This window comes from Schistocerca nitens, chromosome 10 (assembly GCF_023898315.1).
Source record: "Schistocerca nitens isolate TAMUIC-IGC-003100 chromosome 10, iqSchNite1.1, whole genome shotgun sequence".
NCBI classification, from domain to species: Eukaryota; Metazoa; Arthropoda; class Insecta; order Orthoptera; family Acrididae; genus Schistocerca; species Schistocerca nitens.
Genome location: NC_064623.1, coordinates 207142840 through 207214928, shown reverse-complemented (window position 1 = coordinate 207214928; position 72089 = coordinate 207142840). Strand labels below are relative to the sequence as shown.

Here is a 72089-nt window from a genome sequence, read left to right as displayed (position 1 = left end):
GTGTGTATGAATGTGTTTGTTTGTGTTTCTATCGACCTGCCAGCGCTTTCGTATGGTAAGTCACATCATCTTTGTTTTTAACAGCTGCACTTGATGAGAGAGTGTTAGAATATGTTAGTGTCAAATCTGTACATCTTCAGTTCATTTTTGTAAAGCAGTTCAGTGTAATTTCACCTCAAGATGTTTTAAATGCACTTTTGTTGAAACTGAAAAATTCATATTTGTCATTTATTTAGAATGTCACCATCATTTTCTACAAATCAAAAACCAGATACATGCAGGCTGCTGCAAAGAGCAGCCGACTGACATGATAACAACATACAAGACAAGTATTAGTCTTTATTTTAGTTATGTGCAACTAATACTCTTATAAAATAAGTGATGTGCTTCATTCTCTTTGTTTTAAAGAAGTACCAAACAAAATAATTAACTATAATTTTAACTGTGATACCATTAGTTTGGTCAGGTTACAGTATCAATGAAGGTTTGGGCTTTTTTTAAATTTCTCTGATGGATATTTCTGTTTTGCATTTTATTCCTATCACCGCCATATTTCTGATTTCTTTGATAATGTTCATTACTCCCCCTGCCTCCTTCATTCCACTCACAACTGTTATATGTTCTATTATCACCGAAGGCAAGAGGTTTGCCATTACTAGTATTCTGAATAGGTTTGACAACCCCCTTGACAGTCTTTCCAGTACGAGAAATAGATAACTTTAATGAAGCGAAGCAGCTTAAATCACTTAATAAAGGCAAGGCCTCCAGTCCGGACTGTATACCAGTCAGGTTCCTTTCGGAGTATGCTGATACAATTACTCCATACTTAGCAATCATATACAACCGCTTGATCATCCAAAGATCTGTACCTAAAGACCAGATAGTTTCACAAGTCACACCAATAACCAAAAAAGAAAATAGGAGTAATCTGCTGAATTACAGACCAATATCAATAATTTTGATTTGTAGAAGGATTTTGGAACACACACTCTATTAAAAAATTATGAATTACCTCAAAGAAAATGATTTATGGACAAACTAACAACACAGATTCAGAAAATACTATTCTTATGAAACACATCTAGCTCTTTATTCTCGTGAAATAATGAGTGCTATTGACAGGGGCTGCCAAATTGATACCATATTTCCAGAAGGCTCTTGTCACTATTCATCACAAGTTACAACTACACAAATTGCATGCATGAGTATCGTCTCAGTTGTACAATTGGATTTGCAACTTCCTGTCAGACAGGTCATAGTAATGATAGAAAGTTATCAATTAAAACAGAAGTAATATCTGGTGCACCCCAAAGAAGTGCTGTAGGCCCTCTGCTGTTCCTGATCTACAAGAATGATTTAGGAGACAATCTGAGAGCTCTCTTAGAGTGCTTGTGGATGATGCCGTCATTTACCATCTTGTAAAGTCATCAGATGATCAAAACAATTGCAAAATGATTTACACAACATATCTCTATGGAGTGAAAATGGAAAGTGTGAAGTCATCCACATGTGTGCTAAAAGGAAGTCACTAAATTTCAGCTACACAATAAATCACACAAATGTAAAGGCTATAAATTCAACTAACTATTTAAGGATTACACTTACGAATAACTTTCTGCCTTTAGGGCTGTCTTCTTTCATTGTTCAGTCTCAGCATTCCTCATCTTTTTCCTTTCATATTTCCCTATTTTGAATACCGAAACTATCTTTCCGTCTGTCCACAGTCACACATTCTCAATGTGAGACCCTTCCCTTTTTCCTTTTACACTTTCAAACCCATTATTGGAATTAGTTACGATTATGCATTTACCATAAGACAAGCCCCATGCAAGTACAAAGTGTATCTCTTACAAATTCAATTGACAAAACAGTTGTGTAGCCCTAATTGAAATGGGGAAGTAACGGCCACATAACTGACTGCTAAAATAGTAGTAATGGTGTGCTAACATGACCATTAACATAACAATTATGATTGCTCACATGACTGCTAAGATAATATTTATGGCATGTTAACATATTTTAATTTATAACAAATCAATGGAACGATAGCACGGCATTGTTCCCTGGCTACAATGGTATGGTTGTGAACCTACAGGAGTAAAGGAAGATAAAAATAAGTGGTTAATTTTTCTGTTTGCAAGGTAGTAGTAACAGTATATTAAATAAAAAAAGTAATGATGGATAGGTTTTAAACAAATAATACATTCAATGGCAAAAACCTGAAGCACCAAGAAAGGGAGGAGGAAAGGAAATAAAACTTCATGGGTTGAGAGTGTATATGATGTCAGTTAAGTGACTACAAAATAAAGTCAAATTTACGAAGTGGACAGTATTTTTGTAATGCTAGACACAACCAGTAGTGTGAACACTACGAACAAAAGTTTATTTATCCACATTCAAGTAAACAACAAACATAGAAACTAGTACAATAAGCAGTAGAACACAATCTGAGAGCGAGCACCAGCTGCGCTATCTTTATATAGAGGAAGGCTCCAATAGGGAGCTGGAGGATGTGTTGCCGTGCACCCTAGTCTTGTGATCCACGGCAGGTGACCTGTGGTGGCCGGCTCGTGCATCTACCACTGGCATACTACTTCAAGTGTAGTATGCTGGTGGCCTGAGCTGTAGCATAAATCCAGTTGTTACGCACAGGATTATAGCACCCATCCCCTCTTTGGGAAAGGGCCCTACTCTGGTGCTGTGTTGGGGTGTCTGATGACACGTCTACGGCCTCTTCAATGGGCGCCACAGGTGACGATGGTGGCAGCCGAAAGAGACTCTGGGTCAGAACTGGTGAGTAAGAGTGGAGATACTGTGCGTTCAGACACGTGCAGCGGACTCAGCCCTCTCCACGAACTACCGTAAAGGAGGACCGGCGATAAGGGCACTGGCAGTATCTCGTCACGGCAGAACTGGTCTGACGGAGAATACGCCGGGCACTCGGGCAGGGATGCCAGTGACACCAGTGGTGAAGGACCCGATGGCACTGGCACACCTGGCAACGTAAGCGCAGGTGGCAGTGAAGCACTACGGGAAATGTCAGCGGCGTACTTTGGGGCGCCAGACCCCAGCAGAGAGGCGAGAGGCAGCGACATCCTCGAGGAGGGTGGGTCAGGCCCTGCAGTAAGAATGCCCCGTGAAACTGGGTCAGGTACTGAGGGAGTAGGTGAAGGTGGCAGTGGAAGTGGAAGTGGACCTGCAGCCCGTGGCGTGGCGTGGGGATGCAGCTGATTGTAGTGGCACACCACCAGCCCCTCACTGGTGCACACCATACAGAGGCACTGGCCACAGCAGCTGTTGCCCGTGGCCGGAATCCACATCAGTCAGCAGCCAAATCCCCAGCCCAGACCGTGGAGACAGGAGCAAACTGCAACGAGGGTCGCATCGTCGGATGACGGTGTGGTGGCACAACCAAACGCAGGAGGGTATGTGGCTGGTGACCGTGGAGCATATTGGACAGACCCCACTCCCCTGCTGGTGTAAAGGTCCCTTGCTTGCGTAAAGCTGCAGTAACTCGAGAAGCGTGACAATGCCTTGTCTGTGAAAGAGTCCACGATGTGCTACTTCATTTGAACTTTCAACATTCAGGCAAGCCATTATGCCTCACCATTAGATTGGGGTGGAATGCAGGAGCAGTCACATGGTAAATGCCTTGACATCAACAGAAATTGTGGAAGGTCTGAGAGACAGACTGTTGCCATTATCCATCACAAACATATAAGGCAATCCTTCAACAGAAGAAAAAAAAAAAAAAAAATTGCTGACATGGAAGGTCAGTGAATAACGTATGTAAATTTATAGAAAGCATCAACTCAACAACAAATAGGAATTTAGGAACTGTTCCATGAATTCAACTTGTACACATTCCCACAAATGCTGTAGTGCAGACCACGGAGAGTGCTTCACCCGTAGCACCACCTGCCGTTTAGCACACTGAAAGCTGGTCGCAACAAGATGCCGGGCCGTTGTCTTTGTACTGGAGACCTCCCAAATGTCCCAGATGTAGGAGCTGTAGAGTGGCCAGGGTCACAACCACGGGTGATGCCCCGTCCATAGCTAAGAGAACAACCCCATCAAACACCGAAAGATGGTGATGGAGGGCAAAATAGTTACGTAAAGGATTAGACGCCCAGCCCAGATGCCTGTCTGCGAACCGTACTGAATGAGGTAAACAACTCGGTGCAACACAAATTCGGCAGCAACAGCAGCTGCAACCTGGGAGCCTGTAATAGGAAACATTTCCTCTGTATGTTGCACCTCAACATCTATGTGAAAACAAAGGAGCTCATCCTGATCAAAAGTAGACTCCAGCCCCATCGGAAGTCAGGACAGCACTTCAGCATTGGCACACTGTGCAGTAGAATGAAAATGTATTTCATAATTACAGCAACAGAAACAGGGCTCAATGCTGGAGCTGATGGTGCTGCTTTGTCGGGGAACAAAAAAGAAGGGTTAAATAACGATACCAAAGGCTTGGCATCTGCGGTGTAATATAGACGTGATACTTATTGAGGGTGTAGGCATTAGGAAGAACTTCCTTTTCACCTTGGGAGTAGTGATGCTGAGCAATTTTGATGTGGAAGCTGTGGGACATTCGGAGCCATCCTCATAACGATATGCAAGAATGCCCTTGAGGCCATACTTAGAGATGTCTGTGGCCAACAACAGGTGGTAGGTAATCAAACACAGAACAGAATGTAATTTAGATTACAAAAGCAAGAACACACACTTGGAAGCTGGCATCCACTGAAAAGGAATGTCCTTGTTGAGCAATTCATGGAGAGGATGGACCAATGTGGCTGCATCCAGAATGAATTTGTGATAGTAGGCAATTTTGACCAAAAATGCCTGGAGTTCTTTGATATTGGAAGGGACAGGCAGAGCTATGACATTGGCACGTGATGACATAAAAGCTTTACACTGTCCTGAGAAACCTCAAACCCTGAATATACACTGGGTGGCTGAAAAGTGTGACCTGGCCAAGTTGCACTTCAACCCTGCAGTATGTAAAACTGTGAACAAGGAGCTTAGGATACGTAACTGCTCTTCCTCAGATGCACCCAACATTATGACGTCACTGAGATAGTCGATGCACCTCAGAATGGAAACTGTCAGTTGTTCCAAAAAGCACTGAAAAACTGCAGGGGTGCTAGCCAATCAGGTGGGGAGGCATTGTTATTGGTACAACCTGAAAGGTGTGTTAAACACAAAGAATCCGCATACACAGATAAATCAATTTCAGACAAAAACTGGCCCCTGGCGAGTTTGGCCAATAACTCGTCCTGACAGGGCAAAGGGTAGGTGTCAGTTACAGACTGAGTGTGTATGGAAACTTTAAAGTTGTCACAAAAGCAAAGATGACCAATTGCCTTTTTAACAACCACAAGGGGGACAGACTACTGACTTGATGTAATAGACTGCAGACACTTAATGACATCAGCCTGTCCAATCCCGATTTCACTTGATCACTCGAGGCCACTGGAACAGGATGTGCTCAGGAAAAACGTCACTGCACCATAGGTTTTACAGTCATGTGGGCCATAAAATTAGTGGCACAACCTAGACCATCCGAAAAAAAAGATGAGAACTCAGAACACAGAATTTAACTGCTGGTAAGGGACCTGGTTGGAAATGAGGTTCACTGCATTCGCATTGGAAATACTAAAAGCACTGAAAGCATCCGGACTGAACAAATTGTCAGTATCAGCTCATCCACTACCAGAAAAATCAAGGAAGGAAACATAGATTTATACCCAGTGGGAGCCATAAACTGCCCCAAATTGGAATACGGTGTTTGTTGTACCTCACCAAATGTCAAGAAATGGAGACATTGGAGAGACAAAGTTTGAGAGTCCAGCAACGTCACAGCTGCACCCGTGTCCACTTGTAGTTGGAGATATTTGTTAACTCGCACTTCAATAAACAGTTTATTATGATTTGTAAGCACTGGAGAGACACGATGTCCACATCCATATCTGCAAGAGAGATGTGAGAACTACACGCAGATGCTATACATCCTTTTTTTCCCTACAGTCATTGCAAGTCACTCGGTGTTTAGCCCTGCCGTGTCGCACGAAACAGTGCGGGTACGATGGGAGTGCTCTGCTGCTGTGGTCGTTGGCCACATCGCTGTCAAGTGCAGAGTGGAGGCCACGTCTGTAAGACTACCACATCGTGCTACAACTGAGAACTAACTGACACCCAACAACTAGAAACAGGGCCCCACTGCGGCGATGCCACACCAAACCTCAATCTGATCACCAGCAGCATGTCGTGTCCTGACACAGGATATAGGGAAGACAGGAGGCCGAGGTCAGCGAGGAGCAATTCTCAGTGAAGGCAGGTCGATGACCTATCAGCACCAAACACTGTCGCAGAGCACCTACGAGAGATGCAGATTCTGGGACTCGACAGGTTGCTTGCATTAGGAGACTTGTAGAATTCAGGGGTCTGATTAACAATATTTATTTGTGATCAGACTAATTAATAGACTGACGTGTAATGCCGAACATTAGAAAACGCAAATGAGGCAACTGGTTGCACAACTGAAGTCAGTGTCAAGTAGCGAACACTAGCAGCATGTTACATACAAACTTGAGAGCAGCACTCCAAGTGAGAAAAACAGACATGTCGGAGCTTATCGAGGCTAGCCACAAGCGACGCGGAGCAGGCGCCCCAGCGATCTGTCTGGGAACTCCATCTGGACACAAAAACGTGGGTTTTTAAAGAATCGTGGTGGCGCACCATTTCTCCCTTCCCATAGTCGACCCACCAATCCACTGGCACTTAATTAGCTTCGGCCAACACGGTGATTCGCTCTGCACCTCCAGGGTACCTGTGGCCAGCCACATTTAGATTCCTCCCCTGCTCATGCTTGGTGGATAGGGACGCTTCTGGATTTTACATAAACAAACTCCAAGTTTGGTATCAACAACATTCAGCTGAAAACTGAACATCACTGCCTGCTATTACGGTCAGCAACCACAGCGTCTCGTGTCACTTGGCCGCGCCCTCTGTCCTTCTGTGGGTGGGGGGCCACTGCAGTAGCACTCTAACCTGCATAAACCCACTGATGTTGCAGTTCTCGGGAGCAAGTATCGGGCTTGCTGCCTCTGCTAAGATGTGCTTTTTGTGGCCATCTTCTACAGTGATGCCTTAGAACAGCATCTAGGCAGTGGATGGAGTTATCAGTTAATTCTCCAAAGTGAAACTTCTCCCCTGAGGCAGCTGCCCAGAGCATCTGCAATTTTCAGGGCTCTAGTGTTATTATTTACCTCCAGTAAGCTAACCGCTACCAGTTTTGCCTGCTCTCTGTATTGTGTCTCTGATCACCTACTTTGGAGTGCCCTCGATGCCTCCCAACAGCCTTAAGCGTAACAACGTAAAAGTCATTATGTTGTCAATGTATGACAAGAATGGGAGACCTTGAAAGACTGAGCAATATTTAACGCTTCAGCCGGAGATGGATTCTCGCACTATAGAGCGCACTGACGCATCTCCTTGTCAGGAGCCAACTGAATAACGGTGTCACAGACCACAGAATGATGATGATGATGATGATGATGATGATGATGATGATGATCAGTTTGTGGGGCACTCAACTGCACAGTTATCAGCACCTGTACAAATTCCCAACCTTTGCTCAGTCCAATCTCGCCCTTTTATGAATGATGATGAAATGATGAGGACATCACAAACACCCAGTCATCTCGAGGCAGGTGAAAATCGCTGACCCTGCCGGGAATCGAACCCGGGATCCTGTGCTCGGGAAGCGAGAACACGACCGCGAGAGCACGAGCTGTGGACATCAGCATAGGAATCACAATGGAAACAAACTGACAATTGCGTCTGATACTGCGAAGTTTGTTCAACTGAGCTGCCGAGGCCACTTCTCGTAAGCTTCCCAGTCTCCAGCTGCGTCACAGTAATGTGGAAAAGGTGATGGACAAGCCAACAACATAGAAGCCTGTCATTATGGCCAACAAATTTGTGATAGCAGCTGTAAGAGCCTGCAGATGTTTGAGAAGAGATCTGAGCACTGCCTCCATGGATATGAGAACTAATGGAACAACCAAATAAGACTGAGCACATGGGAGAGAACACCGCACTTTTGCCAATTGTGTCATAATGCTAGACGCAACAAATAGTGGGGCCACTGAGAACAAAAGTTTATTTATACACACTCAAGTAAACGGCAAATGTAGAAATAGTACAATAAGCAGTAGAACACAATCTGGGAGGGAATGCCAGCTGTTTTGTCTTTATGTAGAGAAGTGCTCTGCATGTGCATAAGACCTGTGAGCCACCACAGGTGGTCTCTGGTGACCGGCTCGGCCAGCTGCTGTTGGTGAACTATTTGAAGTGTAGTGCACCAGCAGCTTGGCACTGTGGCACATGTCCAGGTGTTGCATTCAGGGTTACAGTGTGTATGAGCTCACTTATCAGTGTTAGTGTCTCAAATTGTGTAACAGAAGTGATCAAAATGACAAAGGAATTACGGAAGCTACAGGAAAATTTTAAGATTTCTGTCCTAAGAATGCAATTTCATCATGATTAAATTTAAGGCAAAAAGAAAAATCATAGTGAAATGAAAGGGTTGCTGGAGCTTGTTACTTTATTTATGAGAGATCAATGTTTTGTATGTTATTTATTATAACTATAGCATGGAAGCACTATCTGTTTTGTTTAACACTTTGTGACAATGTGGTTTCATTTGGAGCCACGCATGATATTTTGATTTTGTGGCAAGAGCACAGTGGCTACATTGGTAATCACACTTCCGGATGTAGACGGTGCTGCCATCTAGCGATGAAAATTTGAACTGTGTCAATATTTCTCACACGGTTGCAGTTAGCGATTCAAGTATAAGTGCCTCTATTGTTTATAGTGTGCTGGTTCTCTTTTTCTTGATTTGTGATTGAATTTGTCTTTGAAATACAAGTTTCATACATGCAACAAATTCATAATATTTTCTTATATAAGTACATGCTACATGTATTGCAACAATAATGAAAATCATGTAGTTCTTCCGTATTTACTCTGGTGATTTCATTTGAAACCACTGCGGCTGCAGGGGTAGTATTAGAAGCTTATCATTTTTTTAAAATTTCAGTTTCATGAAATGTTTTCTCGCAAATTAAAGGACGAGGAAGTTCTGGCGTGTCGTTTAGAAGAAATTCCTTCTGATGTGGACTCTGAGATTGACAGTACCAGTGATAATGAAAGTGATATTTTGGCTGAAGACAGTGATCTCGATTCACAAGTGACAAGACCAGTGAAATCTAATGCTGTTTCTGAAAGTGAAAGTGGTAATCGTTCAGAAAATGACAGTGATTACAGTTTCAGTTCTGAAGATAATGAGGTACTAATAAGGTCTGTGAATTTTACATGGGCAATGGATGACAGTACGATGCATTCTGTTGATTTTTTAGAGGAAGTTGATGTCAAAGGAAAACTGAACGTGAAGGTATGCTGCCAGTTGATTTCTTTTTATATCTATTTGGGGACAATATGCTGGAACACACAGTATTCCAGACTAATATTTATGCGACTCAGAAAGGTAAGAATTACAGACCTCTTGAAAAAGATGAGGGGGTACAAAATATGGGTCAGAGCTGACAAATGGGGTATATTTGCGATTTTGAGGTATATACTGGGAAATCAGATGGTGCAATGGAGAAATGTTTGGGAGAGAGGATTGTAAGAGATTTGTGTAAAGGCTTAGAAGGCAAAGGATATCACATATATTTTGACAATATTTTTACTAGTATTCCACTTTTGCAGACACTAAAACTTGATGGTATCCTAGCCTGTGGTACCATTAGAGCCCACAGAAAAGGACTTCCTCCTCTGAAACCGGACAAAGAGTTGCGAAGAGGAGACTGGTCAGTTTGTTCTGATGGGATTGCATGCACGAAATGGAAAGATAAACGTGTTGTCACGTTATCATCAACTAGAGCTCTGCATTTCGATGAAAACAGCCGCTCGAGCATTTACCATTTCGTGCCGCTGCTCCACGGCTGGGAAAGGCCCACGCTGTGATACGGCTGCGGCCATCTAATGCACCATGTGGCCAGTTGTCCTCCACCTCTCGGTTATCGGTTGGACTGTTGAGCACTGCCGGGCGCTCGAGCGTACTCACGACCTCGGCCGGTGACAGTACCACCGCCATGCACTCTACAGTGACGAATTGCATTAGAAACCGTGTGTAAACACAGCTGACGACCTGGCTTTGAGCAGCGCAGACAGCATTATGGACAAACCAAGTATAGGTCGCAAACGTTCCATTCACGAAACGAAGAGAAGTATTACAGAGAGAATTAGGAGCGGCTCATTAGTCCTGAAGAAGAAAGACATGTCGGAAGAAAAGGCGAAAAGTGAAGCTCGGAAATCGTTTGCACTCGTAGTGGATCCTGTCACGCAGGCTTCTGCTGGTTTCGTGCAATGTACCACATGTGATACCATACTTTCATTCCAGTCAAGCACAACAGGTATGCTTCGGCACTGCAAAAGTAAATGCGGAGCAGAAGTCCACCGGTCACTTGCAGTACCAAGTAGCATAAAGAAAGTTGTTGTTGATGGGCTGGTTGATATGAGTGGAATAGATTTGCTACCGTTAAATACCTGTAGTAAGATTGGCTTCAAGATTTATTCACAGGAGCTCATCAATGTTGGCGCCACTTATGGCAAAGTCAGTATAGAAGATGTTCTTCCGCACCCCACCACTGTACCGGGCATATCAAAGAAAAGGCAGACAAAATGCGGGTGAGAATGGTGCCCAAGCTAATATACGCCTTAAAGAACAAAATGTGCGCTTTAGACGCTGATATGTGATCTGATAACTACAAGAAGAGAAATTTTTTGACTGTGATGTCGCATTATGTGAATGATGAGTGGCAGCTAGAAATGCTTGTTTTGATGACAACCGAGTTTCCGGGCGTACCTAAGACAGGAGAGAACATATGGCACGAAATCGAAGAGCAGATGCTTGAGCTAGGAATTAACAAGAATGATCAAATGAAATGTTACTTTGTCACCGACCAAGGAGCTAATATGAAGAAGGCACTTGAATCTTACAACCATTTGCCTTGCTTTGATCACTGCCTGATGACTGCGCTTCGTCACACATTTCAAGAGACATTTTTGGAAGATGAAGCCCCTGAAATCCTGTCGTGTCTACTATCAGCAAGAGCTATAGTAGGCTATTTGAAGAGATCGGGTCACTTGGGGTGTCTGAGGCACTCTGTGAAGCAAGAAGCTGTAACTCGGTGGAACAGTATACTGTTAATGCTCAAATCCGTCATAAGTCAAATCGACGATATTCGAGATCTATTAGAATCCCAGGAGCAATCGACACTCTTAGAAACCTTCCAAGAAGGGGGCATACAAGACGACGTCGCTTTTCTAACCCCCTTTAAAGAAGCGAGTTTGGATTTGGAAACTGCAAAGATAACAACGCTGGTACGTTTTGCCGTGGTAGAAGAGTCTGTTCCATCATTGTGAACCAATTGGCAGTGACAACGAGGTAAGAACACTTTCTATAGGTTACTATCCTTTATACAACTGTTGAATTACCAGAGTGCAGTTATGTATATTGGGTTTCCTTTTCAGCTCATGGCGAAAATAAAAAGGAGAGCAGCACACTTCATCACAGAGAAGTGCAAAATTGAGGCTATCCATTACGTTGCCATGGTTCTATGGCCATCATGGCGTCATTTGAAGAAACTCACAGCAGACAAAAAGCAAGCCGTGTGTGCTGAAGTTCGACGATTGTACTCAGAACTGCCCATCAATGGTACGGTTCATTCACTGAAACCAATTAGTAAACGAATGCTTGCTTGTCTAATCTGCCATCTTTCGTTAGATCAACATTTATTACGCCTACAATGTGATATTTGGGAAAGGTTTCACAGCTTAAACATTCCACAACGCGTTTTGATGTAATTTGTGCGATGTATATAAAATGTCACCGTAAATATAGTCGTTTAGTAACCAGTAATTCTATGGTGTATACATATTTGAAGGTGACAGAAATATCTTACGGATGTTTTCATTCATGTTTAGAGTCCATTCAAGCAAACAGTGACCACGTTCTTCCCATGAAAAAGTCCAGGATGGACTGGAGTTCGGATGAGGACGACGAAGATGGACACACAGTTACTACCAATGAACTCGACAGGTACCTTTCGCTCTCCAAATCTGACTGTAGCTGTGCCGAAGGACAAATTTTGCAGTGGTGGAAAACGCACGCGGTGTTATTTCCAAGGCCGTCGGTAGCAGCCAGAAGAGTTGTCAGTATTCCTGCCACTAGTGCTACCAGAGAGAGAAATTTTAGCCAGGCCGGTCACCTGCTGTCCAGCAAAAGATCGTGCCTGGAATCAGACAAGGTCGATGATCTCTTATTGATCCATCACAATTACGTAAGTATTCACAACATACCACGTAATCACATGGAAGGAAACATTCCTCAAACTCTATAAATGTTTGATTCCACTTTCATTGACTTCACAGGAAGAAGTTCAAACTGCCAGCTGCAGTAATAGCTCCAGGAACACAAATGACGCCTGTGTATCAGGGAGCACCAATGACGAAAAACGAATTGTATAGTCATGATTCACTTGTAACGTTATTTACAGGTCATAATTTGTTCAGAAATTAACGTTTGTGCAACAAAATTTCGTGAGTATTACTTTTAACTCCGTCATTTCTTCCCGATCCTGCATTCAATATTAGTACAATGTATACGTTGCCGAGTTTGGAGATAGGCTACACATATTCCATGATTAGACTACTGTGTTCCCGTTTGTCTACTGAACAGAACAATTATTGGAATACATGATAATCTCAAAGGCGAAACTCCAGCAGTCTGCAACATATTAACAAACATCAAATGTAACATATACAAGTGAATTATTTAGGTCATAGAACTGGTAGTAAACAACGAAAGACATTTGTAAAAGAAATAAGTGAGTGGTTAATGTGAAGCGGTGGCCTCTGATCTCAAGGAGTGTGACGAAGCGCCACTCGCTGGCACTGAGTCCATCGGTCACTGGCGATCGGCTGCCCACAGCCGGCGGAAGAGGACGCTCGGCCGCATACTCCCGAGAGCCAGAGGGGCGAGCGGGACTTGCCGGTAAAAATCGGAGATAATGCAGACCTCTACTATCAACAACTGACTAACCTGTAACTTTGAAAGAAGTCGGGAGTAAAGAAAAGGATGCCACAATTACAAAAATACCTTGCCCACAGATAGTGACATCTTATAATTCGAACATGGGATGTGTACATAAAGCGGTCATGATGAATAGTTTCTATGCAATTGACAGAAAATCTAGACGCTGGTGGCTCAGACTGTTTTGGTATATGATTGATATTTCTATTGGAAATGCATTTATATTGTTTCGACTAACCAAGCCAAATGAAAAGGAAAAGCTAAAGGAATTTCAGCGGTGTGTTGTAGCTGGCATTGTAGGATCCAGTGTTTTCAAAGACAGTCCTGGTCGCCCAAGCACATCATCTGAACCACGCACCAAAAAGTGTAAAACTGTTGTTCCAGTGGAAAAATTCACAACAGGATCAAAACATCTGCCAGTACATGGCACATCGAGGCGATGTGTACACTGCAGCACAAAAAATAATCCACATAGAAGCAAATGGACATGTTCTTCCTGCTAAGTTGCTTTGTGTTTATCAGGGAAAGGAACTGTTTTGTTCCCCATCACAGAAAGTAATGAAGTTTATGGTGGTGGTCTCATTTGAAGCCACCACATTTAGTGTGCAGTGGTTTCATTTGAAACCACCCTGTAACTGCTGAAATATTACAGGAAAAAAATTTTTCACATTTTTCCATAATATTGTATGAGTTATATCCTAATAAAATGAAAAAAAGGTTAAAAAATGATTTTATTTATTTTGCATCTGAAAGGGTAAATGAAATTTGTATTAAAAATCAGATGTTTGTAATATTACTTAAATTTAGTATGGCATCCTCATTAACAAAACCAAAAGATTACCATAAATATTTGTCATGATAAGACAATACTACGTACAAATGTACAGCACATTATTCTTACTATTGTATAATAGTCATCAGTTTTCTAATGTATCATCACTTGCAGAAATGTAAGGTGATTATTACCAAAACATACATGTGCGTACCATATTGGTTATGTTATGTGCAAGTATAGATAGAGAGATGTATTAAAAGAAGCTTATTACCCACAGCTGAAGACTTCCAAACAATATAAACTTTAAACATCATGTAGAGCATGTAGATACATTTACAGTGAGATCATTCATGTAACTGGGGGAACATGTGGTGATACTTAATACTCCACACGAGTGATGTGTATATCTATGTCTTCTCATCAATTTTTTTAATTTAATCGTATTGCTAGGGCCCCCCCATCGGGCAGGCTGTTCGCCGGGTGCCAGTCTTTGAATTTGACGCCACTTCGGTGACCTGCAGTCGACGAGGATGATAGGATGATGATGAGGACAGCACAACAGCCAGTCCCTGGGCAGAGAAAAATTCCCTTACCCAGCCAGGAATCAAACCCAGGCCCGAGGATTGACAATCCATCACACTGACCATTCAGCTACCGGGGGCGGACTTCCCATCAATAAATGACAGTCACAACTAAAAGTTATAAAAGATGATGTTGCATGTAGAGGTATTTTTATTTTGTATATGGTTAGCTACATTGAGGGGTGAAACATTTTATATAGGCTGATGACTGCAGTGGAACCGCGAGATGAGATACCTGCTCGGACACATAAATGAATATTTTCTCAATCGTTGGCTTGCCTTGGAGATGCACTGACTTCTAAACTGTAGATATATGAACAATGGGTGCTCGTCACCAGGAATGTAAAAATGAACACTGGTTTCCATTGATATTTTGTATATTGAACCAAGAAATTGTTAACATATTCTGATTAAGGTCTGTATTGGTGAAGAGAACACACAAGCTGTTAATGGGGTTCTCAAGAAAGTCTAAATTCCAAAGCAATAGTAAGTGGGGAAGAAGTTTTAGAAGAAACCAGGGGTATAATGGTCATTTGTAAAGATACAGAAGATTATCACGTTGAATGTTAAACCTCAGTAGACCTCAAAAACTATTTCTGTGGCATTTTTTTATATTCTAATTTGTTTGCTGTGATTATCACCAACCACACTCTCTTCCCTCTCATATCTTTCTTTTTCACTGGGATTACATATCTCACATTTCTCACAGGGATTACTGTCAATGTACCCACTTACCATGCACATTCCATTCATCAAATGAATTTGCATAATATCAAGAAGACATATATATATATATATAAAAACCACTTTATGTGGATGATTTTGTCACAACAGATAAAAATGTACATAAACAAACAATTCAATTCACTACCATTCCTCATTCATACACCAAAAAACAATAAATATAGCCACCAAGTGGCGGCAGGAGAACACACACACACACAAGAAGTTTTAACTTTTACAAGCTTTTGGAGCCAGTGGCTCCTTCTTCTGGCAGATGAGTTGAAGGGGAAGGATGAGGGGTGAAGGAAAAGGGCACATTTCAGAAAAGCCACTCAGAACCTCAAGTCAGGGGAGACATACTGGACGGTATGAGATTTTTGCCTTCTCATCCCATCCAGTAAGTCTTCCCTGACCCGAGGTTCTGGGTGACTTTTCTGAACTCTACCCCTTTTCCTTCTCCCCTCATCCTTCCCCTTCAACTCTTCTGCCAGAAGAAGGAGCCACTGGCTCCGAAAGCTCGTAAAAGTTAAACCTTTTTGCGCATGTGTTCTCCTGCCCTCCCTTGGCGAGTGGATTTTTTTTCCCTATCCATTTACATTAAATTGTCAATAATTGATTATTTTCATTGTTAAATAAATAATATAGGTTTCTTCTACATTAATGAACATGAGCCACAAAAAAGGAACAGCTACTAAAATTTGCAAATGTTCTGACATGCATTTTGGTGCTAATGAAAGTATTACAATGTTTATTATTAGTTCATTTATTCAGTCTTATTATAATTAAAAGGCAGTTTAATTTCTCACCAGGGCAAAGGATTATGTTTCGCTACAATATATGTACTACATTATCCCACAACTGAAATGTGCCCTTATACATAACAGTATATCAACCTTGTCTCCTAATTATTAGTCAGGCAAATGTAAAGCTTCGTGCTTTTTTAAATTACATTGCTGAGAAAATGCTCTCCCACATACACTGCACGAAAAAGGTTTTTCTCCCGTATGGCTTCGCATGTGCACGATCAAGCGTTCCCTCCGAGCACAGTTCTTACCACAAATCTCACATGTGACCGTGGCCTTCAGATCTCCCATGTGCACTTTGATGTGGGATATTAAATTTCGTTTATTAGAAAAACACATGGAGCACACGTCACAAATGAATGGCGGCAAGTCCTGGCAGAACGGTTTCCTCCGCTTGTTGCAGCGGTACGGCACCTTGCCGTGATTTGCCTTGTGTTTCTGGAGAGCCCCCTGATCCTCAAACATCCTGTTGCACAGATCACAACCGTACCCTTTTATCTGGCACCGTTTTCTGAGATGTGACTGCATGTTGCACAACTGCGTGAAAGTCTTTGAACAGATGGGACAGGAGTAAGGTTTCTCTCCCGTATGGACTACTCCGTGCCTCTTAAGATCGCCGTTGGTAAAAAAACCTTTGCCACAAGTGTCACACAAAAACTGCCGTTCATCTGAATGGAACAATTCGTGGCAGCGTAAATGTTCGGGCTTTCGGAAACATTTCTGGCAAATTTTACACTGGAAAGGCCTGTCCGAAAGATGTCTGCTGTAATGCGATTTGTGCCTGCGTCGCTTTCTGACAGCTTCTGGAGTGGCTTCGACAGTTTTGTGCTCATTCTTTTTTTGAAGTATTCTGGAACAGAAATACAAACTAACTCACAAAAATATATTGTACCCTTTGCTAAAATGATGCAAAATACTCTCATATGACTTCTAAATGTGGATTTTGAAATGTTTGTAAGTCTATATATTCCTTCTAGATTTACTTAGTTTTCTGCTAATGAGAGATTCATTCTACAACTTTTGAGATGTGCTGAGTCCTGGTCCACTGTCACACTTATGAGATAGTCATAATGACAGCAAAAAATCTTAATTTATTCTAAATTTCAAGTATATGAAACTATCAAATGCTGTGTAAATGTCTCCTCTGTTGTACTCTGAACATTACAAATTCAGTACTATGCAGTGTTTGTTATAAAGCCGTATGATAAGTGGTATTATATAAGTAAATAGGACTCAGTGTTTATAATGAAATAATAAGCAATTAGTTCCATAAAAGAAATTTAATTTCTTTACCAGCTTTGGTCACTCACTGCTTTTCCTCAGAAGTTTATACCCATCGCATTATGTGCGAGTGTCAACAATAAGGTGCATGCAGCAAAGTGCCATGTTCCTAAAAAATATGCAGGAGAAAAAAGTAATACAATACTGAATACATTAATACAATATGAGGTCTTATTGTATAATGGATTCAGTATTGTATTACTTATTGTTGCTGTATATTTTTTAGGACCGTGGAAATTTGCTGTATGCATTTTATTATTGACACTCACAAGTAATGTGATAGATATAGCCATCTGCAGAAGGGCACTAAGTGCCCAAAACCTGTAAAGGAATAAAATTTCTATTATGCCAATGGTTGCTTACTATTTCATAATGTACGACTACAGTTGCTGAGGGTGGATAAACACTGGACTCAGCATTTACAGATGGAAAATTTTTTTTTCTCTGAGACATACCATTGTAATCCAGTAAATATTAATCAAATAAGGGCAGATAAACAATAGTTATCTATCCTGGAACTCAATACTAGATGCAGCTTGCCTTGCTATGGCTTCCAAGAGCAACAAAAGTTAGATTTTCAATCTTTTGCATAATTACTGATCAAGTTTAAAAGTTTAAAATGCTGTCATAATCTATTAATTAAGAGGTATAATGTTATGTAAAACTTTAACACCATATGACAAATATTAGAATTGGGAACAGTGAGTTTGTCTCGAGGCAGAGTAACTGACAACATGCAAACACCTGGACTTTATTTATCCAGCATTTGAGAACGAGACCACTTAGCAACTATCAGCAAACTAAACACATAATTTCAAACCCTTACGAAGCTTTTTCTTGCTGACACCTCCTACAAAATGATGAAAGGACAAAAATTTATTGCTGAATTTTTGCTGTTAATGCAGTAAAACTTCAGCATCAGACATAGAGTTTTAATTTGTTACTTCTTTTTGCTACTGACTCTATTCACAACACAGTTTGCAGGGAGTCATCCACTGTTTAACAAGGAGAGCAGTTAGTGACTTCCAACAAACTTTAAGCAACATTTCAAACCTTTTCTAACTTTTTCTTTATTACATTCTTAAAGTCAAATATTTAACATACACACATCAAAAGCAGTTTTGCATCAGCCCGGTTCCCAGAACTCCTGAAGATAGATGTTGACTGTGGATATTGTATCACAGACACAGTCCCTTTGACTGTTCAGAGATGTCACTAAACCCGCCCAATGGTGTAAACAACCATGCATGAGCAGCACCTATCAGACGGAGGGAATCCGACAGCTGATCAGTTTCGGTCATTCTACCAGGAAGGAGGTACATGGCTCGTGTTGTCTGCAGTTCAACCGTGCCTAGACTGTCATTACCGTGGTTGGATCACATCCGCATTGTTACTTTGTGCCAGGAAGGGCTCTCAACAAGGGAAGTGTCCAGGCGTCTCAGAGTGAACCAAAATGATGTTATTCGGACGTGGAGGAAATGCATAGAGACAGGAACTGTCGATGACATGCTACGCTCAGGCCTCCGAGGGGTACTACTGCAGTGGATGACCGCTACCGACGGATTATGGTTCGGAGGAACCCTGATAGCAATGCCACCATATTGAATAAAGCTTTTTGTGCAGCCACAGGATGTCGTGTTATGACTCAAACTGTGCGCAATAGGCTGCATGATGCACTACTTCACTCCTGATGTCCATGGCGAAATCCATCTTTGCAACCACGACACCATGCAGCACGGTACACATGGGCCCAACAACATGCCGAATGGACTGCTCAGGATTGGCATGACATTCTCTTCACCGATGAGATTTGCATATGCTTTCAACCAGACAATCGTCGGAGACGTGTTTGGAGGCAACCTGGTCAGGCTGAAAGCCTTAGACACACTGTCCAGTGAGTGCAGCACAGCAAGGTCTAGGTTCCCTGCTGTTTTTGGGGCGGCATTATGTGGGGGCCAACATACGCTGTAACGGCTGTACGATACGTGAAGCCGTCCTCCAACCGATAGTGCAACCATATTGGCAGCATATTGGCGACGCATTTGTCTGCATGGACAATTCAGGCCCCCATCATGCACGTCTTGTGAATGACTTCCTTCAGAATAACATCGCTCGAATAGAGAGGCCAGCATGTTCTCCAGAGATGAACCCTATCATGCCTGGGATGGATTTAAAAGGGCTGTTTATGGACGACATGGCTCATCAACCACTCTTGAGGGATCTACACCGAATCGCCGTTGAGGAGTGGGACAATCTGGATCAACAGTACCTTGATGAACTTGAGGATAGTATACCACGACGAATACAGGTGTGCATCAATGCAAGATGATGTGCCACTGCGAATTAGAGATACCGGTGTGTACAGCAGTCTGGACCACTATCTCTGAAGGTCTTGCTGTGTGGTGGTACAACATGCAATGTGTGGTTTTCATGAGCAATAAAAAGGGCGGAAATGATGTTTATGTTGATCTCTATTCCAATTTTCTGTACAATTTCCGGAACTCTCAGAACCGAGGTGATGCAAAACTTATTTTTATGTGTGTAATTAAGTGATTTGTGAAGTAATCAGACATCTGAAGCTATTTTATATAAGGGAGTTCAGTCCTTTAAACAACCAGGGGTGTTTTCTGGTAGCGCATAACTGACAAGACAGCAGCTCCTCCCACCCAAAACAGCAGCTTCCTTTCTAATTTATTCGATTAAATTTAGATGGCAAAGGAGTGAACAGCATTAAGTAATATTTTGGGTTATTAAATCTCAAACATAAAAAATGTTAAGATGAGCTTCTAATCTTAGCAAGATGATTAAGTAGTATAGTGATAGTGTATTGTTAATATAGTAGACAGTTTAAATCTCTACGATTTCCTTGACTTCTGTTAATGTATATCTTGACTTGTTCCATATCCCTGAAGATTCTCCATCTTGATGGAATTTACAGAACACAATGAACGGATAAGTGAAAGAATGAACAAACGAGATGGATATAATGGCAGCATGCAATCTAACTTATTCACACTTTGAAGTACATGCAACTACTAGATGAAGTGGAAGTTGTTTTAATGACAAAAAGCCACTCAATAATGAGAGATTAGTGACTGTGGAGTCGCACCTACAGATTTCTTAAGATGAAAACTGGAAAGATTGGGACAAAGAATGGCAGGAAAAGCTTACACACAAGTACAAACAAGTTACACTTGCCAGTGAGTGTACTAATGTCTGTTAACAAAAAAAGATATGAAAATTTAAGGAATACGGACTGTGTAAACACTCAATTTCAAAACATTGTTGACGATGACTCAAAAGCAAGGTTATTTGTAAGTACCTCCGGAGTTTCAGAAGATAGTTGTACAAAAACTACAGCATATACAGAAAAATGACGCACGTCAGTGGATCCACCATTCTCCAAGTTTTGGTACATAATACACCTCATGACATAGTTGCACTAGGGGGCAGGTGTGACTGAACATGTAAACATATTACCCACTGTGTAATGTTGAATCAAATCAATTCATGCCTGTGAATAGGCAATACAGTGAACAGATTTCCAAAGCAGGCTGCTGCCACTCCTTCACAGGCAATATATGATGATGACTTCAATGAATACACATAGTGATGTTTCCTGTTTCACAAACAATGTCCATACTAAGCAACTGGATTATAAGTTAAAAACTTGAAGAGGTGCTATATCTGACATGCATCTATTTCCTGACTTCTTATAGTTTTCACACAGTCATCTTTTGAAACCCCAGAGGTGCTCATGAATAACCATATATTGGCACTTGTATCACATGCTAGTAAACCAATATCACCAATGTATTATTTATCATTCTTCTAAGCAAACACAATGCACAGTCACAAATTCTTGGGCACTTAGTAATCCTCATGCATTAGAACCCATTCAGACTACATTACCACTGACAGCACACACCCTTTATACACCCGCCTCCTCCACCCCACCCACCCTTTGTAATATGCTCTAATAGTCCCTTCTGTTGCTACAGTTAATTATTTGGCAGACAAGTTACATTGTTTGCTTCCTTACAAACTTTCCGTTTTGAATAACAACCAGAACAACAAAATGAAGTAAATGCTAGAAAGTAATATATATGTGTGCTTTATTTGTACAGCTTTATTATGGTGCACAAATATAGACTGATATCCTAAATGGAAAGAATGACGCAAAAGTAATTCTGATTAAAATTTCTCTTGTTGCACATATGAGAGACCAGGCCCGTGAGCCAACAATATTGCTAAAGTCCAGCATATTAGTAGGGGGCAAACTCGCAAGGAACTACTGCGAAAAGGTTTAGGTAACAACTCTTCCATGTTTTTTTTTTTTTTTTTTGGGGGGGGGGGGGGAATAAAAAGAGGTTAAAAGTCATATAGGATCGAGTGGGTCATTTTAACACTTGAAAATAATGAAATTTTATTGATATGTATCAGACTTGTAACCCTATAGTTTCCCAGTAATCAAAGAATTAGTGATTTCAACCAGTTGTATGTAAACTTACAGCAGAAATCCATTGTTAACTGGATCGATGGTCATGTGGTGCAAGGCCTATGTTCGGCTTACACTGAGGTGACAAAAGTCATGGGATGCCTCCTTTTGCATGTAATAGTACAGCAACTCGACATGAAATGGACTCAACAAGTCACTGGAAGCCCTTGCAGAAATACTGAGCCATGCTGCCTCTATATTTTCCATAATTGTGAAAGTGTTGCTGTTGCAGGATTCTGTGCACGAACTGACGTCTTGGTAATGTCCCATAAATTCTCAATAGGATTTATGTCAGGTAATCTGGGTGGACAAATCATTTGTTCAAATTCTCCAGAATGTTCATCAAACCAATTGCAAACAACTGCGGTCTGGCGACATGGCAAATTGTCATCCATACAAACCAAAGTCTGTGAATGGTTCCAAATGGTCTCCATACAGCCGAACATAACCATTTCAGGTCAATGATTGGTTCAGTTGGACCAGAAAATCCAGTCCATCCCATGTAAACACAGCCCATGCCGTTATGAAGCAACCACTAGCTTGCACACTAAGGCAGTGTGCAAGCTAGTGGTGGCTCCATAATGGTGTCCATGGTTTCAGAGGGTCTGCATCACACTAAAACCGTACCATCAGCACTCACCATGTGAGAGACTGAACTGACCACGTCACGGATACACTCGTATTGATTGTCTGCTGAGACAGCCCATTAATGCCTTATTTTGCCACACTGTCTTAACGGATACATTTGTCAACTCTATGCAAATGCTGCTGCTCTCAGTCACTGAGTGAAGGCTGTCAGCCACTGCGTTGTCTGTGGTGATAGTTAGCCGTCAGCCACTGGTTGTCTGTGGTGACAGGTAATGCCTGAAATCTGGTCTTCCTGGCACACAATACTGAATTCCCTAATAATTTACGAAATGGAAGGGCCTATGCGTCTAGCTCCAACTACCATTCCGTGTTGGAAGTATGTTTATTTCCCTAGTGCGGAATTAATCACATTGGAAACCTTCTCATATGAATCACCCCAGTATAAATGACAGCTCTGCCAATGCACTTCCCTTTTATACCTTGTGTATGTGATGCTACCACCATTTGTATATTTGCACATTATTATCCCACGACTGTTGTCACCTCTTTGTACATTCTGTGTGTGTGTGTGTGTGTGTGAGTGAGAGAGAGAGAGAGAGAGAGAGAGAGAGAGAGAGAGAGAGAATCGCAATTCTTGCAACACTGTTCTACTCTTTGGCATGAAAATGAAAGATCTTTTACTGTACATTACCTGACAAATGAATTAAACGTAATGGATTCAGATGGTATGTGATGATATTTCAGTGATTGCAAAATCAAATCAAATTGACAAAGAGCTTGGCAGTATGAGGCTGCTCATCAGTATGACTTTCCACCGCACCTCGTCTGGACACGTGCCCTGATTCGGTTGGGAAAGATGGTATAAAGCCACTGCTTCCTCCTCTGAGGGAAGCTGGGCCCGCAACTTTTCTAACAAATTCTTGATATCACGGATACTGGCAATGGGATGGTCCCACACTTCCTATTGGGGACAAATGCGTGGAGCTTGCTGGCTATGCGAGTATCTCATCAAAAAGCAGACAGTTCATAGAGACGTGCTGTGGACAGGCGTCGTCCTGTTGAAAAATAGTACCGCAATACAACGGCATGAGAGGTAACAAATGAGGATGCAGTGTGTCCAGGATGTACTATTGTGCAGTCAGAGTTCCCTTAATAACTACCAGCCATGAACAGTTATGTCATACCTGATAGCTGGCCACGTCTAGCTGTCAGGAGAACACTGCTGTGCCTATTCGAAACACTGTAAGATTGAGACCTTTCCCGGATAGCCACCGTACTCGGCAACGAGGCAGTGTGAACCGTGGTTCACCGATTACCGGTAGGCTACATGTGGGCCAGTAATTCCCTAGTGTAGTTGCTGCTAGTTTTCAACAAATTCTATGGGATGACACAGAATGTTGTGGGGCTCCATTACTTGTTCTCTGATGACTGGGGCAGATGTGAAGAGGTTATAAAATGTGCTAGGTGCACAATGTGGTGAACTTCACTTATGGTGGACAGATGTGGTTGACTGGAACCTATACGAGGACTATGCCCCTCGCTTTTGTATATACAGTTCAACATCGGGGGACTGTCACATCTGAATGCCTCACAAATCTGCATATTGCACGATTCAATGAGTTGGCCAAATCAAGCCCGACTAAGAGGGCTCTATCAAACTCTGTTGGCTGCTGATGCCACCATCTTACACAATTATGCAGCATCTCTGTGTCCTTCACAGTGATCGTTTAACAACTAATACTGTTCACAACCCTTATACATCTCACCAGGGCTTGTCCGAATGTGGTTTGAAAAGGTCTCGGAAATGAATAGAAAAAAAGTACTTACATCACTGAAACTTTTTTAATTTTTCAATGTAGTCTCCTTGTACATTAATGAGCTTGGTCCAACGATGTTCCAGTGCTTTGATCCCATCTAAAAAAAAAATGAGTTTCCTCCAGGCCTGCAAAGTAGTTGTCAACTCCAGCTATCAATTCTTCGTTTGAAGTGAATCTTCATCCACCGAGAAAAATTTTCAGTTTTGGGAAGAGATGGAAGTCGATGGAGCCCTATCAGGTGAATAAGGTGGGTGTGGCAACAATTCATACCTTGGTTCGTGTAATTTTGCCACGGCGATGGCACATGTTTTTGATCCAGCATTGAGAGTCACGGCACCCATCTTGCAGATACTTTTTTTCATTTCTAATTCTTCAGTTAAAATGTGATATACCCTTTCACATGACACCTGGCAAGTGTGAACAATTTCACACAATTTCAATTGGAGATCCTCCATAACCATTTTCTGCACTTTTGCAATGATTTCTGGAGTAGTGACACGTCTTGGCCGACCATTGCGCTGACCGCACCTAAGCTCTCTTGACCAAATTTAAATTCATCTGTCCACTTGGCAACAGCTGAATGTGAAGGAGCTGAGTCCCCCAGTGTATTCTGGAAATTGGCATGACTGTCCTTCGTTTTCATACCTTTCTTTATGAAGTACTTAACTGCTCCAATCTCAGCTTTTGCCATTTTTGCAAATCACTACATGGAAACAACAACTGAGCCACACCACTGCCACAACTCTCTTCCAAGAGCACTGATGTGGCAGGTGTTTACAGGCAACAGTCCAATGAATATCACGTGAACAACACGTTGCCCTAGTACTGACCCCTCGTGGTGATTCCGAGAACTTTTCAAACCACCCTCGTAATAACAATAACGCACTCTGGTGGCAGTGGCCACTCCACCTCTCACAGATCACTGCAACTTTAACTGTTCCCATAGCCACTCATAGTGTGTACGTTTACGAAATTACATTGACATCTGATCATGTCTTCTGGCTGCTTAAATGTATTTCTCAGCTTTGGGTCAGACAAATAATATCATTTGATTAGGTTACACAATAACATGTCAACTGAAAAGTGCATAGGAATGGTCACAATGTGTGCAAATAGGAGTACTCTTCATAAATTACCCTCATGCAGACTATTAAAAACATACACACACTAGCAGCTTCATTGCACTTTCACAGTTGGAAGAGGGAGGCCTTGGTGGCCACGGTGTGTGTTTCAACTCTCTATTATGTCCATCAGCACATAAGCAACAAGTGGCAAAAGCGGCAGTGTCACTGTGTCTTCTGCAATTTGCAATGGTTGTCCGTCCTGAGATTCAGCATCGAGCATGTTGCGTGTTTGGCAACGGGGTTAAAAGCCATGGTGTTGTACGGGAGTGGTGCAGGAATTTCAAGATTGGTCACACAGATGTGCATGATGAAAGTGGTTCAGGAGCTAACTCAACGTGGCTGATGATCTTGCACAATATTTTAATAAAACTGTTCGTCTGAGATGTCGGTTCAGTATTTCTGAATATGTGCTTCAGATTTCAAGGACAACCCTCTCTAACACTATCACACAGAGGTTTGATTAACATAAATTTTGTGCACAGTGGGCATTAAAATGCCTAACCAATTTTCACAAAACTGAAAGAATGAGTTTGAACTTGACAGTCCTTCAACACTACCGTGCAGGTGGCAGCAATTTCTGGGCAGAACTGCAACGGGAGAGGAGACATGGTGCAGTGTATGAACTCTAAAATTGAGATAAAAAGATTCCAGTAGATAGTGTTGAAATGCATAATGACTGCTACATATTTTGGGATTGCAAAGCAATTTTGGATTTAATAAGAGTAATGTGTGGAAACATTGAGAGCTCATAGATTTATTGTGAGACTCTTAGAAAACTCTGAATGTCAGTCCAAAACAAGTGGCACTGGATGGTTACCGATGGAATCATTCAGGACTCATTCTTCTTTATGGTTACATGTGACACAATATTGCAAATTGACCAAAGCAAAAACGCAAACATTTCAGCACAAAGATTTAAAAAGACTTTTCAGCCTGGAGATTTTTCAACACCCGCCCTATAGTTCACACTTGGCAACAAGTAATTTTTCATCTCTTCCCCAAGATGAAGGTCTGGCTAGCTACTGAGCACTTTATGACTGATGATGAGCTCATGGATTCTGTCAACAACTGGCTCGAGCAACATGTGACACCACTCTTTGATGAAGGGCTAAAAAAGATAGTGTTGTGCTATGACACATGTTTGAGTTTGGGTGGCAACTATGTGGAGAAGTAATGTCAACACATTAGACAGATTTTATATAAAAATTTATCTATATTAAGTAGATAGTTGGTGGTTAATTTATGAGTGCTTCTTGTGCCTATTCATTTGGAGAGTTACAGTGTAATGTGTTCATATCATCTGTTGATGAATTGCTAAGGCCTCAAAACATGTCATGATGCTATCTGTCATCCAAAGCTAAGACATACATAAAAAGAATTTTGTTGCAAGGCCATTGCTGTGTTCCTCTGAAGTAACATGCCTAAGTCTGCATAAGAATGAAAGGTGTCATGAACATTACATACTGTTATTTTTAACAAAATAAATTTTATTGTGAACATGGAAAAATGGGGATCAGTGTACAAGCCTACCAACTTTAACAACACGTTTTTGATTCTCAGTGTAATGCAGTTATTGCTGGTATACTTGCTTCTTCTCCTTTCTCTTACTCACTTTTTATCTGTCACATTCGGTAAAAAATGTTCATGCATTCTGTGACAGAAAACACGAAATGCATATAGTCAAGATGAAACAAGTCATAAAAATTACTTGTTCACAATAAAAATATGTTATTTAAAGTAACACTACACAAATTTTGTGACACCTTTCATTCTCCTGCCAAAGAATGAAACATACGGCAAGAATTGCAATTCGAATTCACTGATTGTGATCTGAATGCAAATCCTTCACCACCACCCCACTCACGATGATTTTTCTCTGCAAGAATATCCATTACGGCTCTAAATCATTACCTATTTGATTTCTGATGAAATATTAGGTTGAAGGATTATTTTTGAGTGTTCTAATGATTTCGCCTTGTCTGAAATGAGTCCTGCATCATAATTTGTGATCTAAATTTGTTTGAAAACAGATGCATAGTGACGTAAACACTTCCACTGCAGTTACTTCAGAGTGTTCAAAGTTTACCAAAGCCACTGGGTAGCAGGGTCCAGAGTTTCCTGTTAATGTGGTTATAATCTTTGTTGTTTTTTTGTCACTAAGCAGACAGCTAGTCTGGCCCCAATTATTTGTTCCTTACTAGTTTTATCTAGTAAAATACGAATTAAGAGAATACCTGTTAGAATCACCATTTAAGACTCTGGCACCATTAACTGATGGGCACGTCTCGCCACCCTGCAACAATTAGAGAGATAAAAGTTAGCATGCATACCCCAGAGTCTTCAAGAAGCCATAAATCTTTGAAGCACAGCTACTTCAAAACTTTGCAGGTCTAAACACCAGCCATTTTTAACTATTGTAACAAATGTTAGTCACATGTTTTCATATGGTATACCTTAAAATGCCATCATCTTGTACAGTTTCCCACTGCTGTTAAGGTCTGTTTAGAACACGAGCCTCTCTGCCTTTTCCAGCCTACCCACTACCTCTCAGTCACTCTGGTCCTGTCTTCTCCTCTCTATCAGATGCTCTCTTCTCCTCATTTTGGCCACTTGCCCCTTTTCTTTTTCCTTGGTCTCCTGCTCTCTTGTGGATCTTCCATTCTCTTCCCATGCCCGTACCATTTTAATCTTATTTCCTCAATATTCTTTTGTCGAGAGTCCTTATGTGTTATCTCCTGAATCATCTCATCTATCATCTTTTCCATTTTTTTCCTAGAATGCTTCATAACACTTGACACAATACCTGTTGATTATCATCTTAGGACCATCAGCTGGCATTTGTTTACAGATTTTTCCAACATTTTGCCAGCACAAGCTGCTGGCATTGTCAGAGATTTGCTTTCCATTGCTGGTGGTGGACAGAAGGACTATGCCAGCCACTTGTGCTGGCAAAATGTTAGAAAAATTAAACAAATTTAAGCTGAAGGTCCCAAGATGAAGACCAGCAGGTTATGTATCAACAGACTGCACTAAAGTATCAACAATTTTGTGCTTCCTTGCACTTGCTTGTACAATACTTTACACCCTTCCTTTCATGATCCATATTTCTATCATGCACAACTCTTTTTGGCTTGTTTTTTTAGTATATAATACATGTGGTATTTCACCTCCTTACATACAATCCCTCTCACTCTTGTCATGAAGCTATCACCTTGCATCACTCATTCACTTATCTCTTGGCAAATTCTTTCATTTTCAAACATTATCCTCTCCAGGTACTTGAAACCTTCTGCCATTTTCAGCTGTTCCCCCACAGTGTCATGTTCACTAGAGGTTTACCCTCTTTCTTGTTGTGATCACAAGCTCACATTTCTTTCTATTAAATTTTAGGTAATATTATTGTATAACTCTTTCCCAAACATCTAGTTGCTTCTTTACTTCCTCCTCATTGTTCCATGTACTGTGAAGCCATGAGTAAATAACACTGCTGTCACCTAGTCTCCAATTTCTCCAACCACTTTTTTCCTCACCACCATGAAACGTGACAGAGATAGTGCACTTCCTTGTTTCAGACTGCTTCTCTATGCCAACTATCCTGTTCCATAGCTTCCCACACTCACAAAACTTATGATTCCCTGGTAAAATTCTTCTATCCTCAGCAGAATCTGCTTCTTTCCTTCTCAGTGCTTTGCAATCTTTGCTTTTGGGTACAATGTCATACACATTACCTAAATCCAGGAAGGCCCCAGAAGATCTCTCCCATACTCTTAGTGATGTTCCTGCAGCTACCTAACTGCAAATATGGAGCCTACTGTGTATCTTTCTACTGTCATTGTCTCAGCTGCTCTTCCACTGTTCTCTAGATTCATCTCTCTAGCATGTTCTCATGGGTTCTTGTACATTGGAACATAAGGGTAATGATCCTACAGCTCTCTACAATCTTTCAACTTCCCTTCTTGGAAATAACCACAGTTATTTCTTTCTTCCAGACTTCTGGAGTTCTCATTTGCTTCCACACAGCCATAGCATCCTCACATCTTCTGCTGTTCTGATTTATTCAAACTTAAAAAGTGATTAATGTTCACTCCTTATTCATTAAAAATCTATTTCTGTTCTTGTCCAAAACAATGAGTGATTGACCTAAGTGAGAAATTGTTTGAATCATTCTGACTGGCAGACAATTCTCCTACTATCAAGATACCACTGGCTTGTTTCCTTCCTACTTGTTGTGACAATGCGTTGTTTTGTCTTTCCCAAACAAATTTTACAACATTATAGCTGGATGCCCCTTCTTTTCAGATGATGAACTACTTTTTTTGAAGCTTACTAATGTTAGTTGCACTTGGAATATGCTCTTGAGCTTGTTTTTCGCTCTTATGAGTGAGTCACAGCAGTTTTGTGTAAAATACATTTCTCCTCATCTGTTTACTCATGAATAGATAAAAGAGATTATCTCAAGCTAAAACATATCAAGCATCCACACAAATCTCATGACGACACATGCATACAATGCCACTGTCATTCACAACAGCTGTCCTGGATTTGTTAATTTCCTTTGGAGGTAATTTTAGAATTCACACAGGCGGCAACACCAATCAAGACGAGGAGGGAGCCAGAAATTTATAAACTGCTGTCACATATAGGCTGTTCAATTTTTAAAATCAACATACACAGTGGTCCAAAAAGTGTATACACTGTTTAATTGCTCATAACTTATCCCTCTGGTGGGTGTGCTGGTGAATAAAGCAGGCCAAATGCAAATTAACTTTTAATTTTTGTGATTTTAGATTCTTTGTTGGATCTGGGCAAACAGATGTTCTTTCATTAATGCTTCAGCTACAGTGCTGACAGATTGTGTCCATTCTTGAATACTAACAGCACATCTATGAGAATTTTAAAAGTGAGTTGAGTGCATCACATTTGGTATACAAAATACACCACGCGCCTGATCATGCAAGTTAAATTTCTCCTATTTAGTTTTTCTACCTTCACTAATCTAGCTATTGTGTCGGGTCTGGTTCTGTAGGCAAGTAGTCTGTGAAGTACAAAAGATCTTTTCTTTGTTCAGGTTGGATAAAATGTCACAACTGACAAACTTTGTGAGTGATCCAATACGAACTCTGATTCTGAAATAGAGAATTCAGATGGGGATGATGACAGTTCTGACAAAGATGATGAAGCCACTGACTGTAGTGAGCATGATTCACAAAGGTAGCAGGAATATGATACTGAAGTTGATAGTAGCAGAGGTGACTGAGGGCTTGAAAATGTCTTTCATAGGAACAGACAAACTCAGTAAATTGAAGCAATGTCAATAAAACCAAAACAAAATGAAACAAAAATCATTATGAAACATTATTATTTATTAGAATACATTTCGAAACTGTGAATCTTAACAAAAGAAATCATTTATTTTAAATAATAAAACAAAAATAATTTAACTCATAAAGTCAGCAGACCCCTGTACATAATTCTAGGACAAGCATACCATCTTAGAAAGACCGTCAAATTACATAACTTGAAATAATAATAAAATACTAATAAATGAGGTATTCCTTACTTATGGCTCCACTGCATTGGTGTACATGTGATGGATTGCTACGGAGTACAAAATATGCCATGTGACTGATAGTTGTGGTCAGTAATTGTACAAATAGCTTCAATGTTCGGAGCTCAAAATGATCTGCTAAGAGTATCAAGGCATCTGAAGTGGTATTCGTGTGTCAAGAGATGTTACTTTGACATTCACAAGCCGGTTGCAGCTGCATCCCTTTCAGTATGGTCACTAATTCGGCCGAGTTCTTCACACCACTGAGGTGTATGTCTGGGTCGCCTGCATAATCGTGACACTTCACCGGAAGGTGATAAGAATGACACTCATTGAGATATCATGGAATTTCAATGTAGCTACCTGGATGGAAGCCTGAGAAGATTTCATCACCAATATAAGCAGTTTTAAGCAGCAATAAAAAGTAAATCTGGAAAAAATGTTTTTATTTTCTAAATTAGTACAATATACCATTTTACATTCATTTAGTTTCGAAAATAATGTCCTCAAGATGGCGGCCATTAGCATCAATACATTGTTGTAGACGGTCCCTGAAGTTTCGAGCAGCTCTTGGACACATATTGCAGGGTATGGCATTAACTTCGTCAATAATTCACTCTTTTAACTCTGGTAGGGTATGAGGGCAGCTTATGAAAACCTTTTCCTTCAGATTTCCCCAAAGAAAGTAGTCACAAATGCTCAAATCTGGTGACCACACAGGTCACCCGAAATCACCCCTCAAAAAGACGAGGTGTCTCGGAAACATTTCTCTCAAAACATCAAGCGAAATTTGAGCTGTGTGAGCAGTACGTAGCTCCAGCCTGTTGGAACTACAAGTCCCCCAGTCCATGTTCTTCAACAATCTCGTCCATTCTGGGTTGCAGAAAATTTTGCAACACTGAAACATAACATGTGGAATTCACTGTCAGGGTCACTCCTTCCTCCTCAATAAAGTAAGGACCTACCATACCAATTGTGATATGGCACACCACACTGTCACTTTAGGAGAATGTTGCGGTCTTTCATGAATAATTTGGGGATTATTTTCAGCCCAAAAGTGAAAGTTTTGCTTATTCACGCACCCACTAAGATGAAAATGTGGCTCGTTACTACTGAAGAAAGCTACATTCAGAGGGATCTGAGCAAGCATTTGCTCACACAGATTTTTATGGTTGGCGTAGTCTGCTGGGCGTAATTCTTGAGTAATCATTATTTTGAACAGATGGAACTTCAAATCACCTTGCCGAATCCTTCTCAAACTGCAGTCTGAAATCTCCAATGCAACAGCATGTCGTTGAGCAGAATGTTGTGGTGATTGTTGAACTGCTGTTCTCATCTGTCGCACATTTTATGTCTTTCTGGTGGAACTGCATCAATCATGTGCATCTATTCTTAGCGCGCTACTAGTTTCCAGCTACATATGAAGTTTTGAAAACTTGGCTAGGTACAAACTACAAAAGTAACACATTCAATCTATGCCATAACTACATCCATGTTCTACCAACAATCCTGCAATGTGTAGTAGAGTGTACACGGCACACAAGAACCAATATTTCTGTCTTCAGTGGCAAAACAATTTCTTACTGTTTCCAATTGAGATCATTACACTGTATCGAGATATGAGGGGTCAGAAATGTGTTCCTTCCTTAACACAAAACTGCATCTCTATTGAAAATTTAAGAGCAATCCTTTCAATGAGGCATAAAATCTCTGTTTTAGTGTCTTCTAATAAGAATAAGATAAATGTATAGACCTCCTCAACATAAAGCTGAAAATCACACACATCAACAAATAATTATCTGACTGACAACGTTCAGCTTGTTACAGAGTAACTACAGTTGAGTGTGGAATCCCAATGCCTGTGCAAGTTATTGTTTTTCACTGACCCACAGCACTGCCAGAAACAAGGGTTGGTGGTGGGAGTGGGGGGAGTGAGGTGGGGGAAGGTAAGTGATTTGAAAAACAGGTCCTTTGACTGACTGATGATAAAACTTTCAAATTTGTAGACTAATGCTTACCCACACAGCAGCCGTCAAGAGGCTATTCAGTTTTAATACGCTGTGGGTGGTAATGTCTACAGATATAAATGTAAGTGATTTTAATAATTTCATTATATGTGCCCAAACAACACAGTATATATCTAATTTTGTTAACACTGAGTGTCAGCTCGCAATCATTGCACAAAATGCTGCTCATCTTGGGGTCTTAATATACCTTGCAAAAAGTTTCTGCCAATGTCATCTGTCCATATACAAGTGTATCACAGAGCTAACATTACTTCTGAAAACCTCTTTGTGCTCTGAGTGATATATTGGAAGTGCTGACTAGGAAGTCCTGACGTCAGCCAGGATTTTGGACTGAAATTCTATATGCATATATTTTGTTTGAGTGATAAAGCGGAACTACGCCTGGTGTTTACAGGGACTAAGGAACTTGTAATTTTTGAGGTATCAACAAAAACTCTCTGGAAGTGCATCATACGACTAATATCACATACTAGCATTAATTCGACTCTTACCTCCTTTGCATTGACAACCAAATAGCCATCAACACTTTTCTTCAGCAGTGCTCCATCTTCAGATATATCAGACTCAATTTCTCTAAAAGGAATTGGTATTTCTGGATTTACTTCCTCTTTTACAGGAACAAGCTCCAGTTCCTAGAATTTGTAAATCGTACAATGTTTATTTCTGAATTATCTCTAAACAACACATTAAACATTTACAGTGATGGTGAGAGCAAAATCAAGACATAACCCTCAACTGTTTCTGTCTTACACTAGCTACACTAACTTTGTTCCATATGGAACAATTCCACTTGCTCTGATATCACTCCTCACAAAAATTCTATTTTTTTCCTCTTCTTCCAAAGTGCCAAATTTCTTTTACAAGATGTACATTTGAGATACTTATTTTTCAAAAGAGTTTTCAATCAACTGTGAACTATCTATCAAAATGCAAATATTCTTTAGAAAATATTTTATTTAAGGAAATATGCAAAATTTAAGATACAGTAAAACATGTTGACAAAATTTTGAGCCTACTAAGAAGTGCATATTTCAGGATTTACATACCTCATTCTGAATCCCTAATTTCCTTCACATTGTAAAGCAGACTCTCTCCTCCAGAATTTTGTAGTTTGCCAAATATTATTAGACCAAAAATAAAGAATTACTTTCTTAGAACCTTGATTTTTTTGTCTAATGAGAAAATATGTTAGTATGCGAAATATTTCAAATACAATTTTTTTTTTTCTGGAATAATCTTGATGAGCATTAGTAGAGAATATAGGAGAAATTTGAAGACCTAAGACCCCACCCACAAATGTAAAATAAAGTATCAAAGCCATTTAAAGAACACCTAGCCAATAATTACACAAAACTACTAAATTTTGTTACTGTATGTAGGTAGTGTTGATAATTTCTGTCTTCTACGTTATTACTGAAAATTTAATTGCTATATATGTAAACAATTTGTAGAAAATTTACACAAGTCTAAAAAGGAACACAGTGGACAAGGTGGTGAGCAGTGCCTACCAGTCAGTCACAGGTAATTAGCCCCTGGTAGTCAGTCAGTCAGTCACAGTCATGAGCAGATAGTCACAGTCTCGGTTAGTCAGTTGTGATTAAGTGAGTTGTTGTTACACATACAGTTACAAAAATTTACTGTGAGTTGCTGCTAGGCAGTAAGTTTCAGTTAGGTAATGTAAATATGAACACTCAGTGTTAACATTGCCACTCTTACATCTATGTTAGCCTCAGGGTGATTATTGGCTTATTTTTCTCTCTTTCTTTCTTTCTTTTTTAAGAATAATGAACAATAAAACTGCAAGATGGTTGTCATTTCATAGTGTTTGTTAAAATAAATGAACATTGATTGTAATTAAAATATCAGCTGTGTCAACTTTTTTATCGAAAATTCCTATCACTATTTTTTACCACACTAACTGGAACTGACAAAGAAAATCAAACGAGACATAGAGCTGAGTAACTTTACTACAGATCTATCATGGCAAAGTTTTAGGGAAACGTACTGTGTTTTAGCTCCTTTGTCGTTAGCCAGTGTCATGTGATTCGGTTAAAACAAGTAACAGCACCCCTGTTTCTGTAACCAGTATGCTCTGACTTTATTTATTTTGTGGTGCTCTGTGCAGTAGCCACCAGAAAGATCGCGGGAGGCGCACATCAGCACTGCGCATCACGGACGGTAGTTGCCGCAAGTAGAGTCCCGTCCACCAGAGGGCACGCGAGAATTCGGATGCGACCTCTGCCGGCGTAACAACAACAACAACAACAACAACAACAACAACAACAACTCAGGCAGCAAGGGCCGTGCCCAGTCAGTTAACATCGAGCATGCCTAGGGCACAGTCCCAGTCTACACCAAGTGAAGTGCGACGTAAACGTGAACAGTGTTACTACACAATTGGCGACGAGTAGGGTCGTTCTTTCGCGTGTTGCGTCGTCGTTCCGGTTCCGCAGCTTCTCCACGGCATGGAGGATTTAGTGCGGGTTTTGGTTGAGCAGCAGACAGAGCTCATGGCCACCATGAAACAAGTGCTTCCGGCATTGCTCTCCACGCAGTCTGCTCCAGCGCCGTTTCCTCCTCCCTTTCCCCCGTATGACAAGACGGCGGAGGATTGGGACGCATACGAACATCGCCTTCAGCAACATTTCCAGGCGTTTCATGTTGCCGATGCGGAGGTATGTCGTGCTCTCTTCTTGTCTGGGATATCTCCCTCGCTGTATCAAGTTTTGTGGCAGCTAGCGTCGTTGCAGGAACCCTCGTCCTTGTCTTTTGACGCATTGTGTTCATTGCTGTCTTCATATTATCGCTGCCGCACGCATGTTGTGGCGGCTAGGGTAGAGTTCTATCAATTCGAGAAACAGCCCCATTAGTCTTAGCGGGCGTGGGCCGCTACCCTGCACGGTCTTAGTCGCAAGTGTCATTTTGTCACGGAACAGTCGCGAGAGTCGTATGCCCACGTTATGGTACGCGACGTCATTGTTCGTTCGGCCCCTGATAGGGAGGTCCGGCAACGGGCCCTGCAGTTAGAAGACCCTTCCCTCGAGGAAGTCCTGTCCATTGCTCAATCGTAGGAAGTCTCTCACGCCGCAGGTCAACAGCTGGAAGCGTGGTGCGGCGCCGCGGCGGTTCAGGGCGGCGCGGCCGCGTCCGGGGTGGATGACGTGCGAGCGGTACAATCCGGCCATTACGGCCGCTCCTGCACGGCGCGTAAACAGAATTCTGGCTGCCGGCCCCTGTTGCCATCCTGTGCGTCGTGCTATATACATCACGATCGGTCAGAGTGCCCCCAGCGTTGGGCCGTTTGTCGCAAATGTAATAAAAAAGGTCACATCGCTAAAGTTTGCCACTCAGCCTCAAAAGAATCAAAGGAAGCAGGTACAGAGGACATGGACGTGGACATTCAGGAAGTTTCATCGGGCCAGGCTCCCGACACATCGGAACGCAAACTCTTTATCGAGGTGTCGGTTCTGTCGCGCCGGTTACAACTGCAAGTAGATACGGGCGCGGCAGTTTCGTTGTTGAATGCACAAACTTATTCCGACCTTGGATCGCCCCCGTTGGCGCCAGTTTACCAGCGTCTACGCAGTTATGGTAAACAGTTCATTCCCCTACTGGGTCAATTCACTGCTGGCGTGACTTACAAATCAGTCACTCGGCCTATTACTTTTATTGTTGTCAGTGACGCGAGCTCCGCTAACATTTTTGGCCTGGATGCCTTTCAAGCTTTCGGTTTTTCTATCGCTGACACCATACAGTTGGTCTCCGAAGACGTTCCCTATCAATCATAGGAATCTTTGATCTCAGACTTTCCAGATATCTTTGAGGAGGGCCTGGGGCGTGTTTCTTCAGATTTTGAAGCTCACTTAACGTTGAAGGTGTCGGCTCGCCCGCGTTTTCTACGCGCGAGGCAGATCCCCTTGGCTCTCCGCCCTCAGGTAAAGGAAGAGCTAGACCGGCTGACAGCCCTAGGGGTCGTTCTCCCCATTTCTTCCAGTGAGTGGGCTTCGCCCCTCGTTATTGTAAGGAAGCCCTCGGAAAAATTACGTCTTTGTGGCGATTTCAAGGCCACCATTAATTCCCAATTGGTGGTGGACACCTATCCTTTGCCTCGTGCTGATGAATTGTTCTCCGCCGTGGCGGGAGGCCAATATTTTTCGAAAATCAATCTTTCGGAGGCTTATCATCAGATACCACTTGATGAGGACTCCAAACGGCTGGCGGTCGTCAACACCCCGTTTGGCCTTTACCAATATCAGCGGTTGGCCTTCGAAATATTCAGTGCCCCGGCGATATTCCAGCGTTATCTTGAGCATGTCACGTCGACAATCCCTCATTGTATTAATTACCTGGATGACATAATTGTCACAGGCTGCAGCACGAAGGAACACTTGCACAACCTTCGCACCCTCTTTCTCAAATTCAGGTCTGTGGGCTTGCGTTGCAACCTGCATAAGTCAAACTTCTTCCAACCGTCCATCGAGTATGTGGGCTACACCATCTCTCAGCACGGCGTCCAGCCACTAGGAAGTTTGGTCCAAGGTATCGTCGACCTTCCTCGGCCCGCTTCGCTGAAAGAGTTACAAGCTTTTTTAGGCAAAATAGCCTATTACCACCGGTTCATTCCCAGGGCTTCCACCATAGCCCGCCCCCTGTACTGCCTTCTGCGCAAGGGTGTTCCTTTTGATTGGTCGCCTGCATGCGAGCGAGCGTTCAACTCGTTGAAGGGCCTCGTCACGTCAGCGCCTTGTTTGGCTACTTTTGACCCCCATAAGCCATTGGTCCTGGCTACAGATGCTTCGCAGTATGGGGTGGGGGCAGTCCTGGCACATCGCAACGCAGATGGTTCCGAGCAACCACTGGCGTTTGCGAACACTCTTAGTCCCACGCAGGCCCATTACTCCCAGGTGGAAAAAGAGGCTTTGGCCATTGTCTACACTGTTACCAAGTTTCACCCTTTCTTGTATGGCACGAAGTTTCAGTTAATCACTGACCATAAGCTGTTAACATCGTTATTTGGCCCCGCCTCTCAGATTCCGGATAGGGTGGCCCACAGATTACAGCGCTGGGCCTTGTTCCTCTCTAAGTACCATTATGACATTCATTTTCGCCCTACCGGACAGCATGCCAATGCCGACGCTCTTTCCCGTCTTCCTGTGGGCCCGGATCCTAAGTTCGATTGAGAAGAGATTATGTGTTTTCATTTGGATGTGGCGTCCCGCCAAGCGGTTGATGGCTTCCCGATCACCAGTTCTAGAGTCGCCAAGGAAACGGCAGCTGACCCGGTTCTCCAGCAAGTAGTTCACCTCATTCAGCAGGGGTGGTTATCCCGCCCTCCCGGCCGGGTCTCGGACCCTCTTCGTAATTATTTTATTCTACGAGACCGCCTCTCGGTCTTGGAGGGAGTTCTCCTTCTGGCTACCGATGATACAGCTCCTCGCGTGGTTGTTCCTGCAAGTTTACGAAGGGAGGTCCTCACGTTATTACATGCGGGGCACTGGGGTGTTTCCCGTACTAAAACCCTGGCTCGCAGACATGTGTACTGGCCCGGTATTGACAGAGAAATTGAGCACTTGGTGGCCGCCTGTTCCCAGTGTGCGAGCCAACAGGCATCTCCCAGGGCAGCGTTCTCTTCCTGGCCGCCGGCAACCCAAGCATGGGAACGTGTTCACATCGATTTTGCGGGCCCGTTTCTCAATGGCTTTTGGCTTTTGGCTCATTGTCATTGATGCTTATTCCCGATTCTCATATGCGGTTCGCTGCTCCTCAACCACTTCAGAAGTTGCAATCCAGGCACTAGCAAAAATCTTTTCTGTGGAAGGTCTGCCAATCACCCTGGTCTCGGACAATGGACCGCTATTTATTTCGCAGACCTTCCAGGATTTTTGTAGGCGCTTCGGTATTCGGCACGTTTGCTCTCCCCCCTTCCATCCACAATTGAATGGGGAAGCCGAGCGCATGGTGCGCACATTTAAGATGCAGATGAAAAAGTATGTGCACGAATTTCCTGCGGAAGAGGCATTGACGTTTTTCCTGATGGCATACCGGACCACACCAATGGGCGAACGCAGCCCCGCAGAGCTCCTCCGTGGGCGCCAAACTAGGACTCTGCTGCACCTCCTCCGGCCTGGTCCTCGCCAGTTCGCAAAACGGAGTACCTGGCTTTCCACTGGGTATGTCGGTCTGGGCACGTGGGTTTGGTCACAATCCATGTTGGATACCGGCGGTGATCCTGCGCCGAAATGGCCGCCGGCTCTATACCTTGCAGGCAGGGGACCGGGTGGTACGTCGTCACCAAAATCAGCTACATCCACGTTTGGGCACCCACCCTCCGACCTCTCGGACACCGGCTTCCCCATTGCCGGCACCCGTGTTGGTTTCTTAGGGGACGTTACCACCTCTCCCCGCTCTGACTCTGCCGCACTGCGATGGTTCTCAGCCTTGGCAGCCTCCAGTAGCTCCAGCACCGGCATCACCATCGTTCGAGATGCCCCAGCGAGAGCTGGCCCCCCTCGCAGGCCCGGTTTCTCAGGAGGCTGGTTCACCTGTGGTCATCCCTTCCCCATCGACCCCGCCACTGGGTCTTGCCCCTCCCGAGGTGGCACAGGATCCAGAGTTCGACAGCTTGTCGCCCGTTCTGTCCCGGGCTCCGGTGATGGGACGACGGGGGCCTCTTCGTGTGCGTCACTTCCAGCCGTATTCGAAGGTTCCGGCTCGAGGATTGGCAGATCCCCTCGACTCCGGCCTTCCAATGGATGTGGAGGTCATCGCTCCTGCCCGACGCTCCACCTTCCGACGCAGTGTATCACAGTGGCTTCACCCCCTGAAGGAGGAGGAGTGCAGTAGCCACCAGAAAGATTGCGGGAGGCGCACATCAGCACGGCGCGTCACGGACGGTAGTTGCCGCAAGTAGAGTCCCGTCCACCAGAGGGCACGCGACAATTCGGACGCGACCTCTGCCGGCGCAACAACAACAACAACAACAACCCAGGCAGCATGGGCCGTGCCCAGTCAGTTAACATCGAGCATGCCTAGGGCACAGTCCCGGTCTACGCCAAGTGAAGTGCAACGTAAACGTGGACAGTGTTATTACACTCTGATCCTCAATGAAGTGGCAAGCATGCACATATTGGGACTGATGCTGTTTCATGTTTGTCAACACTAAAAAAATGCTTCAGCATAATTGTGTTGCTGTCTGACATGTTTCTGTTCATGTTTATTATTTAAAGAGAATATTTTGAGGACTGTAGTGTGGAATGACTCCATAATAATCAAAGCATACAGAGAGTCCCCCCCCCCCTATGAACCATGGACCTTGCCGTTGGTGGGGAGGCTTGCGTGCCTCAGCAATACAGATGGCCGTACCGTAGGTGCAACCGCAACGGAGGGGTATCTGTTGAGAGGCCAGACAAACATGTGGTTCCTGAAGAGGGGCAGCAGCCTTTTCAGTAGTTGCAGGGGCAACAGTCTGGATGATTGACTGATCTGGCCTTGTAACATTAACCAAAACGGCCTTGCTGTGCTGGTACTGCGAACGGCTGAAAGCAAGGGGAAACTACAGCCGTAATTTTTCCCGAGGACATGCAGCTCTACTGTATGATTAAATGATGATGGTGTCCTCTTGGGTAAAATATTCTGGAGGTAAAATAGTCCCCCATTCGGATCTCCGGGCGGGGACTACTCAAGAGGACGTCGTTATCAGAAGAAAGAAAACTGGCGTTCTACGGATCGGAGTGTGGAATGTCAGTTCACTTAATCGGGCAGGTAGGTTAGAAAATTTGAAAAGGGAAATGGATAGGTTAAAGTTAGATATAGTGGGAATTAGTGAAGTTCGGTGGCAGGAGGAACAAGACTTTTGGTCAGGTGATTACAGGGTTATAAATACAAAATCAAATAGGGGTAATGCAGGAGTAGGTTTAATAATGAATAAAAATATAGGAGTGCAGGTTAGCTACTACAAACAGCATAGTGAACGCATTATTGTGGCCAAGATAGACACAAAGCCCATGCCTACTACAGTAGTACAAGTTTATATGCCAACTAGCTCTGCAGATGATGAAGAAATAGATGAAATGTATGACGAGATAAAAGAAATTATTCAGGTAGTGAAGGGAGATGAAAATTTAATAGTCATGGGTGACTGGAATTCGTCAGTAGGAAAAGGGAGAGAAGGAAACATAGTAGGTGAATATGGATTGGGGGGAAGGAATGAAAGAGGAAGCCGCCTTGTAGAATTTTGCACAGAGCATAACTTAATCATAGCTAACACTTGGTTCAAGAATCATGAAAGGAGGTTGTATACATGGAAGAACCCTGGAGATACTGACAGGTTTCAGATAGATTATATAATGGTAAGACAGAGATTTAGGAACCAGGTTTTAAATTGTAAGACATTTCCTGGGGCAGATGTGGATTCTGATCACAATCTATTGGTTATGAACTGCCGATTGAAACTGAAGAAACTGCAAAAAGGTGGGAATTTAAGGAGATGGGACCTGGATAAACTGAAAGAACCAGAGGTTGTAGAGAGTTTCAGGGAGAGCATAAGGGAACAATTAAGAGGAATGGGGGAAAGAAATACAGTAGAAGAAGAATGGGTAGCTCTGAGGGATGAAGTGGTGAAGGCAGCAGACGATCAAGTAGGTAAAAAGACGAGGGCTAATAGAAATCCTTGGGTAACAGAAGAAATATTGAATTTAATTGATGAAAGGAGAAAATATAAAAATGCAGTAAATGAAGCAGTCAAAAAGGAATACAAACGTCTCAAAAATGAGATTGACAGGAAGTGCAAAATGGCTAAGCAGGGATGGCTAGAGGACAAATGTAAGGATGTAGAGGCTTGTCTCACTAGGGGTAAGATAGATACTGCCTACAGGAAAATTAAAGAGACCTTTGGAGAGAAGAGAACCACTTGTATGAATATCAAGAGCTCAGATGGCAACCCAGTTCTAAGCAAAGAAGGGAAGGCAGAAAGGTGGAAGGAGTATATAGAGGGTTTATACAAGGGAGATGTACTTGAGGACAATATTATGGAAATGGAAGAGGATGTAGATGAAGACGAAATGGGAGATAAGATACTGCGTGAAGAGTTTGACAGAGCACTGAAAGACCTGAGTCGAAACAAGGCCCCGGGAGTAGACAACATTCCATTAGAACTACTGATGGCCTCGGGAGAGCCAGTCATGACAAAACTCTACCATCTGGTGAGCACGATGTATGAGACAGGCGAAATACCCTCAGACTTCAAGAAGAATATAATAATTCCAATCCCAAAGAAAGCAGGTGTTGACAGATGTGAAAATTACCGAACTATCAGTTGAATAAGTCACAGCTGCAAAATACTAACGCGAATTCTTTACAGACGAATGGAAAAACTGGTAGAAGCCGACCTCGGGGAAGATCAGTTTGGATTCCGTAGAAATGTTGGAACACGTGAGGCAATACTGACCTTACGACTTATCTTGGAAGAAAGATTAAGAAAAGGCAAACCTACGTTTCTAGCATTTGTAGACTTAGAGAAAGCTTTTTGACAATGTTGACTGGAATACTCTCTTTTGAATTCTGAAGGTGGCAGGGGTAAAATACAGGGAGCAAAAGGCTATTTACAATTTGTACAGAAACCAGATGGCAGTTATAAGAGTCGAGGGGCATGAAAGGGAAGCAGTGGTTGGGAAAGGAGTGAGACAGGGTTGTAGCCTCTCCCCGATGTTATTCAATCTGTATATTGAACAAGCAGTAAAGGAAACAAAAGAAAAATTCGGAGTAGGTATTAAAATTCATGGAGAAGAAGTAAAAACTTTGAGGTTCGCCGATGACATTGTAATTCTGTCAGAGACAGCAAAGGACTTGGAAGAGCAGTTGAACGGAATGGACAGTGTCTTGAAAGGAGGATATAAGATGAACATCAACAAAAGCAAAACAACGATAATGGAATGTAGTCAAATTAAATCGGGTGATGCTGAGGGAATTAGATTAGGAAATGAGACACTTAAAGTAGTAAAGGAGTTTTGCTATTTAGGGAGTAAAATAACCGATGATGGTCGAAGTAGAGAGGATATAAAATGTAGACTGGCAATGGCAAGGAAAGCGTTTCTCAAGAAGAGAAATTTGTTAACATCGAGTATAGATTTAGGTGTCAGGAAGTCGTTTCTGAAAGTATTTGTATGGAGTGTAGCCATGTATGGAAGTGAAACATGGACGATAACTAGTTTGGACAAGAAGAGAATAGAAGCTTTCGAAATGTGGTGCTACAGAAGAATGCTGAAGATAAGGTGGGTAGATCACGTAACTAATGAGGAGGTATTGAATAGGATTGGGGAGAAGAGAAGTTTGTGGCACAACTTGACTAGAAGAAGGGATCGGTTGGTAGGACATGTTTTGAGGCATCAAGGGATCACAAATTTAGCATTGGAGGGCAGCGTGGAGGGTAAAAATCGTAGAGTGAGACCAAGAGATGAATACACTAAGCAGATTCAGAAGGATGTAGGTTGCAGTAGGTACTGGGAGATGAAGAAGCTTGCACAGGATAGAGTAGCATGGAGAGCTGCATCAAACCAGTCTCAGGACTGAAGACCACAACAACAACAACAACAACACAGAGAGTCATGATAATGTAACATCACTATCAGTCATCTTCAGCTTTTAAGATGAATTCAAAGTAAACAAACACAATAGACACTTAAAAAGATACCTTATGTGTAACAAATAAATCAAATCATTTAGAGTGATAAAGCAAAAATGTGACAAACAAAACCTAAAAAATCCTAGACATTTAAATTTTACTGTGAAGAAAGTTTATGCAATAATGACACCAATTACAAATTTTCTACCAGAAGACTGATAAAATGTTGTATGCGGCGCAAGTTATCAGTTATCCAGGTGTGGATTATCTAATGTGTGCATTGCCTGTGCACAGTTTGACTTCTTTCTATCTTTCCTTCTTTCTTTCTTTTTACATAAAAAAATACAAACTGAAGTCTGAATATTCTATTAAACAGAGAATGAATATTTTGTTCAAGATACAAATTAGCAAGGAAAGATGTTAGCCTTGTTTAGGCAGCTAGAATGAAATTTTTATGAGCTGTCAAATGTTGCATAAGTTGGACATTAGACAAGAAGTGAATTTTTTTACAGTAAAAGTCAAAATAGAAGAACATAAACAAAACTGGAAGGAATATGTGGAATGAATTGAAGAAACAAACATTTCAACGTTGCTCTTACCGCGTAAACCCAAAGGAAAGAGGGGTGTAAGGGGGAAGAGGAGGAGGTGGAACTGAGGCCAGAAGAGATAAAACAAAAAAACTACAAATTTGTAAAGAACTGGGGGACAAAAACATCTGTGAATGGTTAAATAATGACGTGTACAGCTAAGTGACATGTATATAGTTAACATAAGGCATTTGGTAAATGAGGAGAGTGAAAACGAGGTGATCGAAGTAGCCGTTATTATGGACACTGTGGCACTGAAATACTTTGATCTGTTATTAGAGTGTGCAGAACAAAATATGTCTTGATTATACTGATGTTTTGACCCTCTGGGAAACAGAACTGTCGTCAGGAATAAATTGAATGAAACACAGGAACAGAAAGAGGTTGACTGTTACTGCCACAAGTGAACTGAAAGCCAGTGACATTAAATAAAGTATCTTTTTAAGTGTCATTTTGTAAATAAACTGTGATTTTCTGGTAGTAGCGTGGAACTAATACAGCGAGTTTTGTAATGTGACATATCTTGTAAATACAGACTACTTCTTCTTCTTCTTCACCTTGTCTCGAGTGTCTACAGGGTTGGCACACTATTTTCGTTTAGGTATTGTTAGTGATAGTTGATGGCTGAATATTTCCTTCCTGATACAAACCTCGCTCACACAGGTCAGAACTCATGTAGCTCCTCTGTTGGGCTCTAGAGTAACCTCATGTTTAAGTATGAGAATGCTTTCAAAATGTGTAGCATGTAACTGAGGCAAAATGTGGGTACAATCCTGATATTTACCTAGTTGGATGTGTTAAACTACCTAAAAACCACATCCAGGCTGGCTGGCACACTGGCCCTTGTTAATCCACAAGGTGGATTTGATCTGTGGTTTCCTACCTACCTGCCTCTGTCCTGGAAGTCGTGTTTTAATGTGCATTGTTTCTTGGTTAACTGTGCAGTCTTGGGTCTGATTAAGGCTAATAACTGATATTTTGCTGTATACTGAAAGGAGTGAAGGTAACAACTCGTCACACACACACACACACACACACGCACACACACGCACACACACACATACACAGTTATATTGTCCTAGCCACCTACCTTGTACAGGTGCTGCAGCTCGGCTGGGTTGGGGGTTCTGACAGGTGGAGGGGGTGAGAAAAGGATGTAGGAAATGGGAAGGAGGGGTGGAGGGAGGGGTGGCTGACACCTGGGAGGGAGAGGCAGCAGTGGAGTGGAATGGGCTAGGAATGTGGTACTGATGACCTCACAGTGGAGCATGGGGAGTTGCATGTTGTAAATGGCATTGTGGCGGAATGGATTGGGAGTGGAGGAATAAGGAATCAAAATGATTTGGACCTTCCAGTACCCCTTCTGCAGCACTAGCTTCTCTGAAGTACATACATGGTAACTGTCCTTACAACACATCGTTTGAACCTGCAGTCCCCTCAAACTAGATGTGCACCAGTCTCCATGCCGCAGCACCCCTCCCCCCTTACCCTCCATCCCTCTCACTCTCCACTCAAATTCTTCTCTTGAAAGGCTCTCTCACTTCTATTTCACAAATAAGGCTAAGTTTATCACTCACCTCCCAACCTTCCAGGTAATTATCTGTCGGCTCTTCCTTAATTGCTACCAACATCTGGGTACACTGAAAGCAGAAACATAGCACATTATACCAATATGCAACTGCAATGTGGATAGAAAGAGTATTTGAGGTAAATTGTCTCCCAAACACACAAACTTAAATGTTGAATCTCACAGAGAGAATGTTCTGTCTCAAGCTGTTGGATAAATTGGTTTCAAATATACTTCTACTTCCTTGGTACAATTTAGACAACAAAAATATGGAAAAACAAGCAGCTAAAATAGAATTTAAATACCCATTCTGTAGCTGAGAATGGAAGAAAAAGTAGAGAGGAACTTCCCGACAAAAGAAATATTAAATCTGCTATTAACACTCAGCTGCTTTCACCCATGAAAATACCAATTTGATAGACATAACAATTCATTAAAATTGGACTGAGCACAACTAAGCTTGTGTATTTACATTTTTTGGCTTTACCAATTCATAACCAAATTGTCAGCTTCCAAACTAACTCTGATCTCAGACTATGCTACAGATCAACCTGTCCCCACAAACTATTTACTGAAACAAAATAGAGAAGAAAAACTAAATATTGTCAGTATTCCGTTTCATCTCTGTTTATGCACATACAATGTTACAATCCACGTTATATGTAAACGCCAATGCCTGGTTAGTTAGTTAGTTGGTTACATGTTCCATAAATCATTTGAATGATTCTTTTATTAACGTGATGTGGAAACAGTTAATTTACAGGAAATGTATACATGATTAGCATTAACATTAATAACACAGTATTATTAGTTTTCTTTTTTTTTTAGGTTCAACCTGTTCACAAAGCAGAGGAGGAACTGACTGCACTCTTGAGGGAACTATATCAGTGGTCACCTGAGTTGATATGAAGGACTAAGAAAATGTGAATGGTTCAGGAAAGAATCATTCCCCTGATTAGTTCTCACCTAGTTTAATGCCTTCAGAGTTGTATAAGGCAACACACTAACCACTGTAAATTAACTGGGGAAATGAATGACAGTCAACGAAAGTAAGGCGAGAGTTCCCATCCTATGCCTCACCTGCACATAAGACAACATGTTCCATGAGTTCCTGGACTGATATTTCTATACCCCTCCCATCAGCCCTCTGTATTACATGACTCTTAAACTGTGTACAGTAATTTGAACCCTTTGGAATAAACATGCTGGGAGGCAGTCTATTGTTGTCAAGATGTGTGGACCTATGAAATAAGTGTGTGTGTGTGTGTGAGAGAGAGAGAGAGAGACAGAGAGAGAGAGAGAGAGAGAGAGAGAGAGAGAGAGAGAGAGAGAGAGAGAGAGAGCAGACATACAACTGAAACTATTCTTGAGCAGCACAAATGTTTCTGTGCAGTCCAGACGGCAGTGGACGATGATGATCACAATTGTTGCCTAACAAAAGATTTGACCAATGATAACATCATAGACGTAGGTAATTTGTTTAAAGAGCATCATCACGTGATGTCTCATATCATGGAGGAACTAAACTATGGTCCTGTGTAAATAGCATGAAAATTTGAAAAAGTGAAAGGTGTGCAGAAGGACTGTCCCACATAATCTGATAGTCAGTGCTGAATGACACACACACGTTTGCACCCAGACTGCAACACTAGATGAGCAGACATTTCTGACAGTTAAGGGGAATATTTATGACCAATGTTGTAACCAGGGCATTATCTACAACCATCAGTAGCCATTTACTCGAAGATGGGCTACCAGCAAGGGAAGACTCTACAGAGTTCTTAAGTTTGGAATAAGCACTCCAGACACAGGATTTCTTCCAGTAGATTAGATTAGATTAGATTAGATTTCGTTCCATAGATCCGTGCTGAGGAGATCCTCTTGAATGTGGAACATGTCAATTTTTTTTTTTTTTTTTTTATGTACACCATAGAATAAAAGTCAAATTGTATTATTATAAAGAAAATTTGCCTAACTTATTAGAAAAGGAAATTCTCAGTTGGACCTTTGTTGTTGTTGTGGTCTTCAGTCCTGAGACTGGTTTGATGCAGCTCTCCATGTGACTCTATCCTGTGCAAGCTTCTTCATCTCCCAGTACTTACTGCAACCTACATCCTTCTGAATCTGCTTAGTGTATTCATCTCTTGGTCTCCCTCTACGATTTTTACCCTCCATGCTGCCCTCCAATGCTCAATTTGTGATCCCTTGATGCCTCAGAACATGCCCTACCAATCGGTCCCTTCTTCTTGTCAAGTTGTGCCACAAACTCCTCTTCTCCCCTATTCTATTCAATACCTCCTCATTAGTTCTGTGATCTACCCATCTAATCTTCAGCATTCTTCTGTAGCACCACATTTCGAAAGCTTCTATTCTCTTCTTGTCCAAAATATTTATTGTCCATGTTTCATTTCCATACATGGCTACACTCCATACAAATACTTTCAGAAACGACTTCCTGACACCTAAATTTATACTCGATGTTAACAAATTCCTCTTCTTCAGAAACGCTATCCTTGCCATTGCCAGTCTACATTTTATATCCTCTCTATTTCGACCATTATCAGTTATTTTGCTCCCCAAATAGCAAAACTCCTTTACTACTTTAAGTATCTAATTCCCTCAGCATCACCCGACTTAATTTGACTACATTCCATTATCCTCGTTTTGCTTTTGTTGATGTTCATCTTATATCCTCCTTTCAAGACACTGTCCATTCTGTTCAACTGCTCTTCCAAGTCCTTTGCTGTCTCTGACAGAATTACAATGTTTTTATTTCTTCTCGATGGACTTTAATACCTACTCCGAATTTTTCTTTTGTTTCCTTTACTGCTTGCTCAATATACAGATTGAATAACATCGGGGAGAGGCTACAACCCTGTCTTACTCCCTTCCCAACCGCTGCTTCCCTTTCATGTCCCTCGACTCATAACTGCCATCTGATTTCTGTACAAATTGTGAATAGCCTTTCGCTCCCTGTATTTTATCCCAGCCACCTTTAGAATTTGAAAGAGAGTATTCCAGTCAACATTGTCAAAAGCTTTCTGTAAGTCTACAAATGCTAGAAATGTAGGTTTGCCATTCCTTAATCTTTCTTCTAAGATAAGGCGTAATGTCAGTATTGCCTCACGTGTTTCAACATTTCTACGGAATCCAAACTGATCTTCCCCGAGGTCGGCTTCTACCAGTTTATCCATTCGTCTGTAAAGAATTTGCGTTAGTATTTTGCAGCTGTGAGTTATTAAACTGATAGTTCGTTAATTTTCACATCTGTCAATACCTGCCTTCTTTGGGATTGGAATTATTATACTCTTCTTGAAGTCCGAGGGTATTTCGCCTGTCTTATACATTTGCTCACCAGATGGTAGAGTTTTGTCAGGACTGGCTCTCCCAAGGCCGTCAGTAGTTCTAATAGAATGTTGTCTACTCCCGGGGCCTTGTTTCGACTCAGGTCTTTCAGTGCTCTGTCAAACTCTTCACGCAGTATTGTATCTCCCATTTCGTCTTCATCTACATCCTCTTCCATTTCCATAATATTGTCCTCAAGTACATCGCCCTTGTATAGACCCTCTACATACTCCTTCCACCTTTCTGCCTTCCCTTCTTTGCTTAGAACTGGGTTTCCATCTGCGCTCTTGATATTCATTCAAGTGGTTCTCTTATCTCCAAAGGTCTATTTAATTTTCCTGTAGGCAGTATCTATCTTACCCCTAGTGAGAAAAGCCTCTACATCCTTACATTTGTCCTCTAGCCATCCCTGTTTAGCCATTTTGCACTTCCTGTCAATCTCATTTTTGAGACGTTTGTATTCCTTTTTGACTGCTTCATTTACTGCATTTTTATATTTTCTCCTTTCATCACTTAAATTCAATATTTTTTCTGTTACCCAACGATTTCTACTAGCCCTTGTCTTTTTACCTACTTGATCCTCTGCTGCCTTCACTACTTCATCTCTCAGAGCTACCCATTCTTCTTCTACTGTATTTCTTTCCCCCATTCCTCTTAATTGTTCCCTTATGCTCTCCCTGAAACTCTGTACAACCTCTGGTTTAGTCTGTTTATCCAGGTCCCATCTCCTTAAATTCCCACCTTTTTGTAGTTTCTTCAGTTTTAATCTACAGTTCATAACCAATAGATTGTGGTCAGAGTCCACATCTGCCCCTGGAAATGTCTTACAATTTAAAACCTGGTTCCTAAATCTCTGTCTTACCATTATATTCTATCTGAAACCTTTTGGTATCTCCAGGGTTCTTCCATGTATACAACCTTCTTTTATGATTCTTGAACCGAGTGTCAGCTATGATTAATTTATGCTCTGTGCAAAATTCTACCAGATGGCTTCCTCTTTCATTTCTTACCCCCAATCCATATTAACCTACTATGTTTGGACCTAGATCCCCAAAAAACATTTTAATTGATTGTCCACCATCAGTATGTCTATCCTACATGTATGTGACTGTAATATGTACCTTCACATTATTATAATTACGTTTGCATACATATTCCAGAAATACTTCATTCTATCATCAGGTTGATAATGTGACAATAATGGAAACTTTACAAAACATATTTGAATTTTACATTAAATGTCCATTTCATCATTACCCTGAATATAAGAACTGACGACACGAACTGCTTACGGCTATACATTTATGTCATATTACTGACCTGTGATGCATCCTCAACTTTTGATATTCACAAAGCTTCCTCATACTGTTCTTGAGACTACTCCATATTCCCTGCCTTCCTAACTAAACAACAGAATATACGACAATTATTGAGGACTACACTTAAATGTCTCAGTAAAGATTCATCACTTAATACATTTCATTTGAAAAAAGTGGTGCACAATAGGAAGACCTGGTTTGTTCTTCACACTAACTGCGACAGGACTTCCTCATATCCACCAAACCAAAATGCACTGCAATACAGTGTAAACGCATAATGCTTATGGATAATCCATTTCTCAATAAGAGCAGATGTGCCAATATTCATATCACCATACAGGTTCAGTTGTACCTGGTACAAGTAAAGAAACCCATTAACTGCTGTCTGCTGGGCACTTACATGACACTCCCATGCTGGGGAAGTGAACCTGTTGGGAACCATGGTGTTTTCCTTTGAACCTTTTCTGCCTCTTGAATTCAGGTTTTTCTTTGGACCTTTTCGATCTGTTGCATTCATCCAACTTGGTGAGAGTATCAGACTGACAAACAGTGCTCAAGAATTGACCAAACAAGGATCTTACAAGCAACTGCTTTAGTGTATCAATTCAACTTTCTCTGGATTCTTCCCAAAAATCTATCTTCCTTATAACTACGTTTATATCGTTAATCAACCTTAAATCACACTGAAGAAAAATTCCTAGATACTTGAAGTTGGGACTGATTCCAAAGGCTGACCACATAATCAGATGATATCTGCTCTTTTTATTTAATAATGTGCACTGCATTACATTTATTTCTAGCAACACACTATATATTGTGGGCAACCACGGCTGTAAGAACACATTCTAGTTAAACAAAACAGCAGCAGCTGTTGAATAATTCTTTATTAGGACAACCATTTTCACAACCGAAACTTGTGTCATCAGGCACATCTGAACAGATAAACACGACAGTGGAGGAAAAATTTAAAAAAAAATGTGATAAGAGGTCCATTGAAATCAAATGTAACTTTAATGATGTTTAGACACTATATATATGGAATGGACAAAAACCCTCACGAGAATCAGGTATGCAGTAAGCATAACACTCACATTCAAATAATTTACAGTGAAACAGAGATTAGCAAATGTACCATTACTCTCAGTCAAGTTGTATCGTATTTGGACTACCGTTCCTTTTAAGGAAGTTTTAATATAAGTGAGAGTGATGGAGGCATCCAATAATCTCTATGTTTTGCTATAAATGATTATCAATTTCAGTGACTGCTAACCATCTTCAGATCTGCTTGAAACATAATATGTAATAAATCCAGGGTGGAATCGTCAAGACATACAAACAAAATCAGCCAGGCCTCATCAAGCACAATGAAAAATATGGTAAGAACTAAGTCACAGTGCTGAGTGTGTTGTGAATAGTAGTAACAATTCACACGATTGCTAGGCCAACACTGTGACCTAGTTTGCACCATATTTTCAGTTGCACTCAATAATGCCTGGCTGATTTTATTTGTATCTCTTGATGATATGACCCTGGCTTTATTTTATCAGGATATGTTTTGAACAGATCTGAAGATGGTTGTCACTGACTGAAATCGATAGTAAAGGACAATTTTTTTGTGATCACAGACTGAAATAAAGGAAATATAATAGTGTCTTTTTCTTGGGGGACTCTTGGATCTACAGGAGACAGCATGAGAATGGTGTAACGTAGACATATAAAACATTTTCTGGCATCTACTGTTTGTATTCTGGCAAACATTTGCAGACTCTCTTCACGTAACATTTACCTCAATATTTCTTGACTGGTCTCTCAAATGGAATCTTCAAGGTCTCTATCATTTTGTCAGGGCACCATGCTGTCATTATATGTAACTGTCAAAATAACAAAGTCATAAAAGTGCTTTGAAATGAGTTCTCATACTGCAGCTGTGTGTTCTGTATGACATCCACACACAGTGCAATAAACATAGTACATTGCTGCAATATTGTGCAAGATATGCCATTCATCTGCCACAACACAGTACATCTGTACAGACTCTTTCGTCATTCTCTGCCTTACCTGTTGGTCAGTATAAAATGGCCTAAGAGTTCCATCATCCTCTTCTTGCTTAATACAGCTTACACATTCCATCACCTGAAAAGTTGCAACACACTGAATAAATATCAACTCTGAGCAAGTTGATCTGTATTTAAATAAAGAAATACTCAAAAAAGGATGAGCAGTAATCCCAAGCAGAGGAAGAAGTGAAGACAAATGGGTAAAAGAGATGATGATATGGAGGGATGGAGGAGTGATGGTGGGAAGGGTAAGATAAGTGACGGTTTATTATTTTAAAATAATAATAATAATAAAAAACCCTAGTGCCTTCCTTTATAGGGTAAGCCTGCTGCTAGAACAGCTCAGCTATTGGCTGCAAACATTTACACTACTGAGATGATGACATGTAACAGGCAAAAGCACAGAAACAACAATGCAGAGCAGCATATATGTCCAACAATTTTCAGTCAGGACAACATTAACACATTTTGGCAATTACTATGCACAGACCTTTCAAGCAGGGTACAGTCTAAAGAGTATTAAGAGATACTGCTTTAAATGTGTTGTTTTACATGTACCAGAAGATTTGAATCTTAAGAAAGGGCTCCCAGGATCAAGGACTAAATGCTTTAAAAAATGGGAATGAATTCCCATTCATGCATGATTTGAATGTGAAGATTCCCAGAATGGACTACAAAAACAAATTTGGTTTTACTTTTATTTATTTATTTATTATTTTCTTTTTCCTTAACATTTGTGAGCTACACTAATTAATTTGTTTGCACAGCATCAACTCTGTGATGTTCTATGATAAGAGATAAATCAATTAATCATGAACCTTTGAGACAGTGTGCCAAAGTCATATAAATACATTGAAGAGAGTATGGATATGAACGGAGGCCAATTTGAGTGTTTACTACAACCGTGTCCCATTGTGCATAGTTCACTGTAGGTGGGAACACAGTTTGAAGTCATTATTTTAGTAACATACATTTCAATAGGCATTAACTTAGAGAGTCCAGCTAAAACATTCATTAAGTTCCAGGGCTGGATGATACTATCCACCTGATCTGTTGACAATTTTAATTTCTGCTTTTTAAATGTTACTTAAAATCTTTCTCGTGAATTAAGATGTAGGCCAGAATACTATGTACGTCTTACTGGCTGTCAACTAATAGTTCTGAATTACTAACAGATATTATGCAGCCAATTAAATCACGATGGACGTAGGTTGCTGCAGTTATGTAGAGATAAAGGGACTTGGCGCAGGACATACTAGCCTTGAGAGCTGCATCAACTGAGTCTTCAGACTGAAGACAACAAAAACAATAACAATGGAAGGCATTTTCTTAATTCTTCTTTAAAATTATTATCTGCAGTATTTACTGTTTATTCGTTGGAGAGGTAGAGGCAATAAAGAGACAGAGCACTACCTTGTCTTAGATTGCTTTCTAGCACTAGATTTTTATTAACATGGATGAAGCTCTAATTAAATAAGACAGCAAATGCCATAAGCACAAATCTTCATCTCTCCTAGTGCTCACAACTAATGGGCCCCTCTCTTTCCAGGGTCTGAGTGACCTGCCTCTCTTTTCCAACTTATAACAACATAAAAGAAGGTTATAACTAGGCACACTTTTGGGGCCAGTGCCTCCTCCTTCAGGCAGAAGGGCTGAAAGCTCATCGAATGCAGTCCCCTACAATCAATCTTTCCTTCTCATCCTGTCCAGTAAGTCTCCCCTGCCCATGGTTCTGGGGTGACTTTTCCAAAATCTACCCCTTTTTCCTAGGCCTCTCCAGTCCTTTTCTTTCACCCCTCTTCTTTACCCTTCAACCTTCCTGCCGGAAGAGGAGACATTAGCTGTAAAAGCTTGACTAACAATAACCTCCTTTAGATTTTTTATCTATCCAATTACATTATATTATCAAAAATTGACTGTTTTCATTGTTATAAAAGCTAGGAATAGTTACAAAGTTTTAATTACCAGCAGAAAAATAAAGTTACATAATTAGTATTTGTTTGGGAATGCACGATTTCTTGGCGAATAGTGCTGATAAATTCTTCTCGGCAAATTAGTCCAGTAATGTCTTCATTTCAGAGTAATATTTCAACAAGTTTCCTACTTGTTATTTCCTAGCAACTTAACCACAATTAAACATTCATGTTTAGTCTCCACTATGATGGCAGTCATGTAGTTTTAATTATCACCTTGAAAAAATAGTTACATATCTAATGTTTTGTTTGGACAGAGGTACGTATCTGTAGTGCTGGTATACTCTGAAATTCATGCACCGTTGTACAGGAGCCAAAACAAAATGGCACAGCCCATGGTTACGTTGGAGTATCATGCAGTAATTCATTTACTGTTCTCTGGGGATTTCAACAGGTACTAGGACTGCAGGACTGTTCTTGATAACAAACAAAAAAATTATGTAACTTTATATTTTTTATAGTGATTATTAAAGCTTTGTAATTGCCTCTCATAGCTCAGAATGCTCTGCATGTCTTTCTGATTATCAAACAAAAGTGGTGAATTGTTAACAAATATTATACAATAATTATCCCATTTTCTTAGTGATATTTTTTGAATTATTATTCGTAGAACTTATTCTTCTTCAAGGAAGATATAAAGACGATAAAGAATAAGAATGATCTCATCTTAGGACTCATTGAAGAGGGAACTAACAACATTATTATTAAGTTGTGGTCTGTATGGGACAAATTTCTAGATTAGAAATATATTTTCTTAGTAATATTTCATCTTCAGCCACAACGTATTTATTTTCCAATTACTGTCCAATGTGTCTTTCAGCTACAACTCCATTTCCAAGGACTACACAGACATTATGAGAGTTACATCTGCTTCAGTTTTTCACCTGCATTTGACGACATATAGTTCGTCTTCAGCAATGCCGAAAGTACAAATCCGGAAGTTTTTAACATCAATTATGTCTATAAAGTATTTGACAATGGAGCTATAGCTCTAAAGTTTGTTGGACAGTAATAAGAAAATAAAAATATTGTAACTTAAGATGGAGTGTTATTAATAAAATATGCCCCGCCCTACATAACTAAAAGTTCTGAAAGCTAGGAATAGTTTTAACAGTATTTTCTCTTCTTGGAAGCATGTCTGTCACTGGTACTGTAATATTGTGGACTGGCCAGCATTTCTGTCTCCTTGCAAATTAATTGTTAACAATCTCATGTAAGTGACTGTTTTGTGTGTGTGTGTGTGTGTGTGTGTGTGTGTGTGTGTGTGTGTGTGTGTGTGTGTGAGGTCACAAGATTTTTTTGTTCTCGACAGTTACACTATTTGTACCAATATTATACCAAATATCATAAATAATGTAGCAACTGAACTTACCTCACATCCATTAATGCGCAGCATTTTTTTTTCAACTTCAGTGCGGCTGCTGGTACACTGCTCTGAGCTCCCAAAATCCTGAAAGAACAAAATTCTCATTCCAACATGAAAAACAATGTAAATGTTTCATAAGCATGAACATCCTTTCTCAGTAAACACACTCACAATAATCAACTGAATTAGGGTCAGATGCTTTCTCGCAGAGAGAGAGAGAGAGAGAGAGAGAGAGAGAGAGAGAGAGAGAAAGAGAAAGAGAGAGAGAGAGAGAGAGAGAGAGAGAGGGGGGGGGGGGATGGAATACAACACTGTCACACATGACTGGAATGCTGTTGGGCCTCGTAGTGGCTGCCAGTGTGCCAGTCAAATGGGGAATTGGAAGTTGTTGGCACCACTGTGTCCACAATACAGATACTCTCAACTGTCACATATTGTAGCAGCAGATAGGCTGACTAGTGATTTGCTGCATTGTGGTCAACTCAGTGATGAAAAATGACCAACAGAAAGCAGCTGTATCACCCAGAACTAATATTTCACTATGTGGTACAGACGAGACTCTCCCTCACATCTGTTTGTCACAGGTCACAGAGATTATAACAGCAAGAGCTGAAGGAGCGCAAGAATTGTTCAAAATCGGTTCCTCACCACGTGTGCTGAAGTGGACACAACACAAGATCAGCCGTAACCACCAGAAGCGATCTGAGCGGGAAAGGAATAACATGCTCAATCAGATTATTGCAACTGATGAAACCTGGGGAATAAGCATATGAAGCAACACTGAATATCCAGTCACCAGAATGGTGTTATCCAGGTCCACCGTGACAACAAAAACGCGTGACAGACTCCATCGACCAGGCAGCTCATGCTCATTTTCACTTGTTACAGCCACAGTATTCTGGAATGTTTAGGGATGGCCACACTGTCAATGCCCAATACTGTAACTTCCTCTTGTACCATCTCTGATGTTCACTTTGGTGAAAATGCCTGGCACTGCTGGATAACAAAATCATGCCCCATGATAACGCTACAGCCCACACTACAGGCATCATCAAGAATTGGGTGCAATTGTGGGGTGGGAAATCCTCCCTCCGCCACCATCGCAGCCTTTGGCTAAAGCAATTTGCAGAAATCATGGAAAACCTAAATCAGGATGGCCGGACGTGGGTTTGGACCTGAATGTGAGTCCAGTATCCTCACCACGGTGTCACCTCCCTTGGCGCATACATTGGATGTTAGAAGAATAATATCTACACAACTCCAAAGACAGCAGTGACAGATAAGTGCAAGAAATACTGCACAATTCACTTAACAGTTCATGCATCCAAGCTGCCAACAAAAATAATATACAGAAAAACTGAATGTAAAACTGAGGGCTTGTTTGATGACATCAAGTTTGGATTTAGAAAAGATACAGGCGAAAGTGAGGCAGTTCTGACACTGTGCTGCATGAGAGAGGCAAGATCTGACAAAAATAATGATACCTTGTTAGGATTTATTGACCTAATAAAAGCATCTGACAAAGTAAAATGTTGCAAAATTCTCAGAAAAATAAGTAGAAGCTTTATATGGAACGATGGGTAGCACATAAGGAACAAGAGAGAAGACAAAGAGAGAAGTACTCAGATTAAGAACAGGGTGTAAGGCAGGGATGCAGTCTTTCTCTCTTGCTGCAACCTGTAGACTGAAGAAGCAATGACAGAAATAAAAGAAAGGTTTAAGAGTGGTACAAAAATTCATGGGGATATGAAGATAATTCACTGATGACATTGCTTACCTCAGTAAAAATGGGGATGAACTGGATGGAGCAGACAATAAAGACAGGGAGTAAACCAAAGGAAGACATAAGTAATGACAACTAGCAGAACTAAGATTAGCCATAAACTTAATAACAAAACTGGGATCAACATAATGAATGAAGTACAGGACTGAGCTACTTTGGAAGGTAAATAATGAAGAAGGGTGAAGTAAAGATGATATAAGAAGCTGAGTAGCATAATAAAGTGAATATTCCTCTTTCAAATAAATGTGCTAATATTAAACACAGGTCTTAGTTTGAGGAAAATTTTTTTGGGAATGTAGGTGTGTGCGGAGCACAGCATACTATGGAAGTGATTCGTTGAATGTGGGAAAACCAGAAAAGAAGAGAATCGAAACATTTAAGGTGTAGTGTTACAGAAGAATACTGAAAATTAAGTGGACCCATAAGATCACAAGTGACGAGGCTCTTAGAAGAATCAACAAAGAAAGGAACATAAGTGAAAATGGTGAATAGGGGAAGAAACAGTATGATACGACATATGTTAAAACATTAGGGAACAAGGTCCTTAGTACAACAGGGTGCCATAGAGCACAAGAACTGCAAGGTAAAACAGAGATTGGAACACATCCAACAAATAATTGAGCATGTAAAATGGACGTGCTACTATGAGATGAATAGGAGAGTAAATCATGAAATCATGATAGCCTGTATCAAATCAGTCAGGAGAGAGAGAGAGAGAGAGAGAGAGAGAGAGAGAGAGAGAGAGAGAGTGTGTGTGTGTGTGTGTGTGTGTGTGTGTGTGTGTAGGGGTATGTGTAGGGTAGGGGGGTGTGGTGGTTATGTTAATATAATTTGACAAAATCATATAGCCTTATCCTGTTAACTTCCATAGTTTCTTACTATCCCTCTGCATGACAGAGATGACAGTAAAACCACAGAACTTTTGGATGGTCACCATGTTAGTATGGATGTGGATGGGCTCAACTTTATCTTTCATTTTATTTGATCATTAGTTCAATAACTGGCTGATTATGTCAGGTAGTATTGAATGACAGCCTTCATTTCAGAGAAAATATGATAAGCTACAGTTATTTGCATGTTTTCCTCTTTGAAGTGCTGTCAAAAGGAGATTTAAATATAGTGTACATAATTTTTCTCTACCCTTGTTTGAGCTGGAGAGAGAAATTTCCACATTAAGCACTGACTCCACCTCATGGAGGTCATTCACAAGATAAGATATCTTGTAGAGATAAAAATGGTACACAGAGGTGATTAAAAGCTGTAAATGTTTTGAGGAATCACAATAAAAATTTACTTCATCACTGACATGTTCCTTCATAATGTTACTACAAAACATACATATGTAGATAGGGAAGCGGTCAAAAGATGGATGCACCTTATGAATGTCACATATGATCTTTATGGTACACATTTACTCAGTAAATGCATAACTGTCCTAAAATATTATTCCACAGAATTTCAGTGAATCAAATTACAAAAAGCAGAAAACGTTTTTGGTATTTTCATTACCAAACCAGCTAGCATACACATAGCAAATACTGTTAATCTGACTTTGAAGTTCATCTCTCTGTGCTAACTTGAAGTGAGCAATGGATACTCAATTTCAACAGAAGTACTTAAGTGGTAATACTGGAGTTTTTGTTTATTTCACTCTCCCCCATCCATTTGAATTTTTAATGCATACTAAGAGTCTATAGCTCTCTATCCAGCATTAAGAACAAAAAGATACATGGACTTCATAATGCAGCACTAAAATATTTTGACCCAAGTGATTAATAAATCATATCAATGTATATAAAGTGCAACTAAACAATAGCTACTGTAACAGCTTTTAGAAAAGCAATTGCCACGTAAACCGTTGTAGATACGATTCTACTGATACATAAACACTTAAAACCATGCAAGAGGTATAAATGTAGTAAATTCCCCTGCATTTATCATGGAGTTGTACACACTTACTTGTCATAACAGAAAGTAATACAACATCATAACACTGATTACTTCACAGCAGTGTTTATACGGAATATTCATGTCAACAAACACTAATTCAAATCCTGAAAACGATGTAAGAAAGCGCAAGGCGACACTTCAGAATAAATGTTTCAGTAACTACGTCCGGAGACTACACAATAAAGCCTACCTGTTTAGTGACTTCTTAACTTATATAACTGTGTTAACGATAAAAGTTAATGAAGGCATTATTGATCCTAACGCGGTAGTCTACACATGAACTTACACAAGATAATGAGACAAAAAGTAATATGTAATAACGAACATGGACGGTAACACGGAATCGATATCGAATTAATTAAACAAAAAAGATATACCGTAGTACACTTAAGACATAGCACAAAGTCTGAAATGGCTTTTTTTTTTATTTTAACATGGTTAGGCGTCTTCGAAGTTACCAGTTGATTCCTCGTACCAAAGTACTTGCATATCACTTTTACTATCGAACACTATGGGTTCGAGTTACGATATTCTCTTAGGAGGGGAAAAAAGTGTGATTATCAGAACAAAAAGATTCCTCAATTTCAAGGAAACATTAAAAGAAATACACGGTACCTGGTTTATAGTATCCATCACTGGAGGAATTAATACTGAGCCCTTTTATGGCATTCTGACACACTTTCACATCAAACAATAGGAAAACAGATTCATGCAAGGGAGTAAGAAAATGGAGAAACAACTCTTTCTGTTTACTACTTAAACGCTTAAAACGCAAATGTGTATTTACGTCACCACTAATGTCAACAACAACAATGTCGACGAAAACATTCCCTGTGAGTTGCGAAATATCCAAATATCGACTATCGAATCTGGCTGGTAATTGCCAAGAATGATTGTCTATCAAACCCGCGGACCTACAACGATATATATCGAACATGCACTACATGCCGCCAGTGGCGCTAATTACGATTGATGGTTTAGTGCGTTGCCGGGGAAACATAGTTTATCGTTTTCGGTTGTGAATAGCAATGAGTGAAAGCGTTGCTGTTTCGAGTGCTGATAATCCCACATGGCGAAATCTAATTCATCGGCTATGTAAGGTGGAAAGTTGTTTAAATTTTGTTGGGACTTCGGATTGTTTCCAAATGAGGCAAGCAGGAATTGTGTAGAATGTCATGGACTCAGCTCCGTGAAAGTTCGCAAGAACGGTGAGGACGCTGATTTTCCTTTGTAACTGTACTGCGCCCAGTGTCATAAGGGAACATTTCTAAAGAAAGAACACATGGTTTGACAGTTCCAAGTTATCCACTGAGAATAGCATCACTATGGTTTCCTGAAGATAAGAACACAACTTTTGAAACACAATTGTGTATGAACACCGTGTGAGACTACTACGGCTGCTACCCAGAAGTCTGTTCCGTTATAGTCACGAACCAGAGTGTACCAATCGGTAGACAAAACGAAGTTGTCGAAATAAACGAATCGCAAATAGCTACTCGGTAGTACCAGGGAGGACGACCGATGAAAAACGAAGTTGAACAAATATAGATATTTGACAGCAATGAAAGAGTATCCCGCAAGTGCTTTATAGTTCCGAGTTTCTTTAAGTGGGAAGAAAAGTTTGATCTCTCTCATAAAGAACTTTCTACTGCCAGGCACGAAAGTGATAAGAGACAGCTTTACGTCATACAACTCAAGGAAAGAAAGACTTCAACACGAATTTGTGAATCACTCTGTCACTTTGTGTCATCGAAAGAACCATCTGTTCACACACAGAACATCGAACGCTTGTGGAATTCTGTCAAATCGTCTATTATAAGAGAATGGCGTCTAGGAACAAGGAAAGAAGCTGGGAAGAGTGTACCTGGATTATGGGGAAAAAAGGAACTGGTGCCGGCAGCTTACACAACGTGAGAAATAGTGCATGAAGACGGCGTGGCTGACGAGCACAGTAAGTAGAATTGCTAGTTTCATTTTTAATTAACTTTAACTGAGTAAACGTTCGTCATTTGTCATTGTTCTAGTGAAAGCTGTGAGCAGTATCCATAACTCGGGCCACTAGAGTTAGGGTCGTGTGGTCGATATAGGATCGCACGCTCGATATATATCGTTAAGTGCCCGTGCGGTAGACAATCATACTTGGAAATTACGCTTTGGATGTCTCAAACAAACTTCGCGTGACGCAAAGAACAAAAGAACGATGTGAATGATTGCTCAGATGCACCCGAGCTTTTTTTTGTAGTTTTATTTATTCGAGTGTCCGAGGTTACAGTTATTACCACTACAGAGTTTAGAGAGTTGACATTGACATTCATTTGACATCGGCTTTAGGAACTTTCCAGATGGTAATAACGTTAATTTATTCCGAAGGATGCTGAAGTAATATCTTAACGAAAAAAATTAATCTAAAACAGGTTAAGGTCTATTCACAGTAGCCATCGTGTCACATGAGGTCAGGTCACATCAAAGCATCTCACAACGTGCTTTAAATGGCGGCATTCACAAAGACCGTCAACGGACCGTCACGTCACGTCATGCCAAGGTTTCTCCGGAAGAAAACATCGACGGCATCGTCCTCTGCTAACACCGGAATTTTACCCCCTTCTGCCGCACTCATTCCTTTTACAGTACGAGGGTCATTCCATAATTAAAGAGACAAATTGGTCTGGAGAAATATGCGTTTATTTTTACAAAACAATACTTATTCTACTTTTCAACATAATCCCCCTGAACGTTTATGCACTTGTTCCAACGGGCTGCAAGCTTCTTTATTCCGGCTGCGAAGAACTATTTATCTTGATGTTTGAACCAATTTCCCACAAACTTTTTCACGTCTTCGTTGTCCTGGAACCTCTTCCCACGTAATGCCTCCTTCAGTGCACCAAACAAATGGAAATCACTAAGTGCTAAATCAGGACTGTAAGGGGATGAGGCAGTACTTCCCAGCCCATTTTGTCGATGGTTTCACGGGTTAGTTGAGCAATATGAAGACATGTGTTATCTTGCTGGAGAATCACATCTCTCCTCTGAGATCCACGACGTCTCTCTCTCATGGCTGGCTTCACCTTGTTTAAAAGCAAATACGAGTAGTATCGGCTATTCATTGGAAGCTGCTCTTCGAGATCACCATAAAAAACTGAACCTTCAGCATCCCAAAACGCTGTCAACATGACTTTTCCTGCTGATGCTTGGGTTTTGAATTTTTTCTTGACAGGTGGGTTGGTGTGCTTCCACTTCATGCTTTGTCTTTTTGATTCTGGCTCATTTGAACCCAAGTCTCGTCACAAGTTAGAATTTTGTCGAGAAAGTGCTCACCTTTTCTTTCATAACGTTCCTTTAGCTCTGTGCACACTCTCAACCTAGTTTCCTTGAGTAGCCGTGTCAATTCCTTAGGGACCCATGTTGCACATGTTTTGTGGTACTCCAGCTTGTTACAGATAATGTTGTGTACTGCACCAGCACTAACTTGAACCTTATTAACTATCATTTCCACAGTAATACGGCAGTCGGCACGAATAATGTCATCAGTTCGACTTTCAAGTGAGGGGGTTGAAACTGCAACTCGTCAGCCAGAACAGTGTGGACAGTCACTACGTCGCGACCAGTTTTTAACTACTCTACCCACTTGTAAAAATTTGAACGATTCATACAACCTTCAATATAAACTTTAAATATTCTACAGTATATATTCACTGGTTTCTTGCCATCAGCAAGTAAAAAACGAATAACAGAATGTTGTTCAACTAATGTGGACGTTTCAAGCAGACTCGCCATCTTGAAATGTATTTTTGAGGTTATAAACAAAACACTGTTTATACATCGGCTGATCAGAGCTCATCCCAGTGATGCCATAGAAGGACCAAACTTGCCCTACTAACCGTTTTTCCCCACAGACTAATTTTTCCGTTTAATTATTGAATGGCCCTCGTAATTGATTTCTTGCTTTGTTTTCTTAATCTTTATTTTATTATTGCACTTTTTTACTGTGGCAAATTATAAATGTTCCATGCCGACTTGGATGTTTTCTCCATTGAGTGTTTTCCACATGCAAGGGCAGATATCTGAAGCAGAAAAGTTACTTTGGTTTTACAATAAAAGAACAAGGCTGACACCCACACTGAGGTGATAAGAGTAATGGGACAGCGATTGGCAAATGTGCAGAGGTCAGTAGCATCGTGTACACAAGGTATAAAAGGGCAGTGCGCTGGAGAATTTTTACTCAGGTAATTCATGTGAAAAGGTGACCAATGTGTTTATGACAGCACTAAGGGAATTAGGAGACTTTGAACGCAGAATTGTAGTTGGGACATTCCATTTCTAAATTCGTTAGAGAACTGCATCTTCCGAGATCCTCAGTGTCAAGAGTGTGCCGAGAATGCCAAATTTCAGGCATTACCTCTCATCACGGACGACGCAGTGATAGACAGCCTTCACTTCATGACTGAGAGCAGCGGCGTTTGCGTAGAGTTGTTAGTGTTAACACACAAGCACCACTGCGTAAAATAACCGTAGAAGTCGATGTGGGATGTGCGAGGAACGTATCCGTTAGGATAGTGCGGCGAAATCTGGCGCTAATGGGCTACGCCCGCAGCGGCTCTCCTGGGCTCCTGACCATACAGGTTGGATCCCCGAAAACTGAAAAATCGTGGCCTTGTCAGATGAGTCCAGATTTCAGCCGGTAAGACCTGATGGTAGGGTTCAAGTGAGGCGTAGAGCCTACGAAGCCCAAGTTGTCATCAAGATGCTGCGCAAGCTGGTCGTGACTCCATAATGGTGTGGGCCGCGTTTACACGTAACGGAGAAAATTGGAGATTTATGGTGAGGACTATGGGACCAAACTGCTGAGGTCATTGGTCCCTAGGCTTGCGCACTACCTAATCTAACTTACAAGGGGAGGCTGCCAATTGTGAAATTCAGATTCGATTCGTACTGCGCATAATAAAAGCTCATGGCCAGAGGTGTAATGTGGCAAAGCACCAAGATGCACTTCTCAGCCGTTGTCGAGAAAATCGACAGTTAAAAGAAACCGTTGCGGTGAAATACTCTCTACGATTAATAACTTTCTACAGCGTCGTGGCGCAGCGGTAAGCGCTCGGGTTCGTAATCCGAAGGTCGCCGGATCAAATCTCGCGCCATGCAATTTTTTTTATTATTAGTTTTTTGTAATTCAAATATATATATATATATATATATATATATATATATATATATATATATATTTGAATTACAAAAAACTAATAATAAAAAGAATTGCTTATGCATGTTGGTGAAGGCGGATCGCTCTCCAATTGTGCCGGCTCCATTTTTCCGTTTTTTTAACAGGGTGTACCAAAGCTCTCCCGTCCGCACTGATTTTCGACGATGTTATAAGTTGCGCTAGGGACCGCATCTACCCTCTTTCGAAGTTAGCAGGCAACTACGCTGTTATGCGGCGGCTGGTTTCGGCCCATTCAACATCTGTCCTTCAAGTGTAACGAGCGAGTAACGGACTTTATATTTCATACCTGCCACAGCGAATTTGTGTTCGTGGGGTCTCTATTCTAATTCGAACGTTTGACTTCCGCTATACGTATTCGTTTCGGAATATCATTTCTACGTCTTTCGTTAACTATACGTGGTTAACATTATGAAGACAGTTAATAACATTTGTGAAATACAACTTTGTTTGCGGAAAACATAATGATGTTCGAAGTCGCCAGTTTTTCCACGACAAACGACTTTCAACAACTTATTATATGCATAATTGTTGCAACTGATTGCCGGGAATTATATACATTTGAATTACAGAAAACAAATACTAAAAAAAAGAAAGTTGCATGGTGCGAGATTCGATCCAGCGACCTTCGGATTACAAACCCGAGCGCTTACCGCTGCGCCACGACGTTGAGCAAAATTAGTAATCGTAGAGAGTATTTCACCGCAACGGTTTCTTTTAACTGTCGATTTTCTCAACAACGGCTGAGAAGTGCATCTTGGTGCTTTGCCACATTACACCTCTAGCCATGAGCTTTTATCATGCGCAGTATGAATCGAATCTGAATTTCACAATTGGCGGCCTCCCCTTGTTAAACTAACTTACGCTAAGGGCAACCAACACACACACCCATGCCCGAGGGGGGACTCGAACCTCCGACGGGGGGAGCCGCGCGAACTGCGACATATATTTAACGGACTTTGTCCTCTGGTCCAAGTGAACCGATCATCGACTGTAAATGGTTATGTTCGGCTACTTGGAGACCATTTGCAGCCAATCATGGACTTCATGTTTTCAAACAACAGTGGAATTTATATGGATGACAATTTGTCATCTCACTGGACCACAAATTTCGCGACTGGTTTGAAGAATATTTTAGACAGTTCTAGTGAATGAGTTGCCCCCCCTCCCCCCTTTTAACATTTATGGGACATTATCGAGAGATCAGTTCTGTACAAAATCCTGTACCAGCAACACTTTCGCAATTATGGATGGTTTTAGAAGCAGTATATCTCACAAGGGGAGGCCACGACGTTTGGAACGCGAATTTACAGTAAACTTCGTACACTCGTAGTACTCCACGAGGGCAACAAAATGTGTAAGCAGTAGCGCGTACTTCTCAAGCGTTACTGAGAAAATCGCAATATAATTTCGGTCATCAAATATACATCTGTGCGTGGCCATTTTAACCATGGAGCGGCTTTAGCCCAGTGGTGCCGGCACGGTAGCTCAGCGTGTTCGGTCAGAGGGTTTAGCTACTCTCTGTAATACAAAAACTGAGTGAACGGTTCAACGCACAACCTGAACTGCTGTCATGAGACGCCCGCCCCGGCCATATATAACGAACAAAATAGAGCAAAATGAGATCAACAAAGAATTAATAATAAAAAAAGCGTGTTCGATCAGAGCGTTAGCAACCCTTCCTAATAAAAGATACTGAGCCAACGGATCAACGAACAAACTGAACGGGTGTCATCGCACGTCCGCCCTGAACAAATTCAACGAACAATATACACTCCTGGAAATGGAAAAAAGAACACATTGACACCGGTGTGTCAGACCCACCATACTTGCTCCGGACACTGCGAGAGGGCTGTACAAGCAATGATCACACGCACGGCACAGCGGACACACCAGGAACCGCGGTGTTGGCCGTCGAATGGCGCTAGCTGCGCAGCATTTGTGCATCGCCGCCGTCAGTGTCAGCCAGTTTGCCGTGGCATACGGAGCTCCATCGCAGTCTTTAACACTGGTAGCATGCCGCGACAGCGTGGACGTGAACCGTATGTGCAGTTGACGGACTTTGAGCGAGGGCGTATAGTGGGCATGCGGGAGGCCGGGTGGACGTACCGCCGAATTGCTCAACACGTGGGGCGTGAGGTCTCCACAGTACATCGATGTTGTCGCCAGTGGTCGGCGGAAGGTGCACGTGCCCGTCGACCTGGGACCGGACCGCAGCGACGCACGGATGCACGCCAAGACCGTAGGATCCTACGCAGTGCCGTAGGGGACCGCACCGCCACTTCCCAGCAAATTAGGGACACTGTTGCTCCTGGGGTATCGGCGAGGACCATTCGCAACCGTCTCCATGAAGCTGGGCTACGGTCCCGCACACCGTTAGGTCGTCTTCCGCTCACGCCCCAACATCGTGCAGTCCGCCTCCAGTGGTGTCGCGACAGGCGTGAATGGAGGGACGAATGGAGACGTGTCGTCTTCAGCGATGAGAGTCGCTTCTGCCTTGGTGCCAATGATGGTCGTATGCGTGTTTGGCGCCGTGCAGGTGAGCGCCACAATCAGGACTGCATACGACCGAGGCACACAGGGCCAACACCCGGCATCATGGTGTGGGGAGCGATCTCCTACACTGGCCGTACACCACTGGTGATCGTCGAGGGGACACTGAATAGTGCACGGTACATCCAAACCGTCATCGAACCCATCGTTCTACCATTCCTAGACCGGCAAGGGAACTTGCTGTTCCAACAGGACAATGCACGTCCGCATGTATCCCGTGCCACCCAACGTGCTCTAGAAGGTGTAAGTCAACTACCCTGGCCAGCAAGATCTCCGGATCTGTCCCCCATTGAGCATGTTTGGGACTGGATGAAGCGTCGTCTCACGCGGTCTGCACGTCCAGCACAAACGCTGGTCCAACTGAGGCGCCAGGTGGAAATGGCATGGCAAGCCGTTCCACAGGACTACATCCAGCATCTCTACGATCGTCTCCATGGGAGAATAGCAGCCTGCATTGCTGCGAAAGGTGGATATACACTGTACTAGTGCCGACATTGTGCATGCTCTGTTGCCTGTGTCTATGTGCCTGTGGTTCTGTCAGTGTGATCATGTGATGTATCTGACCCCAGGAATGTGTCAATAAAGTTTCCCCTTCCTGGGACAATGAATTCACGGTGTTCTTATCTCAATTTCCAGGAGTGTAGAACAAAATATTTTTAAAAAAGGGATTGGCGTTCAAGCCGCTGGAACGAGTTCCGTTCCTTAGTTTTTTTTTATTTTCAACACAGTCATTTTCTTTACTGTTTATATTACAATTGATTTAATGGGAAAAATACGTGTAATCGGATGAACTTTTATTAAATTTACAATATTTGGCAGTCTACTAATTTTTATTATCACAAATAATATAATATTCATAACTATCGACTAGTAAACGACCAAACGCATAAAGTGATACTGAAAATGTATGCTTGTCCGTGTCTTCAAAACTGTTGGTATTTAATCGAAAGAGAACGAGAAATTGCATCTCGGAAGACGCTATTAAAATGCACTCGATCCTGCATAACCAATTATCAGCGCCGATTTTAAGGAAATACTGCGTTATGCACGGTGTGCTTCAAAACTATCGTCTGAAACAGAGGTTTTTGAAAATGGTAACGAGGTTTCTTTTACCACGGAAAACGTCAAAAGACCTTGCGTATGCGGAAACATAGCATTTATTCAATGTAGCTGGTGTCGTTTAACTTTATGTTTTCCATGTTTTTACTAAAAATATCATCCTGCAACTTGTACTCGTAATGTCGAAAGCGACGATTAGTTGTATTTCTTTCGAAAGCCGTCTGTGCCGGTCAAAACTTGGAGGTAGCAAGTCGTTTCGGGCTCCTTCCAGCTATAAGGGATTTCTCAAATCACGGACAAGCATACATTTTCAGTATCACTTTGTGCGTTTGGTCGTTTACTAGTCGATAGTTATGAATATTACATTATTTGTGATAATAAAAATTAGTAGACTGCCAAGTAACATTGTAAATTTAATAAAAGTTCTTCCGATTACACGTATTTTTTCCATTATATCAATTGTAATATAAATTATAAAGAAAATGACTGTGTTGAAGATAAAAAAAATTTGACGAACGGAACTCAATCCAGCGGCTTGAAAGTCAAACACTTAAAAAAAAGATTGTTCTATATAGTTCGTTGAATTTATTCAGGGCGGACGTCCGATGGCACCCGTTCAGTTTGTTCGACGATCCGTTCGCCCAGTTTCTTTTATTATAAAGGGTAGCTAACGCTCTGACCAAACACACTTTTTTCTTTTTTTTTTAAATTTTCATTTTGTTCGCTTTAGTTCGTTGCATCTACTCGGGGCGGACGTCGTAAGACATCCATTTAAGTTCGTAAGCGCTACTGCTTACACATTTTGTTGCCCTCATGGAGTACTAAGGGTGTACGAAGTTTGCAGTAAATCCGCGTTCCAAACGTCGTGGCCTCCCCTTGTCAGTATTTCCGCAGAGGACATCCAACGTCTTCTTGAGTCCATGGGCAAAAGGAGGTCTGGCACGAAATTAGGAGGTATCCTATGACTTATGTCACCTCAGTGTAAGTTGAAAAAGCAATTCTCATTAAGTATCATTATAAGTGGAAAAGTCACTTCTAATGAAGGAGAAAAATGAAGTTGTTTATGACGTGATTAGCTACACGAGGAAAAAGTACACAGTGTAGTAGTAGAGGGGTTTTGTGGGCGCACGACAGCAAGGTCTTCAGCGCCCCTACACAGTGGATGAGGTAAACAGCCACTGTTTACTCCTTTATAAATATTGTCTGGTGTGTTTGTATGTGATATGATGCTACCCAGATATATCACGCGATGGAAGTTCCAAACTAGAAGTCTTAAACAGATAACTAAAAGACCTAGCTTCTTCCACCAAGTACGAAATCTAATCTGGGACAAGTAAGTCCCTCAAAGAGACAAACAGACCACGTATAAAACTTATCTCCTGGCAATCATGATGTATAGTCTAGAGGCCTGTGTCATAAATAAGAGAGAAGACAGTCAAATACAAGCATGTGACATGAAGTTCCTTAGGCCAGCTCTACAAAAAACTAGGAGAGACCTGTAGATGACATTGACTACAGAGTAGAGGACGAGTGCTTTGAGACTGAAGAGGTTCGGTTATACAGGGTGTTTCAAAAATGACCGGTATATTTGAAACGGCAATAAAAACTAAACGAGCAGCGATAGAAATACACCGTTTGTTGCAATATGCTTGGGACAACAGTACATTTTCAGGCGGACAAACTTTCGAAATTACAGTAGTTACAATTTTCAACAACAGATGGCGCTGCGGTCTGGGAAACTCTATAGTACGATATTTTCCACATATCCACCATGCGTAGCAATAATATGGCGTAGTCTCTGAATGAAATTACCCGAAACCTTTGACAACGTGTCTGGCGGAATGGTTTCACATGCAGATGAGATGTACTGCTTCAGCTGTTCAATTGTTTCTGGATTCTGGCGGTACACCTGGTCTTTCAAGTGTCCCCACAGAAAGAAGTCACAGGGGTTCATGTCTGGCGAATAGGGAGGCCAATCCACGCCGCCTCCTGTATGTTTCGGATAGCCCAAAGCAATCACACGATCATCGAAATATTCATTCAGGAAATTAAAGACGTCGGCCGTGCGATGTGGCCGGGCACCATCTTGCATAAACCACGAGGTGTTCGCAGTGTCGTCTAAGGCAGTTTGTACCGCCACAAATTCACGAAGAATGTCCAGATAGCGTGATGCAGTAATCGTTTCGGATCTGAAAAATGGGCCAATGATTCCTTTGGAAGACATGGCGGCCCAGACCAGTACTTTCTGACGATGCAGGGACGATGGGACTGCAACATGGGGCTTTTCGGTTCCCCATATGCGCCAGTTCTGTTTATTGACGAAGCCGTCCAGGTAAAAATAAGCTTCGTCAGTAAACCAAATGCTGCCCACATGCATATCGCCGTCATCAATCCTGTGCACTATATCGTTAGCGAATGTCTCTCGTGCAGCAATGGTAGCGGCGCTGAGGGGTTGCCGCGTTTGAATTTTGTATGGATAGAGGTGTAAACTCTGGCGCATGAGACGATACGTGGACGTTGGCGTCATTTGGACCGCAGCTGCAACACGGCGAACGGAAACCCGAGGCCGCTGTTGGATCACCTGCTGCACTAGCTGTGCGTTGCCCTCTGTGGTTGCCGTACGCGGTCGCCCTACCTTTCCAGCACGTTCATCCGTCACGTTCCCAGTCCGTTGAAATTTTTCAAACAGATCCTTAATGTATCGCTTTTCGGTCCTTTGGTTACATTAAACCTCTGTTGAAAACTTCGTCTTGTTGCAACAACACTGTGTTCTAGGCGGTGGAATTCCAACACCAGAAAAATCCTCTATTCTAAGGAATAAACCATGTTGTCTACAGCACACTTGCACGTTGTGAACAGCACACGCCTACAGCAGAAAGACGACGTACAGAATGGCGCACCCACAGACTGCGTTGTCTTCTATATCTTTCACATCACTTGCAGCGCCATCTGTTGTTGAAAATTGCAACTACTGTAATTTCGAAAGTTTGTCCGCCTGAAAATGTACTGTTGTCCCAAGCATATTGCAACAAACGGTGTATTTCTATCGCTGCTCGTTTAGTTTTTATTGCCGTTTCAAATATACCGGTCATTTTTGAAACACCCTGTATGAAGCAAATGTAGCCTACGCCAGTATTTGGAGATGGAGGTACCAGGAAGAAGTCCAATTGGGCGGCCAAGAAAGAGATGGACAGACCAGGTTAAGGAAGATCTCAAGAGGAGAAGAGTAACGTGGGATGTAGTGGAGAGGGAAAAGCTATACCAGGACAGAAACCAACGGAGGCATATCGTTCACAGAGTTCCTACCCGGCTCGCTGGAAGGAAATCCTGATGATGATGATGTTTGTATGTATATTATTTTCGCTAGAAATTAAATGTCGATGTTTTGAATTGTTTTTTTTTTTCACCTTCTCAGCACTTTACCGTACAAAACTGATAAAGAACGACGTTATGAAGTTTCGCTTGGCCATTAATAAACTTTATCGTCTTAGTTCCTTGCCTCTGATAATGTACTCTGACTTTTGTATAATGGGTGGTAACTCATGACCTCACTTTCACTGTTCGGTATTGGGCTATGCGAAGTGACATGACATGATGTGATGGACAGTGTGAATACAGTATGACGTGTCGGTGGCGTGATGTGACATGACAGCCAGTGAGAATTGGCCTTTAAATTGCTCGAGATCACCATCTCTCCAGAAAGAAGGGTTAACAAGGGCTGTTTAATTCTTTCTCTGGAGATAAGTTTCATTGTTGATTAT

General features: G+C 41.6%; 2 protein-coding genes across 4 annotated transcripts; one reads left to right on the top strand and one right to left on the bottom strand.

Moving 5' to 3' along the window:
* Window positions 1-11414: 11414 nt before the first annotated feature.
* Window positions 11415-12808, top strand: LOC126210547 (uncharacterized). The gene is made up of 3 exons (XM_049939800.1): window positions 11415-11794; window positions 12064-12419; window positions 12511-12808. Exons 1-3 carry the CDS (start codon window positions 11587-11589, stop codon window positions 12604-12606), a joined length of 660 nt encoding a protein of 219 aa, XP_049795757.1. The 5' UTR covers window positions 11415-11586; the 3' UTR covers window positions 12607-12808.
* Window positions 12809-15997: 3189 nt separating this feature from the next.
* On the bottom strand, window positions 15998-60313 carry LOC126210430 (zinc finger protein 189-like). Of its 3 annotated transcripts, none has more exons than XM_049939661.1 (7): window positions 60117-60313; window positions 55775-55852; window positions 52431-52505; window positions 45719-45781; window positions 33428-33568; window positions 27596-27654; window positions 15998-16903 (listed from the first exon to the last, which is right to left on the bottom strand). In XM_049939661.1, the coding sequence occupies exons 1-7, from the start codon at window positions 60132-60134 to the stop codon at window positions 16159-16161; spliced, it is 1179 nt and encodes a 392-aa protein (XP_049795618.1). In that variant the 5' UTR covers window positions 60135-60313; the 3' UTR covers window positions 15998-16158. The 3 variants fall into 3 exon arrangements, with proteins under 3 accessions (XP_049795618.1, XP_049795619.1, XP_049795620.1); XM_049939662.1 differs by lacking the exon at window positions 60117-60313 and adding an exon at window positions 59692-59816; XM_049939663.1 differs by lacking the exon at window positions 60117-60313 and adding an exon at window positions 59511-59534.
* Between the last annotated feature and the right edge of the window lie 11776 nt (window positions 60314-72089).

Excerpts from the sequence above, each read along its gene's own strand:
- LOC126210547 (XM_049939800.1), top strand. The coding sequence starts at position 11,587 with ATGTATATTGGGTTTCCTTTTCAGCTCATGGCGAAAATAAAAAGGAGA. Across the intron at positions 11,795-12,063 it reads CTCAGAACTGCCCATCAATG|AGTCCATTCAAGCAAACAGT; the intron begins GTACGGTTCATT and ends ATTCATGTTTAG. Across the intron at positions 12,420-12,510 it reads TATTGATCCATCACAATTAC|GAAGAAGTTCAAACTGCCAG; the intron begins GTAAGTATTCAC and ends TTGACTTCACAG.
- LOC126210430 (XM_049939661.1), bottom strand. Across the intron at positions 45,782-52,430 it reads CATTTTATACTGACCAACAG|TGTACCCAGATGTTGGTAGC; the intron begins GTAAGGCAGAGA and ends TTCTGCTTTCAG. Across the intron at positions 27,655-33,427 it reads TGGTTGTCAATGCAAAGGAG|GGTGGCGAGACGTGCCCATC; the intron begins GTAAGAGTCGAA and ends TAATTGTTGCAG.